Below are 72,089 nucleotides of genomic sequence, written 5' to 3' on the forward strand. Positions count from 1 at the left end.
ACTATTTTAATTCAAAGCTTAATAAAGGCAAGGCACCAGTGGTGACTGGATGAAAAATATGCTTATAATAAAATTATTAGACTTTCTGTTTTACAGCAGTTTCAACTTACAAAGTTTTTGAGCAGAATACTAGAATTTTCTTATGTGTCCCCAACTCCTTTAGCTATCCTTTATTGATAACATCTCATGTCAGTAAAATAGTAGGATAAAATAGACAATTGATAAGCCACTTTTGATGTATCACTTTGCCTAAAGTTTTTAGTTTACTTTAGGGTTGCTTTTTTGTTGCACAATCCACAAGTTTTGGCAGTGGAATAATTATATGTATTCTCTATGACAGTAGTCTAGAGAGTAGTCCTGAAAACCACTTGCACTCCAAAGACATAGATACCTGTAGGGTGTGATCATGCCTTTGGTGGTTATCATGGTGAGAATAGAGATGATTTCCAGCTGATTTCTCCACTTTAGGGTGAAAATGGAGACTTTTGCACTTAGCTCCCATGGCCTCATAACGGCTTAAATGAGAAATACCCATGGTTTTAGGTGTAAATCTTCATGGAATTAATGTGGATATTAGAACATTGGGGAAAGGTGTCATGCATGGATATGTGAACATCAATATAGATTGATGTTGATGCACTGATGAAGAAACTCTGAACTGAGAGTGATAGGTGGGGCCACAGTACTTGGGAAACCTGTACTTGTGGGTTTCTGTGTGCACAAGATTGCTATGAGATTTGTGTGGGAAACAAGGACATGTTCTGTGGCTGCCCTGGATACTGGGTGTGTGGGGCTACCCCTTCCTCTTTTGTTCTTTGGGGAGGCTGATGCTGGAATGCTCTTGGCTAAGTGCTCACTGAGACTGGCCCTTCCAGGTTCTCACCTGACAACTCCCATTGCACCCTGTGAGGCAGTCTATTCGTGGCATATTAAACAGCAAAGTTTTTGGATCAAATTTAATAACAGTTTGTCTCTAGGATCTTGCTATCCATAGACTTTGATATCATCAAAGCACCTGGGGGTAGAAAAGATGGGCCAAAAATAGGTTTTTCATCTTGTATTTTTCACCTGGACACAAGAGTTGAGATGCAGAGCCCCAGAGAAGAAAGGATCCCTTACTCTAGGGAAAGGGAGGTGGCTTGGCAGAAAGGAGTTAGATTGAAAAGCATTGGAATGGCCTCTCCAGTCCAGTAGAAACACACACAGATGTGCATACATGAATGTAGAAAAATACAATATGTGTGTGTACCTGCCTAGCACTGAAGGTTCCTCCATAATTGAGTTCTAGGGTTTTGTACAGATTTCCTAAATGCTTCCTTTGCTTTTTCTCATTCCCCTACTGCAGGTTCCCTTCCTTGTGTATTCACTGGTTGATAGTTTGTGCTTTCTTGAGATGCAAAACAACCTTCATAATGATGGAGATATGGAGATTGCTGATCCCCCCATGTATAGATACATCACTAACAGAAGCATCAATAATCCCATGTTATATGCCAAGTGTAAGTGGCCTTTGCTTTATTCTTATTTCTGATGGCTGTCCTGACAGTTACTTCTTGAGGATTCTGCAAATGGTTAGATAAATGCTTAGATAAATGGTTAGATAAAGTTCTGTGTCCCTGGCCTGTCCATCCCTTAACTCACATAGAAATTGTTGATAATTTATTTGTGGTCTCATGATCACATTTCTTTTTCACCTATCTCTTCTTGGTGAAGTGAGAGACTGCTTCTCCTCATAGAAGAAAAGAGAGGAATTGGCTTCTCTTCTCCACTTTGATCAGCTCAGAAATCCTTTATGCCTCGGCAAAACACTGTCTCCCAATGGTTGACATGAAATGAACATTCTTGTGTTTACTTGAGCTCTTCTTCTTGCTCTGATCAACTTTTCTGCAAGGCACATGTTTCAGAGTCCATGGTAATGCATTTAAAAAAAAAATCCCAAGGAAAATAAAAGATAGACCAAGACAGAAAATATTTCATTACATATGATTAACATTTTTGTGTTTAGACAACTACCTAAACATAGATATTTCAAAATATAGGTTATTCTGCCTCCTCCCTTATATTTTCCTTCCACAGTAAAATATGAAAAATATTTTTCCTTTATGATTATTCAGGCCTAAATATATCTTTTAGGTCTAGCATAATTTTATTTGAAACCAATTTTAGAATGTTCCTCACTTTCTAACTGGCTTCTACCTTAATGCAGTTATTAGCAAGACAGTACATAGATCTTTGACAGAAGATATATGTTAGGGCATCAATCTTTGCATTATGACTTAAGACAATGGTTTCCAAGAATCCAAGATAATGGATCATATGATTTGTGCAACCAAGCAATTCGTGTGATACAGTATTGTAGACATATGCCCACAGAGCACTCCACTTTTATGATGATGGATACTAGCAAGTTATAACAATATCATTCCCTTCACATTGATGATCTTAACACATGGCCTGAGTTGGTATGTGCAAATAGTGTATCATTGATACTTTGAGATACTTTGATTTATTAGTAATTGTGCTGGCCTGCTGCACCAGTGGAACAGAACCTGAAGGGGGGAGTGGTAATGAAAAGAGGGACAAAGGTGCAGAGAATGGAGCCAAGACAACAAGGCTGATCAAGGCTCATTTATTCCAGTGTCTCAGTGATATTTATACATAACCAGCTGCAGCTCAAAGAAGCACAAAAGATAACAACATATGCAAGCAGCTTATCAGGCCTCCAGTAACACAGATAATCTTTACACAGTGTTCTTGATCATCATCCTCCTTCAGGATGGGAGTATGTGACTTTCTTATCCCAGGAATTCCACAAGCCAAGATTGGCCTTGACTTGTCCAAAGGCTTCCTACATCTCCTCCTTTTTTATTTTATTGAGAATGGCCTCTGTCTTAGGTTGCCCTCAGTCATCTCTGTTCTTACCCGTCATTGGTAACTATGGCAGCTTGGCGTAGATCCCTGTCTTAGGTTGGTACAGGATTCTGAATGTCTTACCCATTTCTGAGGACCATTCCAGCTAGGCAGTAGGTGAGAGTCAAGGATGGATACGATATTTGGCCAAATAGCAATTATTTTTATTACAAAGGAGGTTTAGTGTGAAGTTTAAATGATGGATCTCAGCCCATATAGATTGTAGTGAAGTTAACGTAAGTTGTAAAACACACCAAAAACTTCCCAAAGTAGGAAAAGCAGTAGTGGTCCAGCCAACATTAATAACCAATGGATCCACTGAAACCCTCCAAATTATAGGGGTTTGGTAATGAACATATGTCGTATTTCACTCTTAAGCTTATCGATAACAGACTCTATATAAGGCACATTGTTAGTAATGTTAAAACAACATCCCCAAGGCACAGATTCACAACTTATATGATCTTTCAAGAGCAAGTAATTGATAGCTGCATGGTTCCTGAGTGAACTTGATCCAATTCTTTGGCCATATTGGACAATGCAGTAGCAGTAAGATTGTTTGTTTTGGTCACCAAATATGCAAGCCTTCGTAGTCCATGATTATTTCCATAAGTCAATCCAGGAACTCCTGCTACTGATATAGCCATGGTAAAGGCAGTGTCTTCTCTGATTAGGATGACATTGTCATCGAAGTTCTCAGATAACGAACATAGTAGTACTGCTTCTTCCTAGCAGAAGCCCAAAGAATCCCTTGGGCAACAACTCACAGATCCCCATGGGGAGGGCCTGAGCTCCCATTTTGGGCATTAGGACTGTGTAGGTGGAGGTACTGAGGTCCAGTCCTACACTCCCCCTAGTTGCTCGCTGCAAGGTTCCACTGATTTAAGGTGTTTTGTTGAGGAACAAATGTCATGGCCCCAAAGACTTGTCAGTTCTGTCAGGCCAGGGCCTGGGGCTGGCTCCACTTCCACTTCCCCAAACTCTGCTCTTTTAATGAATTACCTTATTTATCAGTTTTGGAGTGACATTCATTGGCCCAATGCCCTCCCCTTTTGCACTGGGGGCAAATCCCAGGAGGAGCCCTATTTTGATTTTTATCTTTTGGAGAATTTTTTCACACATGTCCCTGCTGCCCACATTCATAGCACCCTTGTTTATTGGGCATAGCCCTCCTTGCTGATTCTAGTAACGGCATACCATGCAGAGAGTCAGCCATGGCTAATCCTTTAGTATAAGAAGGTCCTATGTCAGCACATAGATTAATATACCCATCCAAATCTGTCTTTTTTTCTTCTATAAGGAAGAATAGCCTGCTTACATGGGACATTGGCATTTTCATAAGCCAATGGTTTTACAAAATCCATTCCTGCTTGTGGATCCCCAAAGATCTTTCCTGCTACTTGCAACAAGAGATTAACAAAGTCAGCATATGTCTCATCAGGCCCCTGTATGGTCTTTGAAAGTGACTCTCCCATGTTTGCTCTTTTTGAGGGGAGAGTGATCCAAGCTTGGTGCATAGCCACAGTTGTCTCCTACAAAACAGCAATGGGCTGTACTATTTGAGCTAAGATATCCTCATATGCCCCTTCCCCTGCCAACATATCAAAAGTCCAGCCAGCATTAGCTCCCTGAGCATTAAGTCGAGCAGTTTTGTGGCATTGATCAAAAAATTCTGACTTCTATACCAGGAAATCTCCCCCAGAAAGACATGCTCTAGCTATTGTCTTCCAACCAGCTGGTGCAAGGACCATGGATTCTAAGCTTTGTAGCAATGTCATTGTATATGAGGCTATAGGGCTGAAAGAATCACAAGCAAATTTTAATTCGTTCAACATTTTAAATGATATGGGAGTATGTTTCCTCATGTTCTGCCCATCTTGCTGATATTCCTCCACAGGGAAAGATGCAAAAAATACTTCAGCCCCATCTTCTCCTGCCATTGCAGCATTTTGAATAACTTGTTCAACCTCAACAAGAGTGCAATGGGAATAAGAAAGGTCTGGGTGGAAAAGTTCCTGTTGATTATGAAGACTTTGGAATTGTCTAACTAATCTTGTTTGGCCTTTTCCAATAAAACCTGTTTCTCTAATCATTCAACCTCCTCTTTCAACTGACTGATATATGGGAAGCTTCAGGCCATGGCTCCTGTCTGAAAGGACCCAGAGTGTCCCTTTCCTATGGTCCATATTCTACACTTTTCTCTTCTGGGTTTGCTAATTTCTGTGGCACGGTGTCACAAGAGAGCTGTTCTGCCTTTGATATCTGACTGCGTGCCTCCTCAACTGTTTCCTGAAGATTCTGTACAGCCGATCGAACACTAGCCTTTCCTTTTTGTGCTGATAATGCTTCTTTTATCAGAGACCATATAGAAAATATCATAACAGGAAGATCAACGGGACTGAAAGTCTGCAAATGGGTATTCAACTCTTTTTCTAATAAATCCCAATGTTCCTCATCTACAACTCCCTCCTCAGTGAACCAAGGACTAATCCTTTCCAGAGCACTGACAAATTGCTCTACAGTTTGCTCTTTAACCCCATTCCCTGCACCTGAAGTAAACCTTTAATGGCTTTAATTACCTCTCTTTTTTCTTGTGCTTGTCCCATATTGTGCTGTTGCTGACTGAGGATTATAGGTAGTGGGTACTTACCTACTCCTCCACATTACCGAGCTTGCAGCTTCCTTCTTTTTTTGGCATTCCTCACATAGTTCCCCCATATTCAGGTCCTTGTTCAGGCACCACCTGTGCAGGCCTGCCACATCAGCCAAACAGAACCTGAAGGAAGGAGTAGGAATGAAAAGAGGGACAAGGGAGCAGAGAATGGAGGCAAGACAAAGAGCTTATCAAGGCTCATTTATTCCAGTGTCTCAGCGATATTTATACATAACCAGCTGTAGCTCAAAGAGGCACAAAAGATAACAATATATGCAAACAACTTATCAGGCCTCCTGTAACACAGATAATTTTAACAGAGTGTTCTTGATCCACATTCTCCTTCAGGATGGGAGTATGTGACTTTCTTATCCCAGGAATTCCACAAGCCAAGATCGGCCTTGTCTTGTCCATAGGCTGCCTACAGGTATGTAGTGAGACTTGAAGCCCTGGATTCAGGAAAACCCCTCTGGAAGGAAAGCCTACCTTTTGTTTTGATTGCATACCTTGTCTTGAGACTGAGATTTACAATCTAACAGGTAAGTCAGTGCCTGCGTCATGGAAAGTTGACACCTGTTTCCAATAATTTTCAACTTCTCCATGGAAAGAAGAAGATGTGGAATATGACTGCTGAGAAAATTCTTCCACCGTCACTTAGAAATTAATCCTTATAATCAGCAATAATTCTCAAAAGATAAAACTTTACATGACACTTTATGTATTTTTGAAGGCATGTGAAAGAATGATTGTCACAGGAAGGCTGACCATGTTGGAGTTCATGGTGAAATATATGGTAAAAAATGAATAGAATCAGAAATTGGAGAATATCCACCACATTAAACAGTGTGGGATTTCTGAGATTTTTTTCATGAAGCAGTACTTTGCTATCATCACATGTATCATAAAGATTTTACAGTTTTTGCTTGTGTTGTATGAGTAGTTATTTGCACCATATATTTAGTATTATTCTAATATTTATTGTTGATAGTGAAAGGTTTTATTGTTGATAGTGAAAGGTTATGGCAGCAGCGTATAACTCGTGGGATTAGTGTGGTGTATGTGCTAATTCAGTATAGGAAAATCATGTCTGTGTTCCGTGTGCATGTATAGATAAAAATGTTTTCACCAAATTCAAGTGTAGCATGCTTGGAGTGAGAAAGAAAACTCTAAACAAACTGTGTGTTATATGAAAAACTATCTTAGAAATCATACAGTATATCATCTTGAGGATAATACTCATCAAATATCATGAAGAGTGCTAACATTAAGCTTTGAGAAAGTCACTGTTGCTCTAAACATAAATCTTCAGGAACATTCATATGCTTACACATGTACACACATGTATAAAATTATATCAAAAGAACACAGGCTCACATACAAGGTAGTAAGTATGCATAGCAGGGCTTGAACCATGGCACAGTGGGTTAATGCCCTGGCCTGAAGTGCCAGTGTCCCATATGGGCCCCGGTTCTAGTCTAGCTGCTTCTCTACTGATCCTGCTCTCTGCTATGTCCTGTGAAACAGTAGAAGATGGTCCAAGTCCTTGGGCCAATGCACACACATGAGAGACTTGGAAGAAGCTCCTGGCTCCTGGCTTCAGCTCAGCACAGCACCAGCCACTGAAGCCATCTGGGGACTGAACCAGCAGACAGAAGTCCTCTCTCTCTGTCTCTACCTCTCTCTGTAATTCTGTCTTTAAAAAATTATGTATGCATAGCAAGGTAGGTCAGTGACAGCAAATTCAGCACAAGCCCTTGAAGGTAAAATGTGCACATTATAAGGAAACTGAAGTAAATAAAAATTGGAAGAATTTAAAGTTGGTGATCAGAAAACAAGCAAAATTTATGAACCTCAAGCAAGATGGAACACTATGAAAATAAGATTACAATATGTGTGTGGGTGTATGTGGGTGGGTGTGCACGCGTATACACAAAGAGAGCTGAAGAGGTCTCTGTAGATATTAAAAATAGTAATATTAGAACATATTAATCATTTAATGGTGATAGATTGAAGAATACAGAAGAAATTCAGAAATTTCCTGATAGAAATCTTGTCCAATACATTGAGAAATATTTGAAAAATCCAAATATCCTCACAGTTATTAACATAATTCCCAATACTTATATGTGTTCCACAATTTTAAGATGACTTTAACCAAACTTTCACATTGGAAAGGAACTCTTTTCTCAACTCCTGTAGAGAACAGGAAAAATGGAAAAATTCTGTATCTTCTACAGCAACATCTTAAATTGATTGATCAAATACTGCCAGACAATTCAGAAAAATGAAATTGTAAGACACTGTTGTTGAAATAAATTCTCACATTTGAAATCTGAAACAATGTAAATCCAACAGTATTTTAAAATAGGTTACATAATGTCAAAGTGATGTATACACTCTAATTCAGTTTATAGTCCCTGAAAAATGTAATAATAATAGAATAATGGGAGAAAAACACTTGATGTAATCTAACTGATCTAAGAGTTGTTAAAAAGAACAAAACAACTCAAACTTGACAAAAAGAAGAATCAATTTTCAATCTTAAAGAGTATTTGCAGAATTCAATAACATAAAAGTTATGGCTGAAGATTGGATGCAAAGTTGAAGAAAAAAATGCAACTTCTGCAGATAATTATCCAAGGCTTGGCTCCATGCATATTGTCAAAAATGACATACAACTTACTAAAAAGTAAGATATACAAGTGGCATCATTTACAACTGCTACTGGGATGGTGTAATGAAATCAGGGATTCAGTAACTGAGTTAAGTAGTGCTGGAATACAAAATTAAACACACAAAACAGTTACTTTTGCCTACCAATTCTGGGAAATAAGCTGTGAAAAATGGTACATGTAATGTCTCAAATGTATGAAATATCCCAAAGTAAGAATACATGTTGAAAGAGATCTGCATGTTCAGACATTGGACAATGATGGAGCAATGTATAGAAAAAAAGAGGATGCAGAAAGAAAATTCATGTTCATGATAAAAAGCCATAAGATTGGAAAGATGTCAGTAGGGTACAAGGTGTTCTACATACTGACTTGGATTACAGGCAGCATCCTAGTGTGTTCCTTTATGGAAGCCTGCTCAAGGGTGGCAACTACTCCACTTGGTATCAAGTAGACAGCTCTTCTGCGTTTTTCTAGAACTTGACCATTTGCCTTCTAATGGTGGTCTGTCCAGCAGTGCTTACCCCTAGAATGACATGATCCAGATTCTACCTTAGAGCGATGTGCTTTAGTGAGATCACTGGGTGCTTCCTGAACATTCAAAATTCACAAAGGAAACCTCCCAGTCCATGATACTTAAAATGGGAACCAGGGGCCAGTGCTGGGATGCCAGCATTCCAGTTGGGCAGCAGTTCCAGTCCCAGTTGCTTCACTTCCAATGCAGCTCTCTGCTGATGCTTGAGAAAGCAGTAGAAGATGGCCCAAGTTTCTGAGTCCACACCATGTAGAAGACCCAGAAGAAGCTCCTAGTTACTGGCTTCAAAATGGCCCAGTTCCAGCTATTACCATCATTTGGCGTGTGAATCACTGGGTCGAAAGATCTCTCCCTTTCTCTTTTTCCTCTCTTCATTGTTCCCCGTCCCTTTTGCCCTGTCCTCCTGTCCTCCTTTCTCTCCCTCTTGCTCCTTCCTGCTTCTCCTCCTCTTTCTGAAGCTGACTTTCATGTAAATTATAAATAAATAAATAAACACTAATTAAAACAAATACTGCAACCCTTGGGTGGTTGAATACACCATGAAAGTTCAGAGTGAATAGCACCATTAAAACAAGTCCTCATTGCAGGCATGGAAGGCCAAGACACTCTAGAAAAAATAGACTACATGGAGGAACTCTGTGAAAACTCAACCCAATCCTTCTTCCTTGCTCTGCAGTTCCAAACTGTAAGGAATGTAGCACCATGTGAACTCTCTTCTCATTATTCAATTATTACAAAGACAAGATCACTGGAACTGAAATTCCATATTCTTTGCATGAAAAAAACTAAGTCCTGAGTTAATGTGCAAATGATATTTCTGATTATAATTTCTATCATTTATAACTAGATCATATGTTTCTGTATTAACTAAATAGTACATTCTTTGAGGACAGAGGTAGGAAAAATGTCCGGTACAGGAATATGGGTCATGAGACATGGGGAATGAGAAGATGCCCCACTTTGCCTTGCTTCTTTGGTGCAAAATCTGAGGATATGGGGCTTTATGTGTGTGGCCACCAAGGGCTGAGCTGCGGGGGAGCAAAGTGTGTTCCTGCCACTGCCCCCTGTAAGCTCCTCACTACTCTGCAGCTCAATGGGCCCTCCCAGACTCTATCCCAAGACCTGGGGAGGAGTGGAGATGTGTGAGTGGGGGGGTTCTCCTGGGTTTCTCCTGGTGAATTGTGAGTAGAAAAGAGGAGGAGGAGGAGGGGATGAAGAGGACAGAGGAATTAGAGGAAAACTGGAAGAATGACAAGGAAGAGAAAAAGAACAATACAGAACAGAAAATATATTTTCATGTAGAAGAATTTTCAACTTAACTCAGCAAAAAAGCAATGTAGATAATAAAAAGATACCTCAAAAGTCAAGTTTACAATTTCATTTGTTGGAAACATATAAAATTCGGTGCCCAACAATTGAAAGATGCCTCTTCCTGTCAGGAACACAGCAAGCATGAACAAGTCTTCAACATGAAGTAGACAGTTCATCACAACTGAATACACAGGGCATTTGAAATACAGGGAGCACCTGTTTTCTCCCCTTGAGGAAGTTTTGTGTCGGTGCCTGTCGAAATGTGTGGGGTTTTTGTTTGTTTGTTTGTTTGGCACGCAATACTATCTGCAGGCAAGTCTGGAAAAATGCTTCAGAGAAGAAGACCCTTTTGGAGTTAGAACTGCTACCAATAATAATTTTTTATATGAAAATACTTTTCAGATTTCCATATAAAATAGATGGTAGGCATTCAGCTTCACTAGGTACAGTGCATTTTGATCTACAGTACTCGAATCCACCCAGTGATTCTGACATCTTCTAAAGTTCTGTATTTTTATGATCCTCCTTCTTTCAGGCTTTGAATTTGAGTTTGTTTCCTGATTTGGAATGGGAGGTGATGCCTAGGTTTTATAAGGCAAAGATTAACCATTATAAATGCCAAGCCTTGAACTCCACTATTCTCCACACTTAGATATCCTGCCTCTTCTGACCACATAGCCTTCAGGTGAGTTATTCTTCAATCCTATGACCTTGCGCAAACTTGTGTTCATGTTGACACTGTTCAGGGAATCATAAAATTATGTGCTAACTTAACCATTTTGGCCCATGAATGGAACATGTGCAGTAATTCACTAAGAGTAATTTGCATTTAATTCATTATCCTTTCCTTTGAAAATTAGTTTATCCTCATCGTGGTGTATGGCATGTAGACAGAACATTCCAGAGCCTGTTCTGGCATTTGCTACAAATCCAAGGAGATGGGAGAGCCAGCTGTTGACACAAATGAAATCAACTAATGTTCATCCAAACTTGATTGTTGTGTTGGTCACCTAGATTTTCCGTATAACAACATACTATGACGCTGTGACTTAACTACAGAAATTTATTTTTAGAATTACAGAGGGAAGACAAGGGTCAAGATACATGAGATTGGTGATTGTTAAAGACACATTTCCTGCCTCAAAGAAAGACATTTTTTTTCTTTTCCTCTTCACACTGTCTTCACCAGGTGGAGATGTACAATCTCTCTCCACATTCTCATATTGAAAACATCCAAGAAAGTGGGTAGGTAAGTCATAAAAAATTGTAATTACCTCCCAAAGACCTCATCAGCTATGATCACACAACAGAGCAGTATTTCAACCTCTGTATATTTGTACAACACATTCATTCTATAGCAGTGATAGGATTGTAGTTGGTAATAATCATGGTTGGAATCTTTTCCCTAAGCATCTTTGTGTCCTCCATGCTGGTTTGCATCCTAGAACTCCCAGTATGTTCTGGCTCTGGTATTTACCAATGAGGACATCAGCTGGAACCCCTCTCTTTTGCCCAACAGGACTCGGATTTCATCTGTATTGTGTCATGCACAGTGACCTAAGGACAAGGGAGAGTCTCCTCATCTGGCTTTCAGGGCTGGACAAAGACTTCCCACATTACAGCTAAAGAAGAGTGAGACCTCTACTGTATCAGTACTCTCCAGGACAAGAATTTCTACTCAGATTGGGACACTCCTGGAGCTCTACAAATTCACACAGATTCGTAAGAAGGGGAGACAGAAAATTCACATTCATCTGGGTGACCTTCTCAAGCATAAAAAAAAAGTAAAATAAAAATTTCCTTTGTCCAAAGGTAGAATATAAAGAGGAAGCACTCAGAGATAGGAGTAGTGATATTTTCTCTATTTTACATAGAGAGAAGAAAATGGTAAAGAAGAAAAGGACAGGCCGGCGCCGCGGCTCACTAGGCTAATCCTCCACCTTGCGGCGCCGGCACACTGGGTTCTAATCCCGGTCGGGGCTCCAGATTCTTTCCCGGTTGCCCCTCTTCCAGGCCAGCTCTCCACTGTGGCCAGGGAGTGCAGTGGAGGATGGCACAAGTACTTGGGCCCTGCACCCCATGGGAGACCAGGATAAGTACCTGGTTCCTGCCATTGGATCAGCACGGTGCGCTGGCCGCAGTGCATTGGCTGCGGCGGCCATTGGAGGGTGAACCAATGGCAAAAGGAAGACCTTTCTCTCTGTCTCTCTCTCTCACTGTCCACTCGTGCCTGTCAAAAGAAAAAAAAAAAAGAAAAGGACTTTCCTGGACATGTTTTATAAGAGTTGTGATCTATAATGCTCTCAAAATTGTGCTGGCAAATTGTCATAGTAGGTGCATCCACTCCCTGCAGTGCTGGCATCTCATATTGGCACTGGTTGCAGTTCTGGCACTTTCACTTGTGTTCCAGCTCTCTGCTGAAAATTATGGTTTTATAGCTTGTAATGAATTCTTCAAATGTAGCATTCAGACTTATTTAAGGAAAATATATATTCTAATTGCAAAAAAGTATAGAATCTGGATCATACATTTCTGTCTAAATTGAACTTTAGGGGCCAAGAACCACAGAAAATAACATCTTGGGTAAGGAGAGGAGATCAGACTGCAGTGGCCTGGGCTATAAAAACCATAATGTTCAGCATTAAGAATGTAGAAGATGGAGTTCCAAGATGGTGGAATAGGGAGGGAGCTTACTGATCCAGCTCAGGATAAAATTGTTGTAAAAAAGTGGAGATAGTGTATTCTCAGGGAAGAGTTGAGAAAAAAAGGCAGAGGAAACTCTTCCAAAATTAGAGAGAGACAGTGGACCCATGGGGAGGTTGTAAATGCCCACAGCTTGGGACTCTAATAGCTGAGAGCTACACATGTGTGCTGGAAAGTGAGGTGAGATGAGACCACAGTAGCCCAAGACACTGGTGAAAAAGTGGCAGGAAGAGCCTAGAGGTAATGAGGCTTGAAGCCCCATGGGTGAAATTGCACCAGCCTAACTAGAAAAGAGAGAAAAAAAGAGGACGGTGCAGACAACTTTCTCTCTCACTGATCACCCTAGAAAGGCATACAAGCCAATAGAGCAGTTGCCATTTTGGACAAAAGTAACAGCTGCACTTGCTTGTGTCTGCACCAAGCAATCAGCTGAGTGGAGACTCCTGATTCTGGTTGGGAGAAATAACAGGCGAATCAGAACTTGTGAGTATGTGAGGCTTCTGTACTGGGACTGTGAAAAAAAAGGTTGTGTGGAAAAACTCACTGTGTGGCTGAGACTTTAAGCAGTCTCAGTGGGAAATGCCACAAGCTTGGGTGGTCCTCGTAACTCTGTGAGAGACATTTCTGGTGAAATACACTGAGGACTGCACAGATCCTTTGTGTGGTCCTTGGGACAGAGTAGATGAATATTATACCCACTGGGGCTTGTGCTCTTGCATTGGTCTCCATCGAGGAGAATAGCTCAGCCGAGTGGTATTACTTTCCTTCTAATTAAAAAGAGAGGAGATTGACTGCACCCAAACTGGGTTTTTCACTTTACGCACACTCTTGATCCTGGAGAACTAAACAGAGCTCTCTGGCCACACCCACCACAAGCCTCTAGAGATTCACTGAAAACAGTCCACTTATCTACAGAGTCATGGCTCAATGATAAAAGCTGACACAGTGGACAAAAAAGAAGAAACCAACCACTATTTCATAAAATGCAAAACAACAAATGCAACAATCCACGAAATGAGAAGAAGGATGAAAATATGACACTCCCAAAATAAAATTACACTTCAATACAAGATTAGGTAGAAGAAATGCAAGCAATGGAACTTAAAATACTGATGATAAGATTACATAGAAGGAATCAAAAGCAAATACACAAACTGCTGAAATCCATGCAGGAAATGAAAGAAAATCTATCTCATGAAAATGAAATCTTAAGGAGGAATCAAAATGAAATGAGGATTTTAGTCGAACATGAAATTGAGATACTGAAGAGAAATCAAAATGAAATGAAGAAATCAACTGAACAAGTGAAAAATGCCATTGAGGGCATTAAAAACAGAATCAGAGAGGCAGAAGAGAGAATATTGGTCTTAGAAGACAGAGCACAAGAAAGTATAAGTCAAACCAATGACAAGAAGAGGAAATTAGAAATATAAAAAATGTTGTTGGGAATCGACAGGATTGTATTATGAAACCCAACATTCAGGTTTTAGGAGTTCCTGAGGGCATGGTGAGAGAGAAAGGATTAGAAGGCCTTTTTAGTGAGATACTAGCAGAAAACTTCCCGGGTTTGGAGAAAGAAAGAGACATCCAAGTATAGGAAGCATACAGAACTCCCAGTAGACATGACCAGAAAAGATCCTCACCACTATACATTATAATCAAACTCATCACAGTGAAACATAAAGAAAAGATTCTAAAATGTGCAGGAGAGAAACACCAGATTACTTTCAGAGGATCTCCAATTACACTAACTGCAGACTTCTCATAAGAAACCCTACAGGCTAAGAGGGAATGGAGAGTGACAGCCCAAGTGCTAAAGAGAAAACTGTCATCCCAGAATATTATAACCTGAAAAGCTCTCATTTGTAAATTAAGGTGAAATAAAGACCTTCCATTGCAAAGAGAAATTGAAAGAATTTGTCACCACTCTTCCACCTCTGCAAAAGATGCTTACAGATATGTTACACACCGAAACACAGTCCTCAATATAGAAGAAGGTCAAGGAAGAAAATCTCTCAGTAAATAATCATGGAAAGTTCAAATTATATATTAGAAATATCTTTGGAAAAAGGACAGGGCAACGTCATGACTTACCAATAGTTACATTGTATACAAATGGCCTCAACTCTCCAGTTAAAGGCCAGAGACTGTCTGAATGGATTAAAAAACAAAACACATCTATTTGCTACTTACCAGAAAGACATCTTTCCAACAAAGGAGTATGCAGACTCAAAGTGAAAGGTTGGAAAAAGTTATTCCATGCCAACAGAAACCAAAAAAAAAGCTGGTGTAGCCATCTTAATATCAGACAAAATAGACTTTAACATGAAAAGTGTTGAAAGAGAGAAAGAGGGACACTATATAATGAGTAAGGGATCAATTCAACAGGAAGAGGTAACCATTATAAACATTTATGCCCATAATTACAGGGCACTGGACTATTTAAAAGATATGTTAAGTGACTTAAAGGGAGATTTAGACTACAATACAGTAGTATTGGGGGACTTGAATAATCCACTTTCAGCAATGGACAGATCAACCAGACAGAAAATCAACAAGGAAACAGCAGATTCAATTGACACTACTGACAATTGGATCTAATGAATACCTCTGAAACTTTTCATCTTTCAGTTGCAGAATACACATTCTTCTCAGCAGTGCATGGAACTTTCTCCGAGAATGACCATATGCTAGGCCATTAAGCAAGTCTCAGCAAATTCAAAAGAATCAAAATCATACAATGCATCTTGTCAGATTACAATGGAATGAAGCTGGAAATTAGCAACTCAGGAATCCCTAGCGCATATGCAAACACATGGAGACTGAACAACATGCTCCAAAATGAACAGACTCATAGAAAAAGTCAAAAGAGAAATTGAAAACTTTCTGAAAGCAAATAAAGATAACAACACAACATATCAAAACTTATGGGATACAGCAAAAGCAGTGTTAAGAGGAATGCTTATAGCAATAGTTGCCTACATTAAGAAATTGGAAAGGCACCAAAAAATGAGCTATCAATGCATCTCTAGGATCTTGTATAAAACACAGCAATGCAAACACAAAACTAGTAGAGAAGATATATAATTAAAATTAGAGAAGAAATCAACAAAATTGAATCCAAATAATAAACGAAAGATCAGAAAAATTAAAAGGTTTTTTTGAAAAAATTAATCAAACTTGACACACCCTTGGCCCAACTAACCATGAAAAGGTGAGAGAAGACCCAAACCAATAAAATTAGAGAAGAAAAAGAGTTTAACACAGAAACCTCAGAAATAGAAAAAAAGTCATCAGAAATTTCTACAAAGAGTTGTATGCCAACAGACTGGGAAATCTAACAGAAATGGATAGATTCCTCAACACATACACCCTGCCTAAATTGAACTATGAAGACATAAGAAACCTAAACAGACCCATAACCAACACAGAAATTGAATCAGTAATAAACCCCCCCCCCAACAAAGAACATCCCAGGATCGGATGGAATCATTGCTGAATTCTACCAGACATTTAAAGAAGAACTATCTACAATTCTTCTCAAGCTATTTAAAACAATCAAAAGAGGGAATCCTCCCAGATTCTGTCTTTGAAGCCAGTACAACATTATTTTCTAAACCTGAAAAAGATTCAATAGAGAAAGAGAATTACAGACCAATTTCCCTGAAGAACATAGATACAAAAATCCTCAGTAAACTCGGGCCAGTAGAATTCAACAACATATCAGAAAGATTATCCACCCATACCCAGTGGGATTTATTCTTGGTATGCAGGGATGGTTCACTGTTCAAAAATCAATGTGATATCCACATTAACAAACTGCAGAAGAAAACCATATTATTATCCCAATAGATGCAGAGAAAGCATTTGATAAAATACAGCACTCTTTTATGATGAAAATTCTAAACAAATTGTGTATAGAAGGAACATTCCTCAACACAATCAAAGCAATTTATGAAGAACTCACGGCCAGCATGAAAAATGTTCAAGATCATTAGCCATCAGGGAAATGCAAATCCAAATCACAATGAGGCTTTACCTCACCCTGTTAGAATGGCTTACATACAGAAATCAACTAACAACAGATGCTGGTGAGGATGTGTGGGAAAAGGCACACTAATCCACTGTTGCTGTGAATTCAAATTGGTAGAGTCACTATAGAAGACAGTTTGGAGACTCCTCAGAAAACAGAATATAGAGATACCACAGAACCCAGCCATCATACTCCTCAACATTAACCCAAGTGAAATTAAATTGGCAAATAAAAGAGCTATCTGGACCTCAATGTTTATTGCAGCTCAATTCACAATAGCTAAGACATGGAATGGGCCTAAATGCCCATCGATGGAAGACTGGATAAAGAAACTATGGATATGTATTCTATAGAATTCTACACAGTAGTAAAAAAAATGAAATCCAGTCATTTGCAACAAAACAGAGGAATCTGGAAAAATCATGCTGAGTAAAATAAGCCAGTCCCAAAGGGACAAATATATGCTCTCCCTGATCTGTGACAACTAACTGATCACCTAAATGGAAACCTGTAGAAGTGAAACTGACACTATGATAAGCAATGACTTGATCTACACTTGTTCTGACTTTCAAGGAACAGCTTACTATTTTATTCCTCTTAGTATTTTTTTTTCTACTCAATGCCATTCTTTGAACTCTTTAATTAACACAGAATTTTTCTTAGGGGTATAAATCCAACTGAAGTGATATCCCTGTTAAAAATAGGAGTGGAATAAGAGAGATAGGAGATGTACATATTGGCACATGCACCCTTGGACTTACGAAAAAGGTGCCATGGGGCTCCAAATCCCATTAAGTTGGCAGATACCAATGATATCTTACTAGGTAAATTGATCAGTTTAAGTTCATAACTGATCATAAAGGTAGGATTAAGTGTCAAAGGAATCACATAAACAAGACCAGTGTCTGCTAATAATAACTGATAGAATTAAAAAGGAGAAAACAATCCCAACATGGGAACGGGATACACAGCAGACTCATATGCCCTTAACAGCACTTTGGCCTCAGAATCAGCCCTTAAGGCATTTGGATTTGGCTGAAAATCCCATGAACGCAACAGAGGCATGGAAATCCAAGATACTGTGGTAAAAAAGGCCTAAATGAAGGATCTCTGTGAGTGAGATCCATTGAAAGAAGCGGCCAACAAAGAAGGAAGTATCTTTTTCTGAAGGGAGGAGAGGAGAGAACTCCCACTTTGATTATGACCTTGTCTAAATAGGTTAGGTGAGAGTTTGTGAACTCAAGAGGCTTCCATAGCCTTGGAAGCTCATGACAAGAGCCTCAGATGATTACTGATGTCATAAATAAGTGTGTCAATTGCTAAATCCACAACAGGAGTCACTGTGAACTTGCACCTCTTGTAGGACCTCTGTCTTTAATGTGTTATACTTTGAGAATTATCGCTAAACTGAATCTTCAAAATTTACTTTACAAAAAAAACACTTTACTTTATAGTTTGTGTGTCTGTGTGGGTGCAAATTGTTGAAATTTTACTTAGTATAGAGTTGATCTTCTGTATAGAAAGATAATTACAAATGAATCTTAATGATGAATAGGATGAGAGAGGGAGTAGGGGATGGAATGGTTTGTGGGAGGGTGGGTGGTTATGGGAGGAAGAATGTAATACTTTATCCATTTTAGTATTTTTTTGTTCTAGTACTATTGGTTGAACTCCGTAATTAACACACAATTATTCTTAGGTGTTTAAATTTTAACTGAAAAGTGATCCCTGTTAAGAATCTGGAAAGCATTATGCTGTGTGAAACAAGCCAGTCCCAAAGGGACAAATACCATATGTTCTCCCTGATCTGAGACAACTAACTGAGCACCAAAAAGGAAACCTGTTAAAGTGAAATGAACACTATGAGAAACAGTGACTTGATCAGCCCTTGCCCTGACTGTTGATGAACAACTTAATATGTTATCCTTCTTAGTATTTTTTTGTTTGTTCTACTTAATACTTTTGGTTGAATACTGTAATCAATACAGTTATTCTTAAGTGTTGAAACTTATCTGAAAAGTGATCACTGTTAAATATGAGAGGGAATAAGAGAGGGAAGAGATGTGCAATTCGGGACATGCTCAAGCTGACTTACCTCAAACGGTAGAGTTAGAAACATACCAGGGGATTCCAATTCAATCCCATCAAGGTGGCATGTACCAAAGCCATCTCACTAGTTCATTTGATCAATTTCTGTTCACAATTCATCATAATGATAGGACTAAGAGCCAAAGGGAGCACATAAAGAAGACTGGTGTCTGCAAATACTAACTGATAGAATAAATAAAGGGGAGAGTGATCCAACATGGGAAGTGAGATACACAACAGACCCATAGAATGGCAGATGTCCTAACAGCACTCTGGCTTCAGAATCAGCCCTTAAGGTACGCAGATCTGGCTGTAAAGCCCATGAGAGTATTAATGGCTTGGAAAGCCAAAACACTCCGGCAAAAAAAAGGGACCTAAATTAAAGATTTCCATGAGTGAGATCCCAATGGAAAGAACAGGTCATCAAAGAAGGAGGTACCTTTCTCTGAAGGGAGGAGAGAACTTCCACTTTGACTACAACCTTGTCTAAAAATGATCAGAGTCGGTGAACTCAAAAGGCTTCCATAGCCTTGGCGACTCATGACAAGAGCCTAGGGTGATTACTGATGCCATAATCAAGAGTGTCAATTTCTTAAGTCAACAACAGGAGTCACTGTGCACTTACTCCTCATGTAGCATCTCTGTCCTTAATGAGCTGTACATTGTGATTTAATGCTGTAACTAGTACTCAAACAGTATATTTCACTTTGTGTTTCTATGTGGGAGCAAACTGTTGAAATCTTTACTCAATATATGCTAAACTGATCTGTATATAAAGAGAATTGAAAATGAATCTTGATGTGAATGGAAGGGGAGAGGGAGCAGGAAGGGGGAAGGTTGCGGGTGGGAGGGACGTTATGGGGGGAGCCATTGTAATCTATAAGCTGTACTTTGGAAATTTGTATTCATTAAATAAAAGTTAAAAATTTTTGCATAATTGTTTCATAACATACATTTTCCATGAATTTTTGAAGACCTCTCATTGCATGGAATGCATCCTTTCCATTCCTAATCTTTTTAGTGAATCATTTGCATTCAGATTGACTCTACTTTTAGTTTCTACACATTAGAGAGAACAGGAGATATTTGCTCTCTGATTTAGATTTACTTTTCTTGTTAACTGAACAGACTATGAGTTTCATCATTGTACTGGTAATAAATCTAACTCATCAAGACACTACACTTTTATTTTTATGTAAGTCAGTGAATTCTGTGTGTGTTGTGGCTATACTTCATCTCAATTTGTATGAGCCTCTATTAAAAACCTCACTAGTAGCATCAGAGCAGTGATTAGGCAATGGAAAATGTGTTTTCCTTAAATTACTAGTCATCTCATTTATAGCAGTATGAGTCTAGAAAACTTCTGAGTGGAATACTAGAGTTCTCTTATTGCCCTCTTGTCCCAACCTTATTAGATTTACTTCATTAGCAATACATCACACTGGTATGCAAGCACAAATGATTAGTCAGTGTTGATCATCACTATTACCTACAGGACATACTATCCATTGTGTTCTCTCTCTTGTTGTGTAGTATGTGGGTTTTGCAAAAGATTAAAGGTACGTAGCTGTCCTGTCCAACATAATAGTTCTGAAAGTCGCTTGCATTCAAGCAGTACAGTTGTCTACAGCCATCATCTTGCCCTTGGTGTTTGTGGTGGTGGGAATAAAGGGGTGACTTCTGGCTGCTGTTGTCTGTCTTATAGTAAAAAGCAGAGAGTACTCAAATAGTTTTTAGTTCTCATGAGAGCATCAACCAAGGTTGAAGGTACAAAAACAGATCCACATGAGATTACCGTGGCAGTAGTGGAAGGGTTTCTTGTTTTACACCTGAAGATGTGGTGATTTGACATACAGAATCAGAACTTCTGAATTCAGGGTGATTACTGGTTCCACAGTGATTGAAAACCACATGTCCTAGTGGGTATCTCTCTATACATGATTTGTTTGGGGTCTATGTGGCATCAAGACCATATGTGCCTGCCCAAAAATGCAATGTGGGAGGCTGCCCTGTGGCTCTTTATCTTTAAAGTGTGTGACACAGGAGTTTTCTGGTCTGAAACCTTTATGAGTACCTTGCCTGATGCTGCCCTTCATGCCATCTGATGTAATCCAGGTACACAATTGCCAAAAGTTCATGGAGAGGTTTATTGACAAAGCCCATTGACCAAATGTAACTGAGAGGAGTTTCTCCCTTGAGTCTTTTTATCCATGAACTTGGAGGAAATCCTGGCAACTGGGGTGAAGAGGAAGAATCACAAACATGTTTTCTTTCCTGTATTTTTCACCTGGCAGAAGACCTGAGCTGCAAAGCCTGAGGGCAGAAAGGGTTTACGATTCCCCCATAGACAAATGGACAGCTGGTGGAAAAAGTCAGATGGAGCAGTATTAAAGTGGCTTGATTCAAGGAATCACACACACACACACACACACACACACACATGCTATATGTATGCACCTGCATAACCCTGCACGTTCCACTGTGGTTGTGTCCTAGGGTTTTTCCCAGACTTTGAAAATGTTTCCTTGGATTTTTCTGTTGCTTTTTCTGCAGCTATATCTCCTTGTGATTTGTCAGGATGGTCCCAAGTGCTATTCCGAGATTGAACGGAGTTTTTACAAGGATGGAGACATTGAGATTGCTGCCTTTTTCCCCATTTACATACACCTCATTGACAGAATCATGAATATTTTCCAAAGAGATCTTACATTCATCCGGTAAGTTCCCTTTGCCATAATCATTTCCCTTGATTTACATAATAGCTACTTATTATTGGGTCTGCAGATGGATAGACATATGTGGTATCCTACTCTTTGCATTCTCTGTCTCTCCTAAAAAGTGCTGATAATTAATTTGGAGCATGAGGTGACATTTTCTTTCTTGTGTTCATGCATGGTTCAGGGAAAGTTTTTCTAATCGTAGGAGGGAGGAGAGTCAGGATGGGATCTTCCTGTGCTTTCCTGTCCATGTTCATCTACTCAGGTGCCTGTTGTGCCTCAGTATTAGATTCTTATGGAACCCATGCACTGTAATGAATGAACTGAGTTACATGATCTCTTCGACATGTGCACACAATCTTTTCTGCTACGTACTAGATTTGGGGGCCATGAGAACACTTCATTTCTTCTACATTGTAAAGAAGAAAAGATATTCAAGAGAGTAAGTTTTCACTAGTTAAAAGTAATCTCAGCTCAACACCTTTGCACAAATAAAATAATTATATTTTAATGATGAACATAAGCAATTTAATATTTGGAATCTACAACACTCATGATGTGTCCCTGATTGTTTCCTTTTCTGGGAAAAATACATTTCAGAAGGGGGATTATTCTGCTTCCATCCCTCTTTAAGATACATTTTTATAGCTAAATATAAATTATATATATATATATATATATATATATATATATATAAAAAACGATTCCAGTCCACCCAAGGAGTGTTTCCAGCTTCTCCAAAGTGCTCCTCCCCTTTCACTGTTTCCCTTCTTTCAGGCTCTGAATCTGATTTCATTTTCCTGGCTTTGGATGGCGTTGATCAGTACATTTGATGGGGAAGAGATTTTTCTCGATAAACTCCAAAATTCCATCTACCATTCTCCATGCTTTGATGTCATCCAAATTTCTGATCACATAGCCTTCAGCTGAGTTATTCTCTTTTCCCATTGCATCCTGCAGCCTTATGATCATATGACTCTTATTTCAAGAAGCTTTTAATGATGTGACATTATGGTGTAAAAGCAGATCTTAATTTTTAGATTCTTTTAGGCTGGGTGACCCGGATAAAGATACTAGCAGCTTTGGTTCTAGTGAGGAAAACTGTCCTGCAAATACAATGCTCTTGACACTCTGTCCTAAGCAAATGTACATATAAAGATTAGAACACTTGAATTTTTGACCATGACCAATCCATCTGTCAGAGTAATTACAGTAGAATTGATGATAATCTGGATTGCAGGCTTTTCCCTTAAAGATCCTTGTGCCTTTCGTGCAGGTTTCAATCCAAAAACTACCAATATGTTCTGGCCTTGGTTTTTGCTATTGAGGAGATCAACAAGAACCCCATCTTTTACCCAACATGACATTGGGATTTGATCTCTATAATGTCATGCACAGTGACATGATGGTGATGGAGAATCCCTTCATCTGGCTTGCGGGAATGGAAAACCATGTTCCCAATTACACGTGTAGGAAACAGAGCAAGTCTGTAGCCATAATATCAGGAACAAGCATTGCTGTCCAAATGGGGACACTCCTGGAACTCTACAAAATTCCCCAGGTGAGTGTGTAAGGGAGAGGGAAAAAGCACATCACCTTAGGTGCCTTACTTAGACCCAAAAGTTTAAGTGACAGAGACCTTATATATTTCACACAGTGCATATTCTAAGGAGAAGGTGTGCAGAGGTTTGGTGAAGTAGCCACATTTGTTCTAAAGTGATGTGGGTGAGTGATAATGAGAAATGTTTTCCTCAACCTGTGAGTCTAATGACGCATGAACTAGGAAGTTTATATGTAATGGGAGATGAGAAAAATGAAATATTCTAAAATCTTCTTATACATCCATCATTTGTTTAATTTCTTCAGGAATAAGATTATTCACTATAGCAATATCCTTACACAGATTTCTTGCCTTTTCCCTAGCTGACTCTTGGATCTTTTGAACCTCTTCTGAGTGACAGTGGTCAGTTTCCTTCCCTCTATCAGATGGCCCCCAAAGACACTTCTCTGACCCATGGCATGGTCTCCTTGATGCTTCATTTCAGCTGGACCTGGGTGGGTTTGGCCATCTCAGACCTCCCAAAAGGTATTCAGTTTATGTCTGATTTGAAAGTCGAGATGCAGAAGAATGGCATCTGTGTAGACTTTGTGGAATTGATTCCAGTCACTGAGGAGTCACGTATTTCACTCCAGAATAGGTTTCATATCCAGATCCTAAAATCATCAGCAAATGTGGTGATTCTTTTCTGTGACACTGATTCACTCATAGGTGTCAGCTTTCCAACATGGAAACGTGTAAAGACATGGAAAGTCTGGGTCACCACCTCACAATGGGATTTTGCCAGTGGTGAGAAACATATCCTGCTGCACTCATTCCATGGGACTCTCATTTTTTCACACCACCATAGTGAGATCTCTGGTTTCAAAAACTTTCTTCAGACAGTTAACCCTTCCAAATACCCAGAAGACATTTACCTCTCTAAATTCTGGTCACTATATTTTGATTGCTCAGTTAATGGGCCATCCTGCAAAACCTTGCAAAACTGTCCACTGAATGCCTCCTTGGAATCGTTGCCTTTTCATCATTTTGATATGAGCATGAGTGATGGGAGTTACAACATATACAATGCTGTGTATGCTGTGGCCCACAGTGTACATGAGATGCTTCTACAAGAGTTAGAAATGCAGCCAGTGAGCAATGGGGGAAAGGTGGCATTTTCTCCCTGGCAGGTAATTTGGTTTCCTTTGCATGACTTGTATTATTGGAATGATCCCCTTAAAATCTTCTGCGGGTTTTGAAACCAATAACTTGGGATCCTTCCTTCAATCACAAGATATAAATGAGCTTTTTTTGTAATTTGTGATTAGAAACAGGGTTCCATTCACAAGTGGGAAGGTAACTTGGATAAGCATCAGTGCTGTGTCTTAAAAATTACTCTCCCATCCTGTCAATTTAATTATGACTTGTGAATACCTAGACTGTGTCATTCCATTTTCAATCTCAGCAGTAAAAAATTATTACTTTTTAGTGTCAAATGTTGTTGAGTGTGCTCATCCACAATGTACATAAAACATCTCATTAAAATGCATACTATTTTATTCTGGTCACTGCATTACAGATGGTTGTCCTAGGGACACTGAGAAAATAAGTGAGTGTTGGTAACCTGGACTCCACATTTTGAAACTGTCATAATTTCACAGTTAGATATTTTTGATTGCCCTTGTTTTTGGATGAACGTGAGTGAAATCACACTTATTTTGATGTAGTCCTCATCAGGATTTTAGTTTTAATTCATTGGGTGGCTATAAAAAGTTCCCTTTGTTTATTTGTGATTATAGACAAAAAGCTTTCTCTAACCTGGGTTTGATGTGTTATTGCTTGGGCAGTCTTCATGAGAATATGATGTATTTTTTCAGTTGTACCAGTTTCTCAAGAACCTCCAAATTACCAATCCTGCGGGTGACCTAGTGAATTTGAATCACATGAGGAATTTGGATGCTGAATATGACATTCTCAACTTTCTGAATTTTCCATATGGTGTTGTACGTAAGGTTAAAGTAGGACAGTTTTCCCCGTATGTTCCACAGAGCCAACAGTTGTCTCTCTCTGAGAATTTGATAGAGTGGGCCATAGAAATTACAGAGGTAAGTTGGTCTGATCATAAGATTCACACTATACATTGTTACCCTCCAATTCATATGGAGATTTGTGCAACTTGGCTTATTATAACTTACTTAGAGACATTAAACCACACCCCTCCTAATCTAAATATGTGTTATGTTTTTAGTGTCTGAGGATGGACAGTACACACACTTGTTCCTCCACATGTTTTGAATCTATTTATTTAGGAAATAACTTGCATGCCATGATTGTGTCAGACATAGGTGTTTACAGTTTCAGTGAATAGGTTGTGCAGGACTTGAAAACCCTCTACTTGGAACAGAAGTAACATTCCCAATATGACCAATATTCATTTGATATTTCTCAGACTCCATGTTCAGTATGCAGTGAGAGTTGCAGCCCTGGATTCAGGAAAGCCCCTCTGGAGGGGAAGCCTACCTGTTGTTTTGATTGCACACCTTGTTCTGAGAATGAGATTTCCAATCAGACAAGTAAGTCAGTGCCAGATTCATGGAGAAATTAACACCTGTTTCTTAGAATTTTCCTCTTCTCCATGAGAAGAAAAAGATGTGAATTATGACTGCTGAGAAGATTCTTTTCACCTTCTGGTGGAAGTTAAACATTATATTCAATAATAATCCTTAAAAGGATAAAATTTGCACACTATACTTTACTACATGTAGTATTTGCAGAATCATTTAGGTAAATTCATGTCTGTATTCCTTGTGAATTTATGAACCTCAGAAAGTTGGAACAGTACTAAAAACAAGATTACAATGTCTGTGTGTGTTACACAAAGAGAGCTGAAGAGATCTCTGCACAGATATAAAAACAGTAATACTAGAACTTTTTAATCATTTAATGGTGATAGTTTGAATAGAGAAGAAATTCAGAAATTTCCAGATATAAAAATGATGAAATACATTGAAAAATTTTTTAAAAATCCAAGTATCTTCATGATTATTAAAATAATGCTTAATACTTTTATTGTGATAAACACTTTCACATAGGAAAGGAACTCTTTCTCAACTCCTGTACAGAATAGGAAAAATGGAAAAATTCTGTTTCTTCTACAGAAACATCTTAACTTGTTTGGTCAAATACTGCCAGATATTTCAGTAAAATGAAATTGTAAGACACTGTTGTTGAAATAAATTCACACATTTGGAATTATAAACAACATAAATACATCAGTGTTTTTAAATATGTTACATCATGCCCAATGCCTTGCATACAATAATAGTAATAAGAATAGCATAACTGAAGCAAAACATTTAACAAATCTAAGTGATCTGAGAATTATACAAGAAGAACAAAACAACTCAAAAATGCCAAAAAGAAGGATCAGTTTTAAATCCTAAAGTGTGCTTTAGAATGCTAAAATCATGGAAGTTATGGCTGAAGATTGAATACAAAGTTGAAGAAAGAGTGCAACTTTTGCAGGAAATTACCCAGGATGGTCTGCTTTGTGCATATAATAGAAATGAAAGCCATGCAACTTATTATAAAGGAAGATATAAAAGTGGCATCATTTTCAACTGTTCTTGGGATGGTGTAATACAATCAAAAATCAGTAATTGAGTTAAGTAGTGCTGGAATACTGGATTAAATATAAAAAAAACAGTTATATTTTCTTATCAATTCTGGAAAACAAAGCTCTGAAAATGTGCACATGTAATGTCTCAAAAGTAGGAACTATCCAAAGATAAGACCACCTAAATTTTGGAAGACAACTTCAAGTTGCAATATCTGACATCAATGGAGCAATATATAGAAGGGGATACCGACAGAGAAAGAAAATTCATGTTCAAGGATAAAAAGGCAGCAAAGTGGAACTATGCCAGTAGGGTTCAAGGTGATCTCCAGACTGACTTTGATTACAGGCAGCATCCCAGTGTGTTCCTTGATGGAAATCTGCTCAAGGGTGGCATCTTATCCAGAAGGTATCAAGTGTACAACTCTTCTGCATTTCTCTAGAACTTGACCATCTGCTTTCTAATGGTGATCTCTCAATCAGTGCTTGCCCATAGAATGACTATCCAGATCCTACCTTAGAGAGATGTGGTTTAGTGAGATCATTGGGTACTTTCTGTGCACTCAAAATTCACAAAGTAAACATCCCAGTGCATGATATTAAGAGTGGGAACCTGGGCCAGTACTGTGACTAGGAGTTGAAGCCTCTGGCTGGAATGCCAGCATCCCAGTTGGGTGCAGTTCCAGTCTCAGCTGCTTCACTTCCAATGCAGCTCTCTGCTGATGCTTAGGAAAGCAGCAGAAGACAGCCCAAATTTATGAGTCCACACCATGTAGGAGACCCAGAAGAAGCTCCCATTTATTGCCTTAAGACAGCCTAGTTCCAGCTATTACCATCATTTGGGGTGTGAATCACTGGTGGAAGATTTCTTCCTTTCTCTTTTTCCCTCTTTCTCTTTCCCCTTCTCTTTGTCCCTGTCCTTCTGTCCTTCTCTCTCTCCCTCTCCCTCTCCCTCTCTCCTACTTCTCCTCCTCCTTCCAAAACTCTGCCTTTCATTAAATTATTAATAAATAAATAAAACACTCATTAGAAATAAAACTGGGATCCTTTGGTCATTGAGAGGGCTATGAGAATCCAGAGGGAATAACACCATTAAAACAAGGGCTCATTGCAGGCATGGAAAGCCAAGACTCTGGCAAAAATAGCCTCCATGGAGGATCTCCGTGAGACCTCAATGGAAAGAAATGGTCATCAAAGAAGAATATACTCTTCTCAGAAGGGAAGAGAGAACATCCAACTGCTTATGGCAGTGTCCAAATACTGATGGCAGCCCATGGCAAGAGCCTCGGCTGATCACTGATTGTCGCTCCCCCTCTTCGTGGAGGAGCAACACTGAACCCTGCCTAGGCTTCATATCCGAGTCACGGCACCATTATGTCGCTCCCCCTCTTCGTGGAGGAACGACACTAAACCCTGCCTAGGCTTCATATCCGAGTCACGGCACCATTATGTCGCTCCCCCTCTTCGTGGAGGAACGACACAGGACCCTGCGCTGTTCTTTCGTCTGCTCGGCCCTCCCCGGGTTTGCTGCTGGTTCTTCCCGGGTTGGCTACTATCCCTTCCACCTCCGTGGAAGGGCAGTTCCCCCTGGCCACATTCCCCACTTCCGCAGGGGAGCGGCACACCGCCAGCCGGCTTTCTGGGGGCTGCACAGGCGTTCCTTCAGCTAGATGTTCCCCATAGATGTTCCCGGTGCATGCCGTTTCCTCCTCCTTTATAGTCCTCCTCCGCCAATCCCAACTCGGCTGCCCACACGCCGAGTACGCTGCTCTCCAATCAGGAGCAAGTCCTACAGTTAATTGGTTGAACTGGAGGCAGCTGTGCGGAAGCTGTTTACTTCTCTCCCAGCGCCATATTGTGGGAGAGCAGATGCATAGAATAAGTCTTAATTCCAGTAACAGTCTAGTCCGGTTTGCTCCCCACAGATCCCCCTTTCTTTTTATTTTTTGGCGTTGATACGCGCCTGTCTTCGGTGTCCCGCGGCACACACTCTGCTCCACTTGCTAGAGTTGCCACAGGCTCTTACAAGTCCTATCAATCCGGAAAACCGAATCCGGGTCCTCTCTTCGCCGTGTTGTGAGGAGGTTTTTAGGCGCTGATGCGTGCCTGTGTTCGGTGCCCTGCAGCGCATGCTCTGCTCTGCCTGCAGGGGACTTACAAGGCCTATCAGGCAAACCGAATCCAAGCCTTCTCATTGCCTTATTGTGGGGGAGACTTAGTGTTGGTTCGTGCCTATCTTCGGTGACCTGCAGCTCATACTCTGGTCGAGCTTTGCTGGCGCTTACCGCCTTAAATCAGGCAGATGGAATCCAAGCCTCCTAATTGTTGCATTGTGGGGAAGCTTTACTGATGTTAATTCGTGCCTGTCTTCGGTGACCTGCGGCTAGCCGCCCAGGTGCTCATCGCCTCACTAATCGGGCAGACCGAATCCAAGCCTTCTAATTGGCATGTTGAGGGGAGGCCTTATTTTTCTCTATTTCTCTGTCTCCGGGCATTCCTACCTCTCCCATTTCACTTCTATCTTCCAGCATTCCCATTTCTCTTTTACTTCTAAACTTCTGTTTCTCTTATCCCCGCAGCTTCCCGGCACCTCGCCCCGCCGGCGGGTTCCCGGCTCTGCGCCGCTTCAGCCCGCGCGCCTCTCTCATCTGCGCAGCTTCCCGGCTTTGCGCAGCTCGGCTTCGCGCGCTCCGCGGTCTCCACGCTTAACCCTTTCGCGTCTGAACCACGGCCTACGCCAGCCCCGTTCCCTATCTACTCACGCCCCGTGCTCTCTCTGCACGCGGCGGCTTCCGCGAGTAACACAGCGTAGCTTGCGTCTCCACCACTAGCATTCAATCCAAGTTCCCCGGGCTAGCCTGGCGAATTCAACCCAGCGTACGTCTCCGCCCCACGGTTTGGCTTCCCGTCCTTTGCTCCCCGGGCTAATCAGACGGATCCCAACCTGGCTCACGTTTCAGCTTCTGGCTTCAACTTTTCGCCCCCTATTCCCGGGCTAACTTGAGAACCCCAAAGTGGCTTTCGTTTCCGCCTTGGCCTGCCCCCCGCGGCTTCAATTTCCCTAACATTTTTCTCTACCCGGTATGTTTCCCCAAGCTTTCCTCCAACGATATTCCTCCCTCATTTCTCCTGGCCTCTCCCCACAGTCCGCGTCCGAGTCTGTTTGTTCTAGCTTTCACTTTCGCTTTCGACCTTAGAGATTTCTCCCAGCTTCCCCCCGTAGTCCGTATCCGAGTCTATGCCTAGGCTTTCAATAGCTTCTTCCGGCACCCTTTTCGGCCGGCTTTTCCCTAGGCTGTTTGCTAGTCTCTCTCTCCGGTATTTTTCCCAGTTCTTCCCGTTTCTTCCCTCCTAAGTTTGCTATCCGTCCTAGGTTTCCTATCCAAGTCAGGTTTCCTATCCGAGTCACGGCACCATTATGTCGCTCCCCCTCTTCGTGGAGGAGCAACACTGAACCCTGCCTAGGCTTCATATCCGAGTCACGGCACCATTATGTCGCTCCCCCTCTTCGTGGAGGAACGACACTAAACCCTGCCTAGGCTTCATATCCGAGTCACGGCACCACTATGTCGCTCCCCCTCTTCGTGGAGGAGCAACACAGGACCCTGCGCTGTTCTTTCGTCTGCTCGGCCCTCCCCGGGTTTGCTGCTGGTTCTTCCCGGGTTGGCTACTATCCCTTCCACCTCCGTGGAAGGGCAGTTCCCCCTGGCCACATTCCCCACTTCCGCAGGGGAGCGGCACACCGCCGGCCGGTTCTCTCGGGGGCTGCACGGGTTCCCTTAGATGTTCCCCATAGATGTTCCTGGTGCATGCCGTTTCTCTCCTCCTTTATAGTCCTCCTCCGCCAATCCTAACTCGGCTGCCCACACGCTGAGTACGCTGCTCTCCTCCAATCAGGAGCAAGTCCTACAGTTTATTAGTTGAACTGGAGGCAGCTGTGCGGAAGCTGTTTACTTCTCTCCCAGCGCCATATTGTGGGAGAGCAGATGCATAGAATAAGTCTTAATTCCAGTAACAGTCTAGTCCGGTTTGCTCCCCACAACTGATATCATACATAAGAGTGATAATTGTTAAAGGAATAACAGAAGTCACCGTGCACTTACTCCCCATGTAGGAACTCCATCCATAATGAGTTGTGCTATGAGAATTGACTGCAATTTTTTCCTAAACTGTATTCTATATGCAGTTTGCCTGCATGGATGCAAACTGTTCAAATCTATGCTTAATATGGAGTTGGTCCTCTATATTTAAAAGTAAACTAAAAATGAACCATACTAAAGAAGGAGATGGGAGAGGGGAAGGGAGGTGGGATGAGAGTTGGGATGGGAAGGTGGGTTTAGGGGAAAGAACCACTATATTCCCAAAGTTCTATCTATGAAAAAATACATTAGTTAAAAAAAGTTGAATTATGAAAGAATGCGCTCATTAAGAAAACTTAGGAAAACAAGGACTGCTGCTTGCTCTTGTTCAAAGTGAGGATGCAGCAAGCGTGTGCCATGTATAAAGGTCAGAGTAGTCTTTACCACACATAGAAACCTCTGGCATCTTGATCATCACTTCCCAATCTAAAAAACCGTGAAGAATGAATTAGTGGTGTTAAAATGAAACAGGTAAAAAATGTAGGGTTTTAAAGTACCATGAGTAGGTTCAGAGAGTAGCCCTTAGCACTTTGTTAGGACAAAAACAGCATGTACTCATGAGTATGTAAGGTACTTAGGGAGATGGAGTAATAACTGTGGCTAACATAAGGAAGATGGGCATGAATAATAGCCAATAATTTGTAGATGTCATCTTATATGCTATTTCAACATCAAATAAGGACTACTTGTTTAAACTAGCTAAGTCGGGTCCTTGTGAATCAGGAAATTGGGATGATGTGATTGTATGTTTCTCACTAGATATGAACCAGTGTGTGAAGTGTCCGGATCTTCAGTATGCCAACACAGAGCGAGATCAGTGCTTCCACAAAAGAGTGACCTTTCTGTCATTTGAAGATCCCCTGGGGATGACCCTGGTCTGCACAGCTCTGTGCTTCTCTGTCCTCACCATTGTTGTCCTTGGGGTCTTTGTGAAGCACCGAGACATTCCCATAGTCAAGGCCAATAATCGTTGTCTCAGCTACATCCTGCTCATCACCCTCATCTTCTGCTTCCTCTGCTCCTTACTGTTCATTGGTCATCCCAGTACAGCCACCTGTGTCCTCCAGCAGACCACATTTGGAATGGCGTTCACTGTGGCTGTTTCCACTGTCCTGGCCAAAACTATCACTGTGCTTCTAGCCTTCAGGATCACTGGCCCAGGGAGAAGGATGAGACAGTGGCTGATATCAGGGGTACCTAACTCCATTATTCCCATCTTCTCCCTGATCCAACTGACTCTCTGTGCCATCTGGCTTGGGACTTCTCCTCCCTTTATTGACACAGATGCACACTCTGAACATGGCCACATCATCCTGGTGTGCAACAAGGGCTCTGTCACTGCCTTCTACTGTGTCCTGGGCTACCTGGGTACCTTGGTCCTGGCCAGCTTTACTGTGGCTTTCCTAGCCAGGAATCTGCCTGACAAGTTCAATGAAGCCAAATTCCTGACATTCAGCATGCTGGTGTTTTGCAGTGTCTGGGTGACCTTCCTGCCTGTCTACCACAGCACCAAGGGGAAGGTCATGGTGGCTGTGGAGGTCTTCTCCATCTTGGCCTCCAGTGCAGGGCTCCTTGGCTGCATCTTTGCCCCCAAGTGCTACATTATTCTCTTCAGACCTGAGAAGAATGCTTTGAAAGGATTCAGGGATAGAATAATTTCCAAGGAAACAGATGTTTTGAAGAGTAGCTCTTAAGGCTCTCTCAGTTTTAAATGGTTAGAAACTAAAATTTATAAAACCGATTTTGCATTGTGATGTTATAAAATAACTTGCAGCATGTGACCTCCTTATGAACAATTTATACTTTTCTTAAAACGTTTTTGTTCTGAAGGACCAATCCACAGAAAATGAAGAGAGAGTGGGATAAACCTTCCATCTTGTGGTGGAATCTGAAGATATCTGTAGTGGGCCAGTGCTGGTTCATGCCAAAGCAAGGAGGTTAATTCAGGTGTCCATGTGAGTGCCAGGGACAGAAAGGCTTAGGCCATCTTCTAAAGCATTTTGTAGATCTTAACAAGGAGCTGAGTTGCAAGTGGAGCAGACAGGCCATGAACTGGCACCAACGTGTGATGTTAGGTTTACAGGTGGTGGTTATATCCACTACACCCCCATGGTGGACCCAATCCTCCTCCTTCAAAATAATACTGTGTACTAATTTCTTAGCCTGGGTTTTATGTTCATAAGCACAAACCCATCTCATTTCTTTTCAATCCTGTATTTTCATTGTCAATTCATTGACCTTGTTATCTTCATATTTTGATAAAATGAATTACACATTTTTTGCTGTTTTTAATCATTCATTGGAGTCTATACTAAAATCAGCTTAGTAATATAGTTGGAATATTTCAGTGCAATCATTAGACATGTTAAGTCATTATAATGTGTATAATTCATTGTTGAGAAACTCCTTAATTATATATCATTTCATATGAATTTAAAATGATGTGAAACACACCAAGATTTCATTATATGTAGAAGTGATTCTGCAAACTTTTCCATCTGTTCATTTTGTTTATTATAAATTTTGCTTTGATTTTCTTTTGCCAGTGCCAGACATAAGAAGTTTATATTTGATGTAATCCCAATTATTAATTTCGCTTTGAATGCCTGTGACTCCGGGCTATTTTCCAAGAATTCTTTGCCTGTGCCTATATCTTACAGGGTTTCTCCAATGTTCTCCAATAATTTGATGGTGTCAGGTCATAGATTTAGATCTTTAATACATGTTGAGTGGATCTTTGTGTAAGGTGTACAATAGGGGTCTTGCTTCATGCTTCTGCACATGGAAATCCAGTTTTCCCAGCACCATTTGTTGAATAGACTATCCTTGCTCCGGGCATTGGTTTTAGATCCTTGATCAAATATAAGTTGGCTATAGATGTTTAGAATGATTTCTGGTGTTTCTATTCCTTTCCATTGGTCTACCCATCTGTTTCTGTACCAGTACCATGCTGTTTTGAATATAACAGCCCTGTAGTATGTCTTGAAATGTGGTATTGTGAAGCCTATGGCTGTGTTTTGTTGTACAAGATTGCTTTAGCTATTTGATATATCCTGTGTCTCCATATGAATTTCAGCATCATTTTTTACAGATCTGTGAAGAATGTCTTTGGTAATTTGATTGGTATGGCACTGAATCTATAAATTGCTGTTGGGAGAATGGACATGTTGATGCTACTGATTTTTCCAATCCATGAGCATGGAAGATTTCTCCATTTTTTGGTTTCCTCTTCTATTTCTTTCTTTAAGATTTTGGAATTTTCATCGTAGAGAACTTTAACGTCCTTGGTTAAGTTTATTCCAAGGTGTTTGTTTTTGTAGCTATTGTGAATGGGATTGATATTAGCATTTCTTCCTCAGCTGTGGCATTGCCTGTGTATACAAAGGCTGTTGATTTTTGTGCATTGATTTCATATCCTGCTACTTTGCCAAACTCTTCTGTGAGTTCCGATAGTCTCTTAGAAGAGTTCTTTTGATCCTATAAATAAAGAATCATATTGTCTACAAAGAGGGATAGTTTGAATTCTTCCTTCCCAATTTGTATCCCTTTCATTTCTTTTTCTTGCCTGATGGCTCTAGCTAAATCTTTCAGAACTATATTGAAATGCAGTGATGTGAGTGGGCATCCCTGTCTGGTACCAGATCTCAGTGGAGATGCCTCCAACTCTTCCCCATTCAATAGGATGCTGGCCGTGAGTTTTTCATAAATTGCTTTGATTATATTGAGGAATGTTCCTTCTATACCCAATTTTCTTACAGTTTTCTTCATGAAAGTGTGTTGTATTTTATCAAATGCTTTCTCTGCATCTATTGAGATAATCATATGTTGTTTTTGCAGTTTGCTGCTGTGGTGTATCACATTGTTTGTTTTGCGCACATTAAACCATCCCTGCATACCAGAGATAAATCCTACTTGGTCTGGGTGGATGATCTTTCTGATGTGTTTTTGCATTCTATTGGCCAGAATTTTATTGAGGATTTTTGCATCTATGTTCATCAGGGATATTGGTCTCTAATTCTCTTTCAATGCTGCATCTTTTACAAGTTTAGGAATTAAGGTGATGATGGCTTCATAGGAAGGATATCAGAGGATTCCTCTTTTTTGATTGTTCTGAATAGTTTGAGAAGAATTGGAGTTAGTTCTTCTTTAAATGTCTGGTAGAATTTAGCAGTGAATCCATCTGGCCCTGGGCTTTTCTTTGTTGGGAGGGACTTGATTGCTTATTCAATTTCTGTCTCAGTTATGTGTCTCTTTAGATTTTCTATGTCTTCATGGTTCAATTTATGTAGGTTGTATGTGTCCAGGAATCTATCCATTTCTGATAGATTTACCTGTGTGCTGGTATACAACTCTTTGTAATAATTTCTGATAACTCATTTTTATTTCTGTGGTATCTGTCGTTACATTTCCTTTTTCATCTCTGATTTTCTTGATTTGGGTCCTTTCTCTTCTTTTTTTAGTTAGTTGGTCCAATCGTGTGTCAATTGAGTTTTTATTCGAAAAACCATCCGTTCATTTCGCTGATCTTTTGTATTTTTTGATTCAATTCTGTTGATTTCTTTTCTAATTTTAATTATTTCTCTTCTCCTAATAGTTTTGCATCTGGTTTCTCTAGATTTTCTAGATCCTTGAGATGCATTGGCTCTCATTATTTGGTCCCTTTCCAATTTCTTGATGTAGGCACCTATTGCTATAAACTTTCTTCTTAACACTGCTTTTGCTTTATCCCGTAATTTTATATGTTGTGTTGTTATCCTCATTAACTTCCAGAAGGTTGTTGATTTCTGTTTTGCTTCTTCTATGACTCACTGTTCATTTCAGAGCATGTTGTTCAGTCTCCATGTGTTTGCATCTGATCTAGGGATTCCTGAGTTGCTAATTTCCAGCTTCATTCCTTTGTGGTCTGAAAAGATGCATGGTATGATTCTAATTCTTTTTAATTTTCTGAGACTTGCTTTATGGCCTAGTATGTGGTCAATCCTAGAGTAGGTTCCATGTACAGCTGAGAAGAATGTGTATTCTTTAAGTGTAGGATGAAAAGTTATGTAGATATATGTTGGATTCAGTTGGTCTATAGTTTTTATTAAATCTGCTGTTTCCTTGTTGATATTTTATCTGGTTGATCTGTCTATTTCTGAGAGTGGAGTATTGAAGTCCCCCTATACTACTGTATTGGAGTGTAAGTCTTCTTTTTAAGTTCCTAAACCTATCTTTTAAATAACCTAGTGTCATGTGATTAGGTACATGTACTTTTATAATAGTTACATCTTCCAATTAGTGTTGAATTGAACACTTAAGCATTATACACTGCCCCTCTTTGTCTCTCTTAACAGGTTTTGTATTAAAGTTTATTTTGTATGTTATGAAGATGGCTATGCCAGCTCTTTTTTGGTTTCTGTTGGCATAGAATAACTTTTTCCAACCTTTCACTTTTAGTCTGCATGCTCCTTCATTGGAAAGATGTGTTTTTTGTAAGAAGAAAATAGATGGGTTTTGTTTTTTAATCCAGCCAGCCAGTCTATGTCTTTTAATTGGAGAGTTGAGGCCATTTACATTCAATGTGACTATTGATAAGTAGTGACTTTGCCCTGTCATTTTTTCCAAACATATTTCTAATAAATTCTTTGAGCTTTCTGTGATCTTTTACTGATCGATTTTCTTCCTTTACCTTTTTGTATCACTTGCCGTTTTTCTATGTTTCTGTGTGTAACAAATCTTTAAGCATTTTTTGCAGGGCTGGATGAATGGTGACAAATTCTTTCAACTTTTTTTTTGCTATGAAAGGTCTTTATTTCACCTTCATTAACAAATGAGAGCTTTGCAGGATATAATATTGTGTAGTGGCATTTTTTTTCTCTTAGTCTTGGTCTATATCTCGGCATTCCCTCCTACCCTGTAGGGTTTCTGCTGAGAAGTCTGCTGTTAGTCTAATTCGAGATCTTCTGAGAGTAATCTGATGTTTCTCTCTTGCCCATTTTAGAAACTTTTCTTTATGTTTCACTGTGGTGAACTTGATTACAACGTGTTATGGTGAAGCTCTCTTTTGGTCTGTTTATTGGGACGTCTATGTGTTTCCTGTACTTGGATTTCTCTTTCCTTCTGCAAACCTGGGGAATTTTCTGCTAGTATCACATTATAAAGGCCTTCTAATCCTTTCTCTCTCCACACCTTCAGGAACTCCCTGGACCCAAATGTTGGGTTATTAATAGTATCGTGTATCAATATTTTTGAGATTTCTTATTTCCTCTTCTTTTCTTTGGTTTGACTGTATACTTTCCTGTACTCTGTCTTCTAAGTCAGATATTCTCTCTTCTACCTCACTGATTTTATTTTTAAGGCTCTCAAATGTGTTTGTTCATTCTATTGAATTCTTCATTTCATTTTGATTTCTCTTCAGTATCTCAATTTCACGTTCTACTGAATTCCTCATTTCATTTTGATTCCTCCTTAATATTTCATTTTCATGAGAGAGATTTTCTGTCATGTCCTGCTTGGGTTTCTGTAGTTCATGCATTTGCTTATGATAATTTCTAAATGTTCTTATCATAAATTTTTCAATTCCGTATTTTGCAATCTTCTCTTTCATCATCTTCATAATCATGTACTGGAGTGTCATGTTCATTTGGGAGCATCATGATGTTTTCCTTGTTTCTTGTTGGCATTGTGGAGATATTCTTTGCATTTTTCTTCTCTTTTTGTCTTTGTTTTGTGCTCTGGTGGCTTTTCTTGCTATACTATGACTCTAGATTAAGTGAACTGTCTTCTTTTGTGAATCTCTAGAGGCTTGTGGCCTCATCAAGACATTTCTTTTGACTAATCTCAGAATGTTGGAGTGAGACTGCATCTCCTCATAGAACAAAAGAGAGGGTATATGTTATACTTCCTGTCCTCCATTCTCCAATTTGATCAGTTTGAAAAAACACTGTCTCGCAGCTCAGGCACTGAAATGAACATCCTTGTGTTTACTTGAGTTCTTCTACATGTGCTGATCAACTTTTCTACCTGGCACTTGATTTGGGGACCATAAGAATGCATTTTAAAAAATCCCCATTGAAAATAAAAGATAGGCCAAGAAAGAAAATGTTTCAGTTCATAAGTAATAATTTTGTGTTTAGACAACTGCATAAATATATAGATATTTGAAATTTGTGGTTATTCTGCCTCCTCCTCTCTTAGGTTTGCATTCTGTAGTAAAATATGATATTTTTCTTCAATGTAACTACCTTTATATTTAATTTAGATCTAAATATATCTTTTAGGTCTAGCATAATTTTATTATCATACCAATTTCTGAAGGTTTCTGACTTTCAAACTGACTTCTACTTTAATAATCGAGTTAGTAAGAAGGCAGTACATAGATCTTTGATAGAAGATAGAAATTAGGACATCGTTCTTTGCATTATGCTTTTTTATTATATGACAGTCAGCATTGAACCGATCTGAAGCCAGGAGCCATGTGCTTCTCCCTGGTGGGAATGTGTGTGCAGGGGACCAAGCACTTAGGCCACCATCCACTGCCTTGCCAGGCCACAGCAGAGAGCTGGACTGGAAGAGAAGCAACCAGGAATAAAACCTGGCACACATATGGTGTGCCGGCACCACAGGCAGAGGATTAACCAAGTGAGCCATGGCACTGACCCCTGCATTATGGTTTAAGCCAATGGATTCTGAGAATCCACTATAATGAACCATATAATTGGTTTAACCAAGCAATTCATGTGATGCAGTATTTTAGGCATATGTCCAAAATCCTCACGAATTAAAATGATGCATTCTAGACAGTTATAACACTGTTATTCCCTTCACATTCATTATCTTAACAGGTGGCCTGAATTGGTATGTGCAAATAGTGTCTCATGGATACTTTGATTTATTAGAAATAATTGAGTAGCACATATGTGTATTCATTATATGAAGAATCTATTCTATTCTGACTTTGCTTGTTTCCTTTTTCTGTTTTAAAATAAGAGTGTTCATAGTTTAGGTATAAATGCATGGGCATTTATTTTCAATGTGGATGCATCATTTATCCCTTTATTGTACAAGATGTAGATCCTATGAGCACACCCATGGCTGATGATGGATTGGAATTTTTCCACGAGACTGTGCTAAATGGCACCTAGGGAGACCATTGGGTCTCTTCATTAATGTTTTATTAGATTATATTTATTTACTTATTTGCAAAGCAGAGAGTGAGAAAGAGGGAGAGAGAAAGAGATCTTGCATCCACTGGTTCACTACCTAAATGACCAATAAGACTGGAGCTGTGCTGATCCGAAGCTAGAAACCAGGAACTTCTGTCTCCCACGTGAATGGAGGGCCCCAAGAACTTGTCCATCCTGCACTGTTTTCTCAGGTGATAGAGCAGGGAGCTGAATCAGAAGAGGAGAAGCTGGACATGAATCAGTACTCATGTAGGATGCTGATGCCAGAAGTGCAGACTTATGCTGTTGCACCACAGTACCACCTCCAGAGATCTTTATCATGCAACTCTGGGGTTGGCAGCTCCCCAACATCACTGGGAGTTTACGGAGGCCCTCGCGTAGACCATCACTTGCCCCTAGATTGAGACTTCATCCAAATAGGTGTTTGTGAACCAGAGACTCAGGTGAGGTTCCTCAGGCTACAGCAGCCCTCAGCAAGAGTTTCACCTTGCATAGGAGCCCTCAGAGCTTTCGAATCTTATCTGGCATCAGAACTAGCAAGGCAGGTGTATTGAAACAGTAGGGCTGCTTGTGGATGCACTCTGCCTTTATATCCCACGGGACTTTGTGGAGGTCAGAGGATGAGCACCTGCCCCAGGCAGTGATATGGTACCTCTTCCAATCCTGCTTCTTCCTTGCTATGCAATTCCAAGGTGTGAGGCATGTAACACTATGTGAAATCTCTTCTCATTAGTCAGTTTTATTGCAAACACACATTTTCATATTTTGTTACAAGCACACATATTCATAACACACATTTTCCATGCATTTTCTAAGCCTTCTCATTGCGTAGACTTCATCATTTCTGTTCTCAACCTTTGTTCAGTGAACTGTGTGCATTCAGAATGACTCTACTTTTAGTTTCTACACATGAGAGAAAATAGGAGATATTTTCTCTGATTTAGATAGACTTTTCTTGTTTAACTGAATAGGCGAAAGTTTCATCATTGTACTGGTAATAAATCTAACTCATCAAGTCATTATGTTCTCATTTTTATGCAAGTCAGTGAATTTTGTGTGTTTTGTGGCTATACTCATTTTCTTTTTCTTTTTTTTTATCTTTTATTTAATGAATATAAATTTCCAAAGTATGACTTATGGATTACAATGGCTTCCCCCCCATACCGTCCTTCCCACCCACAACCCTCACCTTTCCCACTCCCTCTTCCCTTCCATTCACATCAAGGTTCATTTTCAATTATCTTAATATACAGAAGATCAGCTTAGTATACATTAAGTAAGGATTTCAACAGTTTGCTCCCACACAGAAACATAAAGTGAAAAATAATAGATGATTTTTTAAATGATGATGAAATCAGATCAGACCTATTGTCATTTTTAATCCCAGTGAGAGTCTAGTTGGGAATTGATAATTTCTTTCTTTCTTTTTTTTTTTTTACAGAAGATCAGTTTAGTATACATTAAGTAAAGATTTCAACAGTTTGCACCCCCATAGAAACACAAAGTGAAATATACTGTTTGAGTACTCATTATAGCATTAAGCCTCAATGTACAGCACATTAAGGACAGAGATCCTACATGAGGAGTAAGTGCACAGTGACTCCTGTTGTTGACTTTACAAATTGACACTCCTGTTTATGGAATCAGTAATCTCCCTATGCACCAGTCATGAGTTTCCAAGGCTATGGAAGCCCCTTGAGTTCTCCGACTCGGCTATACTCATTTTCAATTTGCATGAGCCTCTATTCAAAATCTCCCTTACGGCATCAGAGCAGTGGCTAGGCAATGGAAAATGTGTTTTGCTGAAAATATTAGGCATCTCATTGATAGCAGTTTGGGTTCAGAAAACTTCAGAGTGGAATAATAGCATTTTCTTATATGCCCTCTTACCCCATCCTTTTAGATTTATTTCATTAGCAATATATCACACTGGCATGCAAGCACAAATTATTAGTCAGTGTTGATCATCATTATTGCCTGCAGCACATGCTATCAATTGTGTTCATTCTTGTGTTGTGCAGTCTGTAGGTTTTAACAGAGTTTAAAGGTACGTAGCTGCCCTGATGGTGACCTACAGAAACATCCTGAAAGTTGCTTGCACCCAAGCAATGCAAGAGTCTGCAGGCATTACTCTGCCCTTGGTGTTTGTTGTGGTGGGAATAAAGAGGTGACTTCTGGCTGGTATTGTCTGCTTTGTAGTAAAAAGTGGTAAGTAGTCAAAGAGTCCCTAGTTCACATGAGAGCATCAACCAAGGTTGAAGGTGCAAAAAGAGATCAACACGACATTACCATGGTTAACAGTAACATGGAAGAGTGTCATGTTTTACAACTGAAGATGTGGTGATTTGACATACAGAATGGGAACTTAAACAGGATTGGTTTGGGGTCTGTGTTGCATCTAAGTAATGTGGGCCTGCCCGGAACACTGGGTGGGGACGTTGCCCCGTTGCTCTTTGGGTCTTTGAAGTGTGTGACACTGGAGATTTCTGGTCTGAAACCTTAGTGAGATCCTTACCTGATGCCTCTCTTCGTGTCCTCTGATGCAGTCCTGGTACATAATTGTAAAAAGTTCATGGAAAGGTTTTTGACAAAGCCCTTGGACCAAATGTAACTAACAGGGGTTTCTCCCTTGAGTCTTTGCATCCATGGACTTGGGGAAAATCCTGACACCTGGGGTGAAGTGGATCTTCACAAACATGTTGTTTTGTTTCTTGTGTTTTTCACCAGGACAGAAGACCTGAGCTACAGATCCTCATTGCAGAAAGGGTTCCAGATTCCCCCATGGATGAGTGGACAGCTGGTGGAAAGACATCAGATGGAGCAGTATTAAAGTAGCTTGATTCAGGGAATCTCTCTCTCTCTCTCTCTCTTTCTCTCTCTCTCTCTCTCTCTCTCTCTCACACACACACACACACACACACTATATATGCATCTGCATGACACTGCATGTTGAAATGCTGTCCTGTCCTAGGGTTTTTCACAGATTTTGAGGATCTTTACCTTGATTAATCTGTTGCTCTTTCTGCAGCTGTATCTTTTTGTTTCTTGTTATGATGATTGCAACAACATTTTTCCAGATGGAATGGAGTTTTTACAAGGATGGATGTATTGAGATTGCTGCTTTTCCCCCCTTTGCACATACTTCTTTCCAAGAACCATGTATAATTTCCAGAATATTCTCACACGCAGATGGTAAGTTCTTGCTAAAATCATTTTCCATTAATTTCATAGCAGCTAATTTTTTGGGGTCTGCAAATGAATAAAGAAATGTGTTCTTTGTCTCTTCTTGTCCATCATCTGTCCCTTGTAAAAACTGGCAATTAATTCTGGATATGAAGAAGACATTTCTTCTGACCTAGCACCTTGAATGGTTCAGGAAATGTTATCTCATCATAGGAGGAAGCAGAGTCTGGTTGGTATTTTCTTGTCCTTCCCTGTTCGCGTTCATCAGCTCAGGGGCCTATTGCGCCTCAGTAGCAGATTCTTACAGAACCCATACACTGAAATGAACAAACCTGAATTACATGAGCTCTTCCACATGTGCTCACAAACTTTTCTTTTATGTGCTTGATTTGGGGCTATGAGAACATTTCATTTCTTCTACAGTTTTAAAGGAGAGTGATATTCAAGACAGTAAGTTTTTTACTAGGTAAAAGTAATCTCAGGGCAACAGCTTTGCACAACTACAATAATAATTATATTTTAATGATGAATATACCATAAGAACTTCAATGGTTGAAATCTACAACATTCACAATGTGTCCCTGATTCTATCTTATTCTGTAAAAATACATTTCAGAAGGGGGATTATTCTGCTTCTGCCCCTCTTTAGGATAGTTTCTTTTTGTAGCTAAATATAAATGCTTAATATGTATATATATATATATATATATAAATTTTATGCTTACAAATTATAGTATCTTGTAGGACAGAATAATTTTCTTCTCACCTGCTTATGAAGGTGCTAATTTTCTCATTGTTTTTTACTATAATGCTCCAGGAAGTAGGTTGACACTGCATAGATCTTTGATAGAATGTAGATATTAGGACATAGATTATTGCACTATCATTAGCGCCAATGGATTTGAGAAGCATATTTGGTGCCACCAAGGTGATGCAACTGATTAAGTATTTTAGGCATTTGTCCAGAGATCTCTCCAGAAAATATCTAATGGAAATTGGCTTGGTGTTATGTTTTTATTCACATTGATTTTTAAAAATCTGCCTAATTTGATATGTGCACAAGGCATCCAACTTATGAAATATGTATTTATTTTAGTAGTAGTATTCCCCATGGTTATGCATGCAGCACATCATTTAAGTATACCCTAAATGGCACAGATAAGGAGATAGTGAATTTCCAGCATCACGAGTAGATTCTATGAATAGAAGAAGATTCCTCCAAGATGTATGCCATGCAAATCTGAGATCATAATCTAATCTTAGCAAACCCAAAAGAAAATACCTGTGTTGATGATACTTGGAAAAGCAAGCCATATTGACTATCAATAGATTTAGACACTATATTTCTAATGCTGGATTCACCAAAACTCAAATATACAGTAATTCCTGATAAACTGTTCTTAGAGATAATGAAGGCAGCATAAAACAGTTTGAAATGGCAAAGCTCACAAATACCTAGTGTGTTAAAGAGCCTTCTAGACATTTTCATACTGGACAGGAATTGGAGAAAGAAATGAGAGGATGAGGAATTGACAGAAGTGTAGAAGAATGAGGGGAGGAACAGAGATACATGAAACACAAAACTGAATATTATTTGATTCATTTAGCAAGAATTTTCAAATTTCCTCATTCTGCAGAGAAAGTATTAATGACATATTTGGATAACAAATACTTATAGAAACTATATATAAAACAATATAAAGCAACTGTTTACATGGTTATAGAATGCCTATATATAAATATATAGAGAGAATATGTATATAATATACATACACACATATATACATACATACATACATACATACAAACATATTATGTTGCAGCATGAACCAAGAACTGAAAAACTGTCACTTTCTCTGGAGCACACAATAACCCTTAACAAACTGTGCATGATCTAGTCCATTCATCAAGACTCAACACACCGGACATCAGAAATAAATACAAAGCACTCCTCATTTACATTTTTGTGAAATGTCACAAACCAGAAAGTAGAATTGCATCATGTTCTTTTCATGGAAGACTATTTATGATCAATTCTGTAGGGAAAATTGAGTGAAGAAGGCTTATTTGGAATACACTGATACCACTGTTAATGATTTACTTTAAGATATGCTTAGTGTTCTAAAAATGGATGACTGTCTTAATTGTAAAGCATCACAGGTCTCGCAGCACAAGGTTTCAAGTCCACCCAGTGATTGTTTAGGCTTCTCTAAAGAGCTCCCCCTTTTCACTGTTTCCCTCCTTGTAACTCTGCATCTGATTTCATTATGCTGGCTTGTGATGGTGGTTAATGGGTAAGTTTGATGAGGAAGAGATTTTTCTGGGTAAATGGCAGGCTTTCACTCTACCATTCTCAGTGCTGTGACATCATCCCTCTTTCTGATCACATAGCCTTCAGTTGAATTGTTCCTTCTTCCAGTTACAACCTGCAGCCTTATGATCATATGACTCCTGTTTCAAGAAGCGTTTACTGATGTGATCAGAAGAATCATTGCAGTTTGTGAATTGAGGAAACATGTATGGAGGCATGCTAAAGATGATGTGACTTTCCTTGTCATGCTTTCTTGGACAACTGGAATGTTCTTCCAAGGTGTTCATGAACTTTCAAGAGGGCAAATATAAAAACTTAGAAGATGATTTAAATGCCAGAGATGATTTAAATTGATGAGGTGTGCATCATAAATGAGATCATGTTCTTTGGCTGAATGGACAGCCATGTGGTGTAAAAGCAGATCTTGTATTTCAGAATTATTTAGGCTGCAGGGTCAGGATCAAGGGCATATCAGCTTTTGTTCTTTGAGGATTCTGTCCTGCAAATACAGCAGTTTTCACACTCTGTCCTCTGCTAATGTACAGAGAAGGATTAGATCATATGAATTTTTGGCCACAACCAATCCATTTGTAACAGTTATTGCAGTAAAATTGAGGATAATCTGGATTGGAGGCTTTTTCCTTAAGATCCTTGTGCCTTTCATGCAGGTTCCAGTTTCCCAAAAAAAGTTATGCTCTGGCCTTGGTTTTCACTATTGAGGAGATCACAAAAAACCCCCATCTTTTACCCAATGTGACCTTAGGATTCGACCTCTATAATGTCATGCAGAGTGATGTTGTGATGATGGAGATTCTCTTCATCTGCCTTGCTGGACTGGAAAAGCACGTTCCCAATAACACGTGTTGGAAACAGAGCAAGTATATAGCTGTAATTTCAGGAACAAGCATTAATATCCACATGGGAACACTCCGGGAACTCTACAAAGTTCCACAGATGAGTGTGCAAGGGAAAGGGAGAAAAGCACATCACCTTTAGCTGCCTTACTTAGACCTAAAAATTTACATGACAGTGACCTTATACATTTGCCACAGTGTGTGATCTAAAGAGAAGGTGTGCAGAGATTTGGTGGAGTAGCCACATTTGTCCTTAAGTAGTGTGGGGGAGTGAAAATGAGAAATGGTTTCCTGAACGTGTGAGTCTAATGACTCATGAACTAGAAGTTTATATACAGTGGGAGATGAGAAAAATGAAATATTCTAAAATCTTCTGATACATCCATCATTTGCTTAATTTCTTCAGGAATAATTTTGTTCAATATAGCAATAACCTTACAGAGATTTCTCATATTTTTCCTTAGTGACTCTTGGATCTTTTGAACCTCTTCTGAGTGACAGTGGTCAGTTTCCTTCCCTCTATCAGATGGCCCCCAAAGACACTTCTCTGGCCCTTGGCATGGTCTCCTTGATGCTTCATTTCAGGTGGATCTGGGTGGCTTCAGCCATAATAGACTGCCCAAAAGGTATTCTGTTTAATTGTGATTTGAAAGTTGAGATGCAGAAGAGTGGCATCTTTGTGGACTTTGTGGAGTTGATTCCAGTCACTGAGGAATCACGTATTTCACTCCAGAATAGGTTTCATATCCAGATCCTAAAATCATCAGCAAATGTGGTGATTCTTTTCTGTGACACTGATCCCTCATAGTCATCAGTTTTAAAACATGGAAACATTTAATGACACGGAAAGTCTGGGTCACCACCTCAGAATGGGATTTCACCATCAGTGAGAAATTTCCTGTTCCATTCATTCCGTGGGTCTCTGATTTTTTTCACAGCACTGTAGTGAGATCTCTGGTTTCAAAAACTTTCTTTGGACAGCTAACCCTTCCAATTACCCAGAAGACATTTACCTCTCTAGATTCTCGTCACTGGTTTTGCATGCCTAGTTTCTGGGGCATCCCGCAAAACCTTGCTATATTGTCCACTGAATACCTCCTTGGAATCATTGCTTTCACATGATTTTGACATGACCATGAGTGATGGGATTTATCACATATACAATGCTGTGTTTGCTGTAGCCCACAGTGTACATAAGATACTTCTACAAGAGTTAGAAATGCAGTCAATGAGCAATGAGGCAAAAGTGACATTTTCTCCCTGGCAGATAACTTGGTTTCCATTGCATGGCATGTAGTCCTGACTGATCCCCTCAAGAGCTTCTTCAGGTGGTCATTCCAAGTAGCTTGGGATGTTTTCTCAAAACACCAGAAATCATGCAGTTGTTTCAGTGTCTAGAATATAAATGTGCCCCCTTACTTGTATTTCAGCAGCAACAATTTTCCATTGACTACTGGGAAAGCATCTGTGGATAAGGATCAGTGCTGTTGGTGACCCAACCTGACAGCCGCTCCGTCTTACATTGCAGCAGTGTCAATCAATTGGTGAGCTCCCCTTTGCACAGGGTGGGCCCCATATTCCATCTCTCTCCAGAGCAGGTGGAGAAAGGTAAGTCTGCACCAGCAGAGCCTTTAAAAAAGACAGTGAGAGCAGCAAGGTTTGGCAAGTAGGGCAACGGCCCTGTTTGCCTCAGCTCAACTTCCACACTGGCTCTCAAAGCTGCCAAAGCTCCAGGTATCCACTGGGGTAATCCCTGTCCCCCATGCTCCTACCAGATGGCTTTCCCCACTCTCTCCATCCCTGCAAGATCCCTACTTCTTTGGGAAATGGATGCCACTGCTAACTGGCAGGAGCGGCAGCTGGAGTGCTGCCTCCTGATTTCTTGGCTATTAATAGGAACCTCTTGGGAAATGAAGTGTTTTCTCAGAGGAAGGAGTCTCAAGGCATGCTTCAGTGTCAGGTTGAGTAGGTGGGGATGTGGCCTTTTTTCCCAGAGGGACCTCTTGGGGCTCCTCAAAGCACCTTACAAGTGGCCACACTGCTGTTTACCAGAGTCCCTGGGGCCCCAGCCTGGAGGGTGGGGTGACTGCCATTGAATTCCTGGATCTGCCTCCTGGGCCTCGAGTCTCAGTGCAGCTGAGAGCACTCACAGTAGGAGTGTCTATCCCTCTCAGAAGGCGCTTGCATCAGTCCATTTTCTGTTGCTATAACAAAATACCTGGGTACTTTAGAAAAGGAAAGAGGGTGATTTAGCTCATGGTTTTGGAGGCTGAAAGTGCAAGACTGGGAGGCCCCATGGGTTCTGCCTCTGGTGAGGGCCCCTTGGCTGCACCACATCCTAGTGGATGACATCATGGTGGGAGTGTGTGAGAAGGATCATAAGACCATACAGGAACCCAGAGACTGGGCTGGGGAAGGGGCATTCTTGGTCTCTGTAGGAACTCATTCTTGCAGGAGCCAAAGCAGTCCATGAGAGGAGTGTTAGTTTCTTCTGTGGGTGATGCCACCATTGACATGACTACAGCCTTTTTAGGGCCCGAGCACCACACTGGGGACCCAAGTCCCAACACATAGGCTCTTGTGGGGGATAAACAATGTCCAAACCAAGGGGCATGGATTATGGTGAACAAAAATCTATGTGCAGATTTAAAAAATATTTTGCATCAAAATAAACAATTTTAAATTCCATTTTCTCCTGAACCTATTGAGGTACCTTCATGTAGTAGGTACAATAAAATATAGTCAACGTGAAACTGTAATAAGACAAAAGAAGTGTGGGAACCTGCATTTTAATGATCTACCTTGATCTCAGTGACTGCTACTGGTTCAGGACATAGGAGTTTAAGGCTGCTTCCATTTGGTCTCTTTCTGTAAAGGGGGTCAACATTGGTCACTCCACAATATGCCATTTTGGCATATGGCTTACTTTGAGTTAAAGATGCTTTTAAAAATAGCAGGTGCTGGCACTTTTCTTCCTGAAGCAGGAAATGGAACCCCCTGGCAGGGGTCCTCCTGGTGCCTTGCTGACATCAGAGATGGGAAATGAAGGTCAAAGGAATTCGGTACACTTTTTTTTCAAATTCATTTATTTACTTGAAAGAGTTAGAGTAGGAGAGGCAGAGAGAGAAAGAGAGAAAGGGGGGGGAGAGAGAGAGAGAGAGAGAGAGAGAGAGAGAAAGGTCTTCCATCCGCATGCCTGTGTGCTTAAAATTCATGCCTTTTGTTGTATATACATTATACTTCAGTTAAAAGAGTTTCAAGTGAAAGAAATAAAGCTATGCCAGGCAAATGGTAAGTACTAAATGAATTTCAATTTGCCATCAGCACCAGCATTATCATCATCACCATCATTGTTATTATTGTCACCATTACCATTGCCATCACGATCATTGTCAGTAGCAGCATCACCTTCATCATCATTGTCTTCACCATCATCATTATCATTATCATCATGTCATCACTGTCACTGACATTACCATCATCATTCTTTAAAGACTGATTTGTTTGAAAGAGTGATGGGGGTGGGGAGAGAGATAGACAAAGAGAGCTTCCATCTGCTAGTTCACTCATCAAATGCCACAACAGCAAGCTGAAGCCAGGAGCCCAGATGTTCTCCCACATGGGGCCATCACCTGCTGCCTCCTAGAGTGCATTAGCAGGAAGCTGGATAGGAAATGGAGGAGCCAGGGTTTGAACCAGGCACTCTGACATGGAATATGGCCATTCTAAGCAGTATCTTAACTGCTGAGCCAAATGTTCACCCCTAACATATCATCTAATTTTATTTTCGATGAACTTTTTGAAGTACCCTCATATAACACTTGGTCTTGGCAGATGGGAGTGAAAGATTATCCCAGTGGCCTTGCAAATCAATCCTGTGGCTTGTCTATGGAAAAGGCAAACACCAGGGCACTACAATAGTCCCCAAGGCCAGAGACAGCCTATCCCCATCCCCACCCCACCCTCCACCCCCACCCACTCCCACCTCCAACCCCACCAAGAGCTGGCGAGAAGCTATTTTCCTCATTCTTATCACAACAAAGAAAAGAATTCTGGTGACAACTTGATCAAGCTTGGGGGAGGGTTCTTCAGCAGTTGAGACTTAAGATGAAACCACAGCCCTTATTGGTTCCAGGCTTATGAGAGCCCAAGACCCAGTGAAGTTTTGCCCAGGTTTCCAGTTCTCAGAAATGGCAAGATAATTAAGTGTGTGCATTGTTTTAAGCCATCAATTGTGTGCCTCAACAATAGAAAACAGCATAGTGGCCTGATGTGTGGCACTGTGGTGTGAGGAGTTATCTCTTGTACCTTTTCTGTTCATCAATAACATCAACATTGTCCCTGCTGTCTTAGTTGAAGGCACCTCCACCTGTATTCTTCCTCTCCCTGAAGAGTGTCCCAGAGGTGCAGGATGCTCCTTGTGCCTACCTGAGCTCTTCCAGATGAAGACATAAAAAATTCCTGGAGAGACATGAGGCATCCAGAAGCTGATGTTGCACCGCCACCTCGTGGTTTCAGTAAATTATGTTTTTCTAAGGAATTTTGTTTTTCCAATTTCAGATCCCGGAGCTCAAAATAATCTCTCATCATCTTTTTTAGCCTTTGAAGTTACATCCAAATGTTCCTTTCTCACTTTTGGTCATGTTTTTCTTCCCTAATCATGATCCTAGAAGTTTTTCAGAACTAACTTTCATCTTTGTTGATTTTTTTTCATCTTTGGTTTTAAAAAGGTTAAAAAAAAAAAGGTTTGAAAGACAGAGTGGCACAGAGACAGGAGAAATGGAGAAAGAGAGAGAGATAGACATACAGAGAGAGGTATCTTGCATCCACAGGTTCACTCCTCCAGATATCTGCAACAGCCCCAGATGAGCTAAGCTGAAGCCAGGAGCCAAGAACTCCATCTCCCACATGGGTGGCAGGGGCTCAAGCACTTGGGCCATCCTCTCTCACCTTCTCTGGTGCATTAGCAGCAAGCTGGACCAGAACCAGAATAGCCAGAACTGGAACAGCACTCTACCACAGGATGTAGGTGTTGTAGTGGCAGCTTTAGCTGCTGTGCCTTTGTTATAAATTTCGTCATTTTGTGCTCTTGGCTATTTAGTCTAGTGGAGTTGGGTGTAGTGTGGTTTTCTGTTTGTACTTTTTGAAGCTGATTATTGTTTGCTTTTAGCCTTTTTCTTTTCTTTTTAAAGATTGATATTATTTATTTGAAAGAGTTACAGAGAGAGGTAGAGACACAGAGAGAGGTCTTCCATCTGCTGGTTCACTCCCCAGATGGCTGTAACAGCCAGAGCTGCGCTGATCTGAAGCCAGGAGCCAGGAGCTTATTCCAGGTTTCCCACATGGATACAGGGGCCCAGGACTTGGACCATCTTCCACTGTTTTTCCAGGCCATAGCAGAGAGCTGGATCAGAAGAGGAGCAGTCGGGACCAGGACCAGTGCCTTATGGGATGCTGGCGCTTCAGGCCAGGACTTTAACCCACTGTGCCACAGCACCAGCCCCAATCTTGTTCTTTTCAATTCTGGTCTACTCCTGTATGACTATGGAAAATAAATAAGACAGATAGCATGTTAGAAGGAGATGAGTGCTGTAGAGGAAAGTAAGGAGCAAGTAGATAAGGAAAGTATTTGTCAGCTCAGGTATTTGCCACTGATGGGGTGGTTTGAACAGCAGAAATCCATTTTCCTGCAGCCCTGGAGGACAGAAATGCAAGCATCAGGTGCTGGCTAATTCCATTCCTCATGAAGATTCTCTTGCTAATACATCACGTCTTCAGAATCTTGTTTAACTTTAAGTACATCCACCCAGGGTGGATCTCTAAATGCAAAAAATCCACAGGGATAATGGGATGAAAAGGTGGCATACATGTTCCATGTGCCCTGGGGTGCCCTCGTAGAGGCACCCTGGATGTTAGGACTTCCAGATGCGAATTAGAGGGGCACACAGCATTCACCACAGGGAATATTGAAGAAGCTCAATCACAGAAACACTAACAGTCAGAAGAAGGGGTTGAAGTGAGCCCATGGATGTTTATTTGTTTGTTTCTTCTTTCCTTGTAAATGATTTATTTATATGAAAGGCAGAGTGACACAGAGAGAGGAAGAGATAGAGATATTGATCTTCCATCCACTGGGTCACTTCCCAAATGGCCACAATGGCCAGGGCTGAAGTGAGAAGCCAGGAGCTTCTTCCAGGTCTCCCAGGTTGGTGGTGGGACCCAAGCATTTGGGTCATTTTCTACTGCTTCCCCAGGCCATTAAAAGGGAGCTGGATTAGAAGTAGAGCAGCTGGAACTTGAACTGGTACCCATAAGGGATGCTGGAGTCACAGGCCATGGCTTTACCTACTATACCACAGCACTGGCCCTCCATGGATGTTTCTGATAGAAGAGCATTCCAGACAGGAATTTCAAGTACAAACAGAAGTCTGGATGTGTGTGTCTCTTGGTTTGTTCAATTAGAGGTAAAGAGATGGGGAGAAGTGTGAGAAGCCATAGACCAGTGGGGAGTGCAAATCCCAGGCTGTGAAATGGAAGGTGTCACTGGCAAGCCTTACATGGCTTTGACATAGAATGAAATGTGATTTACACTTGAGAATAACTGCGTATTGATTACAGTATTCAACCAAAACTATTAAGTAGAACAAACAAACAAAAATACTAAGAGGGATAACGTATTAAGTTGTTCATCACCAGTCAGAGCAAGGGCTGATCAAGTCACTGTTTCTCATAGTGTTAGTTTCACTTTAACATGTTTCCTTTTTGGTGCTCAGTTACTTGTCATTGATCAGGTAGAAAATATGGTATTTGTCCCTTTGGGACTGGCTTATTTCACTCAGCATAATGCTTTCCAGATTCATAACAGGGATCACTTTTCAGTTACATTTAAACACCTAAGAATATTTGTGTGTTAATTACAGAGTTCAACAAATAGTACTAGAACAAAAAAATACTAAAATGGATAAAGTATTACATTGTACATCAACAGTCAGGACAAAAGCTGATCAAGTCACTGTTTCTCATAGTGTCCATTTCATTTCAAAAAAGTTTCCCCTTTGGTGCTCAGTTAGTTGTCACCGATCAGGGAGAACATATGATATTTGCCCCTTTGGGACTGGCTTAATTCACTCAGCATGATGTTTTCCAAATTCTTCCATCTTGTTGCAAATGACCGGGTTTCATTGTTTTTGACTGCTGTATAGTATTCTATAGAGTACATGTCCCATATTTTCTTTATCCAGTCTACTGTTGATGGACATTTGGGTTGGTTCTAGGTGTTAGCTATTGTGAATTGAGCTGCAATAAATTTTAAGGTGCAGACAGCTTGTTTGTTTGCCAATTTAATTTCCTTTGGGCAAATTCCAAGGAGTGGGATGGCTGGGTTGAATGGTAGGGTTATATTCCGGTTTCTGAGGAATCTCCAGACTGACTTCCATAGTGGCTTAACCAGTTTACATTCCCACCAACAGTGGGTTAGTGACCCTTTTTCCCCACATCCTCTCCAGCATCTATTGTTGGTAGATTTCTGGCTGAAAAGTGATCGCTGTGAAATATAAGAGTGGGAATAAGAGAGGGAAGAGATGTGCAATTCGAGACATGCTCAAGCTGACTTGCCCCAAATGGTAGAGTTAGAAACATACCAGGGGATTCCAATTCAATCCCATCAAGGTGGCATGTGCCAATGCCATCTCACTAGTCCAAGTGATCAATTTCTGTTCATAATTGATCATAATGAAAGGACTAAGAGTCAAAGGGATCACATAAACAAGACTAGTGTCTGCAAATACTAGCTGATAGAATAAAAAAGGGAGAGAATGATCCAACATGGGAAGCAAGATACACAGCAGACCCATAGAATGGCAGATGTCCTAAACAGCACTCTGGCCTCAGAATCAGCCCTTAAGGCACGCAGATCTGGCTGAAAAGCCCATGAGAGTATTACAGGCATGGGAAGCTAAAACACTCTGGCAAAAAAAAAAAAAAAAAAAAAAAAAAAAAAAAAAAAAAACCTACATGAAAGATCTCCGTGAGTGAGATCCCAGTGAAAAGAACAGGTCTTCAAAGAAGGAGGTACCTTTCTCTGAAGGGAGGAGAGAACTTCCACTTTTACTATGACCTTGTCTAAATAGGATCAGAGTTGGTGAACACTGAAGGCTCCCATAGCCTTGCTGACTCATGACAAGAGCCTAGGGTGATTACTGATGCCATAAACAAGAGTGTCAATTTGTTAAGTCAACAACAGGAGTCACTGTGCACTTACTCCTCATGTAGGATCTCTGTCCTTAATGTGCTGTACATTGTGATTTAATGCTATAACGAGTACTCAAACAATATTTTTCTCTCTGTGTTTCTATGTGGGTGCAAACTGTTGAAATCTTTACTTAATATATGCTAAACTGATCTGCATATAAAGAGAATTGAAAATGAATCTTGATGTGAATGGAAGAGGGGAGGGAGAGGGAAAGGGACGGTTGTGGGTGGGAGGGAAGTTATGGGGTGAGCCATTGTAATCTATAAGCTGTACTTTGGAAATTTATATTCATGAAATGAAAGTTAAAAAAAAAGAAATGTGATTTACATGCTTAAAAGAACCCCTTGGTGTGTTGTGCTGAGAACAGTCTGAAGAAAGGCAAAGGGGGAAGTTTGGAGGCTCTTGGGATATTTGGGATGATCTCAGTGAGATAGGATGGTAGTTGGAAGAAGATGGTAAATGGTGGTGGTTGGCAGAGGCAGGAATCCAGGAGTATTACTATATATAAAAAATCTAAAATTACTATAGTTTTTCGACATGCAGAGCTAGAAAGTAAGAGAGAGAATGATGAGAGAAAGGTCTTCCTTTCCATTGGTTCACCTCCCAAATGGCCACCACGGCTGGCGTGCTGCGGCAATCCAAATGCAGGAGCCAGGTGCTTCCTCCTTTTCTCCCATGTGGGTGCAGGGCCCAAGCACTTGGGACATCCTCCACTGCCTTCCCAGGCCACAGCAGAGAGCTGGACTGGAAGAGGAGCAATCGGGACAGAATCCGGTACCCCAACTGGGACTAGAACCCGGGGTGCCGGTTCCGCAGGTGGAGAATCAGCCAAGTGAGCAGCAGTGCCAGCCTAAAATTACTATATTTTAAAGAATGTTTATTTTCTTTTTTCTCTTTTCTAACAATGTTTATTTTCCTCTACTTTAAGGAGAAAGGGACTGAGAGCAACACACACACACACACACACACACACACAGAGAGAGAGAGAGAGAGAGAGAGAGAGAGAGAGAATAACTCCCACCTTCTGATTTACTCTTCAAATGCCTGCAACAACCAGAACTGGGCGAGGTAGAGCTGGGAGCAAGGAACTCCCTCCAGTTCTCCCATGTGGGCGGCAGGGGCCAAGCACTAGGGTCATCATTTGCTGCCTCGCTGGATGCATTAGCAGAAGGCTGCATTGGGAGTGAAGGTTGTGGGACTAGAACTAGCATTCTCCATATGGGATGCAGTTGTAATCAGTGGTGCAACCTGTTGCATCACAACATCTGCCCCTAAACGTATAATTCAATTATTCCATGAAAAATTTTTAAAAAAGATTTATTTATTTAAAAGGCAGAGTTACAGAGAGGCAGAGAGAGAGAGTGCTTGCGAAAGAGAGAGAGTCTTCCATCCACTGTTACACTCGCCAGACGAACTTTGGCCAGAGCTGGCCTGATCTGAAGCCAGGAGCCAGGATCTTCTCGCAGGTCTCTCACATGGCTGCCTGGGCCCAAGGACTTGGGCCACTTGGGCCATCTTCCACTGCTTTCCCAGGCCATAGTGGGGAGCTAGATCAGAAGAGCAGCCTGGACTCAAACCAACGCCCATATGGGATGCCAGCACTGCATGCGGAGGCTCAGTCTACTACGTCCCAGTACTGGTCCCTCACACCACTCCCTATTAAAGAGGATTTATTAAAGGGTGGTAGGAATCTGCTCATTGGCTGTGACTGGATTCATCTGTTTCTTGTCCAGGCATCTACTCCCTAAAATAGGAAAAAGTGACTTAACACTGTGTGCATTTCACTTCGGGGTGACCCTAGACCCCATAAACACGTCTTGTTTCTGTTGAATTCTGAAGAATTTCCACTTTATTCAGAATGTCGGAGAATTAACGGCCCCTCTGCAGTCTTTCCCAACCGCAGGTCTACTGATAATTCTTCGTTGTGGAAGCCAGGAGCTGTCCTGTGCACCCTCCCACAGCTGGTAACAATCAAAACATGTCTGCGGCCTGGGTCTGGGGGAAGAAAGGGCCGATGGAGGGTCGGTCACAAGCAAGCAGCTGCCCTGCCTCCCATCCGCTGCTCACCCACTGGACCCTTGGTGGCAGGTAAAATGCATGCCTGGCGGTTGCGTTTCCGGCTCTGGGAGGGCTGCCCCGCACTTCTGCTTCTGGCCAAAATGAGTAGGCACACAGAGCTTCCGTTTCCAGTCGGGTGTGGGATGTCCCAGATGGCAGTCTCTGTGGCAGAGCTCTGGCCTGAGGTGGTCTCTACCAGTTCCTACAGACTCCAGCAGAGGTCTTCTGGTTTGCTTCGTGAGTAGGGGAATGGGCTTGGCCTGGGTCAGAGGAGGACTGGGAGGTCGGTGGGGGGGGGGGCGGCTTCCAGGCGATACTGTGGTGAGCTGAGAACGCTAGGCCTGGGCCGTGATGCCAGACCCATTTCACTCCCTGGGCACTGAGCGGGAGCCTGCGTGTGAGCAGCACCTGGCCCGGGGGTGTGGCTGACCACGTCTGTGTGGTGGGGGGTAGGGCCTGGGGTTGAGCTCTGGGGCTCAGAGGGCAAGACTGGAGAGGGAGGCCCGTTCCACAGGTGGGGCTTTTCTCGGCTCTAGGGTGGAGCTCCAGGAAGCACAGCAGCTCCAGGTGTGATTGGATGCTCCTTGTCCAGTGGCCAGCTCCTGCTTGTCATCTGCCTTTGACACCTTCCCGTGCAGACGCATCAAGAATGGAGGTCCGGGAAGGTACGTGGCCGCTGACTTAAACTATGCTGATTCCCGAAGTCAATTTTGGGAAAATTGGCATGTTTTTCAAGTTAATTCTTCCTCTTTGAAAGTGGCATAGCTCTCCATGGGTTGGTTCTTTCTTCAGGCTATTAAAATTTTAATTATCATGAATGGTTATGGGTTCCGTTTACTCCCAGAGATTGTATATACTTACTTGCTTTTGTTTGATTTCCTAGAAAACATGTTTCTTTAAGTACTGAATGGAATGCTTTCTCAGCCTTTGTTTTTCATGACCATGACTGCTTTGAAAGTGAAGTCATTATTTCATAGAATTTTGTAAAATGTTCTTCAGATTGCTTTGATAGAAAGAAGATTGGATTCAGGTTATACTTTTTTTATTTTTTAACCACAGTGTCAGAGAAATTGCGTTGTGTTCTTCTCATTGCATCAAGATGAACATGATAATTGGTTTTCTCAATTAGTGATCTCCAGTATTTCTACCAAGTAGAACTTTCAGAGATGAATGCCCAACGTATCATGAATTTATATACCACCTTGATTCTGGTTGCCTTAGCTAGGCCTGAAGAGTTTAATGCCCATCCAAGTCTAAAGGTGCAAGAACACATGGACTGTTATGGGACTTGACAGGAACAAACTAGAAGCAGAGGCTGGTGGTACTGGGATACCCTGTGGGACATTTTCTTCCCCCTAAGTCCAGCTGGAGAAGTCAGTGGAATAAGGACTATCAGCATAGGAAGATACAGAAACATTCTGTTGAACTTATTACCTGTCACCTTGTTTCAAAAGGAATATGGTATTGAGAAAATGCAGGTGTGTGTTTTTAAAAATTATGATCTATTGCTGCTCTGTTTCTTTATTTTTTGGGTTGTCCTTGCTGCCTGTGGCATGATGTTAGAAATCCTGTCAGTGATTGGATAGGCTTTTCTCAGCATTTCATTACTCAGGTCATTGATTAATGCTTCATATCTGAGTGGCTTCTTAGGGAGAGGGGGCAACCAGAAACTCCAGCAGGGTTGTGTGGAAAAATGCTTGGAATCTGCCCTGCCCTTTTGCTCTGATCTGCTGGGGGCTGTGACCTTGTCTCATGCAGGCACCCTAGACACCCACAGCACTGACATAAGCATGCCATGTGCCTCTCTCAGCATGGCCTGGCCACTGGCGACCACCCCTTGGTGCACCCTCCCTGCTACTGCTTTTGGAGTTTATGTAGTATCAAATCACACTGGAGTCTTGTGTTAAGTTGTGTCTTACATTATGTGTCTCCTGGTAGGAACTAAGAAAATAACTAGAAACTGTCCTGAATATTCTTGGATGAACTGAGGCAGCTGTTCTAATTTCAGATATAACAGACTTTGAGTCAGAAATGGTTGTAAGAAACCAGAAAGTTTATTTTAGGTTGATGAATGTTATCAGTTTATCAGAAGGAACAACTATGGAAATATTCTCAGTAAACCACCTTGCCTAGAAATAAGCAAATGTAGACATAATTGAAGGTGAAAAATCAGCAAATTCTATAAGAGTTGGAGACATCACGATGTTCATGGCAAAATGGAACTATAAGAGAAAAATAAAAAATATAAATATGCTCTCTCAACATAAGCTCCATTAAGTTCAAGACACTTTTGTAAGTGATGTTAATAACCATCTAATCCATCCTAAAAAACTAAGGGTTCTCTGAAATTGCTCTCTCCCTCTTTTTTTTTTAAACTTTTTTTTGACAGGCAGAGTGGACAGTGAGAGAGAGAGACAGAGAGAAAGGTCTTCCTTTTGCCGTTGGTTCACCCTCCAATGGCTGCCATGGCCAGCGCATCGCGCTGATCCGAAGGCAGGAGCCAGGTGCTTTTCCTGGTCTCCCATGCGGGTGCAGAGCCCAAGCACTTGGGCCATCCTCCACTGCACTCCTGGGCCACAGCAGAGAGCTAGCCTGGAAGAGGGGCAACCAGGACAGAAGCCGGTGCCCCGACCGGGACTAGAACCCAGTGTGCCGGCACCACAAGGCAGAGGATTAGCCTAGTGAGCTGCGGCGCCGGCCATTCTCTCCCTCTTTTTAAAACTATCTTCCTCTAGACTAGAGGAGTAAGGTGCCTCCCTATTATGCCATTAAAACTGCTCCTAACTTTTTGAATTGTCTTCATCTTTTTACCATGTCCTCATCCTTGCTTGGGTAGAAGACTTATTTAAGAGTAGGTAAAAGAACCTAAGGTTGTGATAAGTCTTCATACCACCAAATGTGACTGCACAAAATATGTAGGACAATACTGAAATGAAATGTGTTTTATGAATTGTGGATTGCGTTTAATCCATTTCTGGGCTTTGGAGGCCATGTAGAGCACTTTATTCCATAAATTAACACATTAGGGCTGCAAGTACACTTGTTATATAAATGGCCTACAGAATTACCTAGGATAGTCCAAGTTATGCCTAGGATGGTATAAATCATTGCTTAGAGATGCTTAGTTGAACAAAGTTTGAGGACTGAATGGTGTGTACAACTTCCAGGACAATAGAAATAGTGTCTACAAATAAGTGCATGGTGTGTCAGTTCATAATCTACTTGTGTTTATAGTGCGTCAATACATAAGAAGGATTCTTAGCATGCATGGCTAAGAGTTTCAAGACACATGGAGAGATATGTTTGTTATTTGTATGTCTGCGTTTTGAACTCTATGTATTCATTACCTTTGTTCATTTTATTCACTCAAGTGCTGCAAGACTAAATAGACCAGATTTAAAAACAATGGCTTATTCAAACAGAATCTTTTTAAAAATTTTTATTTAAGATACACAAATTACATGTATTTCATGTATACAGACTTAGGAACATAGTGATATTTCCTCTCCCACACTCCCTCCTGTCCAGGCTCCCACCCTTCATCCTCCTTCCTCTCTTATTCCTTCTTAATTTTTACAGTGATCTAATTTCATTTACTTTATACTCATAAGATTAACCCTACACTCAGAAAAGGGTTCAACAAATAGTAAGAAGAAAAACAACACTGTTCCTCAACAGTAGTGACAAGTGTTCTAAACAATCATTACATCTCAAAATGACAATTTCACTCCTATACATTACATTTTTGAAGCTCTATTAGTTAACCACAAATCAGGGAAAGCATGGTATTTGTCTTTTTGGAATGGGCTTATTTTACTAAGTATAATGGTTTCCCGGTGTATCTATTTTGTTGGCAAAAGACAGGACTTCATCCTTTTTATAGCTGGGTAGTGTTCTGCAGTGTATATGTCCCATAATTTCTTTATCCAGTCATCAGTTGATGGACATCTGGATTGATTACCTACCTTAGCTACTGTGAATTGAGCTGCAGTGAACACAGGGCAGAGATAATTCTTTCATAGGCTGATTCCATTTCCCTTGGGTAAATTCCCAGGAGTGGGATACTGGGTTGTGTGGTATATCTGTTTTCAGCTTTCTGAGGTATTTCCATACTGTCTTTCACAATGGATATACCAGTTTACATTCCCACCAGTGGTAGATTATGGTATATTTTCCTCCACATCCTTGCCAGCATTTATTGTTTGTTGATTTCTGCATGAAAGCCATTCTAACTGGGATGAGGTGAAACCTTATTGTGGTTTTGATTTGCATTTCCCTGATGGCTAGTAATCCTGAGCATTTTTTCATGTGTCTGTTGGCCATTTGAATTTTCTCCTTGTAAAAATATGTGTTGAAATCCTTTGCTTATTTCTTAACTGAATTGTTTGTTTTGTTGTTGTGGAATTTCTTGAGCTCTTTATAGATCCTGGATATTAAACTTTTATCAATTTTATAGTTCTGTCAGTTGCCTTTTCACTTTGCCAAGTGTTTCTTCTGCAGAGCAGAGGCTTCTCAGCTTGATGTATGTAATTCCGTTTGTCAATTTTGGCTTTGATTGCCTTGTTCTGGGGTCTTTTCCAAGATGATTTTTTGCCTGGGCCAGTGTCTTTCAGAGTTTTCCCAATCAAACTTGATCTTTAACAAGCAGTTAATCAGAATATATATATATATATATATATATATATATGAAATACCACAGAGCACACAGACAAGATGTGAAAAGTGGGTTTACTACTAGATTGAAGGGTTCACACTATATCTGATTTGAGGAGTATATTCAGATCTCTCTGTTGATATCCAGTATTGAAGTGGAAGTATACCTCTTTGAATGCAATAGGCCATTCTATCATGCCTTCATTGATGAGTAAGCCTTGCTTATACAGACTCTGAGGGGAATTCTCTCTAACTTTAGCAGAAATCCAAGACCAACTGGGAAATTTAAAACATTCTGGATATCATATTGTGTCATACATTTTCTTGTTCATCTAAGGAGATGTGCTCCCCAGTGCTGTTTGTAAATTGGAGTTTCCTTATGAATGGATGGCGCTAGAAGTCAGGCATAATTCAGAAATGAGAAATACATTCAAATAGCAGGAATATATTAAATAGCAGTGGTGAGAGTAGGCATCCTTGTCTAGTTCCAGATATTAGGTGGAATGCTTCCAGCTTTTCCCCATTCAGCAGGATGCTGGTACTCAGTTTGTCATACATTACCTTGATTGTGTTGGGGAATGTTTCTTCTTTACCCAATTTGCTTAAGGTTTTCATCATGAAAGGCTGTTGTGTTTTATCAAATGCTTTCTCTGCTTCTGTTAAGATAATCATATGGTTTTGTGTCAGTTTGTTACTGTGATGTATCCCATTGATTGATTTGTGAACATTGAATGCATCCCTGCATCCCAGGGATAAACCCCACTTTGGGTGAATGATGTTTCTGACATGTTGCTGGATTTGATTAGCTAGGATTTTTGCATCTATGTTCATCAGATGTATTGGCCTATAGTTCTCTTTCCCTGTTGCAAATTTTTCATGTTTAGGAATTAAGATGATGCCTGCTTCATAGGAGTTTGAGAGAATTCTCTCCAGTTCAGTTGTTTTGAATAACTTGTGAAGAATTGGAGTTCTTTAAATGTCTGGTAGAGGGGCCGATGCTGTGGCACAAGTGGGCTAAGCCTCTTCCTGTGGTGCCGGCATCCCATATGGGTGCTGGTTCGAGTCTCAGCTGCTCCAGTTTTGGTCTAGCTCTCTGCCATGGCCTGGGAAAGCAGTGGAAGATGGCCCAGGTCCTTGGGCCCATGCACTCACATTGTAACCTGAAAGAAGCTCCTGGCTCCTGGCTTCAGACCGGCACAGTTCTGACCTCTCTGTCAATTGGGGAGTGAACCAGCAGATGGGAGACTTCTCTCTTTCTGCTTCTCTCTCTACATAACTCTGACTTTCAAATAAATAAATAAATCTTTAAAAATGTCTGGTAGAATTCAGCAGTGAAGCCATCTATCTGGTCCTGGGGTTTTCTTTGCCCTGAGGATGTTTATTACTAATTCAGTTTCCACTTTGGTTATTGGTCTGTTTAGGCTTTCTATATTTTCATGACTCAATTTTGTTGGTTTTATGTTTCTAGGAATCTAACCATTTCTCCTAGGTTTCTTAATTTGTTGTCATACAGGTCTTTGTAGCAATTCCTGATATATATATATTTTTTATTTCTGTGGTACCTGTTGTTACATTTCCCTTTTCATCTCTGATTTTATTGATTTGGGTGTTTTCTTTCTTTTCATTGGTTAGTTGCGGCAATGGTGTATCATTTTTTTTTTTTTATTTTTTCAAAATCCAGCTCTTCATTTAACTGATTTTTTTTGTATTTTTTATTCAATATTGTTTATTCTCTAACATTAATTCTTTCTTTCCTCTTAATAAATTTGGATTTGGTTTGTTTTCCTAGGTCCTTGAGATGCACTGATAGCCTCTTTATTTGGTACCTTTCCAGTTTCTTCCTGTAGGCAGGACTACTATAAACTTCCCTCTTAACACTGCTTTTGCTGTGTCCCATAAGTTTTGATATGTATTGTCATCTTCATTTATTTCCAGAAATTTTTTGATGTCTCTTTAGATTTCTTCTGACCCATTGTTTGTTTAGGATCATGTTGTTCATTCTTCAAGTGTTTGCATATGATCCAGAGATTCTTGAATTATTGATTTCCAGCTTTATTCAATTGTGGTCAGAGAAGATGCATGAATGATCTCAATATTTTTAAATTTGCTGATACTTGCTTTGTGGCCTAGCATATGATATGTCCTAGAGAAAGTTCCATGCACTGATGTGAAGAATGTGTATTCCACTACTGTGGGCTGACAGGTTCTACAGATATCTGTTAGTTCCATTTGGTCTATAGTGTTGATTAACTCTGTTGTTTTCTTACTGGTTTTCTGTCTGGTTGATCTGTCCATTGCTGAGAGTGGGGATTTGAAGTCCCCTGTTATGATTGTATTGTAGTCTGTGTCTCCATTTAGGTCAATTAACATTTCTTTTATAAAGCAGGCACCCTGTAATTGAGTGCATATACATTTATTATAGTAATATTTTCCTGTTAATCCCTTAATAATTACATAGTGCCCCTTTGTCTATTTTAACTGTTTTTATGGTAATGTCTCTTTTGTTTGATGTTAGGGTGGCAACACCAGCTCTTTTTTGGTTTCTGTTAGCATGGAATATCTTGTTCCATCCTTTCACTTTCAGTCTGCATGTATCTTTGCTGGTGAGATGTGTTGTAAGCAGTAAATAGGTGGGTTTTGTTTTTGAATCCATTCAGCCAATCTGTATCTATTTTTTAACTTTTATTTAATGAATATAAATTTCCAAAGTACAGCTTATGGATTACAATGGCTTCCCCCCCCATAACGTCTCTCCCACCTGCAACCCTCCCCTCTCCCACTCACTCTCCTCTTCCATTCACATCAAGATTCATTTTAGATTCTCTTTATATACAGAAGATCAGTTTAGCATACATTAAGTAAAGATTTCAACAGTTTGCTCCCACACAGAAACATAAAGTGAAAAATAATAGATGATTTTTTAAATGATGATAAAATCAGATCAGACCTATTGTCATGTTTAATCCCAGTGAGAGTCAAGTTGGGAATTGATAATTTCTTCTTTTTTTTTTTTACAGAAGATCAGTTTAGTACACATTAAGTAAAGCTTTCAACAGTTTGCACCCCCATAGAAACACAAAGTGAAATATACTGTTTGAGTACTCGTTATAGCATTAAGTCTCAATGTACAGAATATTAAGGACAGATATCCTACATGAGGAGTAAGTGCACAGTGACTCCTGTTGTTGACTTTACAAATTGACACTCTTGTTTATGGCCTCAGTAATCTCCCTATGCTCCAGTCATGAGTTTCCAAGGCTATGGAAGCCCCTTGAGTTGCCCGACTCTTAACTTGTTTAGACAAGGTCATAGTCAAAGTGGAGGTTCTCTCCTCCCTTCAGAGAAAGGTACCTCCTTCTTTGAAGACCTGTTCTTTCCACTGGTATCTCACTCACAGAGATCTTTTATTTAGTTGTTTTTTTTTTTTTTTTTTTTTTTTTTTTTTTTTTTTTTTTTTTTTTTTTTTGCCTGAGTGTTTTGGCTTTCCATGCCTGAAATACTCTCATGGGCTTTTCAGCCAGATCCGAGTGCCTTTAGGGCTGATTCTGAGGCCAGAGTGCTGTTTAGGACATCCGCCATTCTATGAGTCTGCTGAGTATCTCGCTTCCCATGTTGGATCACTCTCCCCTTTATTTATTCTATCGGTTAGTATTAGCAGGTACTAGACTTGTTTCTGTGCTCCCTTTGACTCTTAGTCCTTTCATTATGATCAATTGTGAACTGAAATTGATCACTTGGACTAGTGAGATGGCATTGGTACATGCCACCTTGATGGGATTGAATTGGAGTCCCCTGGTATGTTTCTAACTCTACCATTTGGGGCAAGTCAGCCTGAGCATGTCCCAAATTGTACATCTCTTTCCTCTCTTATTCCCACTCTTATGTTCAACAGGGATCACATTTCAGTTCAATTTCAACACTTAAGAATAACTGTGTATTAATTACAGAATTAAACCAGTCATATTAAGTAGAGCAGACAAAAAAAAAAAACTACTAAGAGGGATAATGTAAGTTGTTCATTAACAGTCAGGGCTATGCTGATCAAGTCACCGTTTCTCATAGTGTCGATTTCACTTCAACAGGTTTCCTTTTTGGTGTTCAGTCAGTTGTCACCAATCAGGGAGGACACATGGTATTTGTCCCTTTGGGACTGGCTTATTTCACTCAGCATGATGTGTTCCAGATTTCTCCATTTTGTTGCAAATGACTGGATTTCGTTGTTTCCTACTGTGGTATAGTATTCTAAAGAGTACATATCCCCTAATTTCTTTATCCAGTCTACCGTTGATGGGCATTTAGGTTGGTTCCGGGTCTTGGCTATTGTGAATTGTGCTGCAATAAACATTAGGGTGCAGACCGCTTTTTTGTTTGCCAATTTAAATTCCTTTGGCTAAATTCTAAGGAGTGGGATGGCTGGGTCGAATGGTAGTGTTATCTTCAGGTTTCTGAGGAATCTCCAGACTGACTTCCATAGTGGCTTGACCAGTTTGCATTCCCACCAACAGTGGGTGAGTGCCCCTTTTTCCCCACATCCTCGCCAGCATCTGTTGTTGGTAGATTTCTGTATGTGAGCCATTGTAACCGGGGTGAGGTGAAACCTCATTGTGGTTTTGATTTGCATTTCCCTGATTGCTAGTGATCTTGAACATTTTTTCATGTGCCTGTTGGCCATTTGGATTTCATCTTTTGAAAAATGTCGATTGAGGTCCTTGGCCCATCTCTTAAGTGGGTTGTTTGTTTTGATGTTGTGGAGTTTCTTGATCTCTATGTAGATTCTGGTTATTAACCCTTTATCTGTTGCATAGTTTGCAAATATTTTTTCCCATTCTGTCGGTTGTCTCTTCACTCTCCTGACTGTTTCTTTTGCAGTACAGAAACTTCTCAATTTGATGCAATCCCAATAGTTGATTTTGGCTTTGACTGCCTGTGCCTCCTGGGGCTTTTCCAGAAATTCTTTGCCTGTGCCAATATCTTGAAGGGTTTCTCCAATGTTCTCTAATAACTTGATGGTGTCAGGTCATACATTTAGGCCTTTAATCCATGTTGAGTGGATTTTTGTGTAAGGTGTAAGGTAGGGGTCTTGCTTCATGCTTCTGCATGTGGAAATCCAGTTTTCCCAGCACCATTTATTGAATAGACTGTCCTTGCTCCAGGAATTGGTTTTAGACCCTTGATCAAATATAAGTTGGCTGTAGATGTTTGGGTTGATTTCTGGTGTTTCCATTCTGTTCCATTGGTCTATCCATCTGTTTCTGTACCAGTACCATACTGTTTGGATTACAAGTGCCCTGTAGTATGTTTTGAAATCTGGTATTGTGATTCCTCCGGCTTTGTTTTTGTTGTACAAGATTGCTTTAGCTATTTGAGGTGTCTTTTTCCTCCATATGAATTTCAGCATCATTTTTTCTAGATCTGAGAAGAATGTCTTTGGTATCTTGATTGGTATTGCATTGAATCTATAAATTGCTTTTGGTAGAATGGACATTTTGATGATGTTGATTCTTCCAATCCATGAGCATGGAAGATTTTTCCATTTTTTTTGGTATCCTCTTCTATTTCTTTCTTTAAGATTTTGTAATTCTCATCGTAGAGATCTTTAACATCCTTGGTTAAGTTTATTCCAAGGTATTTGATTGTTTTTGTAGCTATTGTGAATGGGATTGATCTTAGCAGTTCTTTCTCAGTCATGGCATTGCTTGTGTATACAAAGGCTGTTGATTTTTGTGCATTGATTTTATATCCTGCCACTTTGGAAGACTCCTCTATGAGTTCCAATAGTCTCTTAGTAGAGTTCTTTGGATCCCCTAAGTAAAGAATCATATCGTCTGCAAAGAGGGATAGTTTGACTTCTTCCTTCTCAATTTGTATTCCTTTAATTTCTTTTTCTTGTCTGATGGTTGTGGCTAAAACTTCCAGAACTATGTTAAATAGCAGTGGTGAGAGTGGGCATCCCTGTCTGGTGCCAGATCTCAGTGGAAATGCTTCCAACTTTTCCCCATTCAATAGGATGCTGGCTGTGGGCTTTTCATAAATTGCTTTGATTATATTGAGGAATGTTCGTTCTATACCCAATTTGCTTAGAGTTTTCATCATGAAAGGGTGTTGAATCTTATTGAATGCTTTCTCTGCATCTAGTGAGATGATCATATGGTTTTTCTTCTGCAGTCTGTTAATGTGGTGAATCACATTGATTGATTTGCGAATGTTGAACCATCCCATAGGTGGGTTTTGTTTTTGAATACATTTAGCTAGTCTGTATCTTTTTTAAAAAAGATTTTTTTTGAGTCTTAAATGAATTTGTTAGAATCAAGGACCTCCCTTCAGCCGGCGCCGCGGCTCACTAGGCTAATCCTCCGCCTAGCGGCACCGGCACACCAGGTTCTAGTCCCGGTCGGGGCGCCGGATTCTGTCCCGGTTGCCCCTCTTCCAGGCCAGCCCTCTGCTGTGGCCCGGGAGTGCAGTGGAGGATGGCCCAGGTGCTTGGGCCCTGCACCCCATGGGAGACCAGGAAAAGTACCTGGCTCCTGGCTCCTGCCATCGGATCAGCGCGGTGTGCCGGCCACAGCGTGCCGGCCGCGGCGGCCATTGGAGGGTGAACCAACGGCAAAAAGGAAGACCTTTCTCTCTGTCTCTCTCTCTCACTGTCCACTCTGCCTGTCAAAAAAAAAAAAAGAATCAAGGACCTCCCACCAGAGTGGCATGGAGGGGGCTTCCAAGAGAGGAAAATCCGAAGGGGACTGGTGGCAGATTTAAGTACAATTTCAAAGAAAAAAACCTCAATAATCAGATTGGCATTTGGTTACCAGGCAGGGACAAAAACCATCATAAGATCCCATTTGCAGTTATCTGTCCTCTCTGGCCTGCTAAAGCTGCCATAGTTAACTTGCTTTCACAATAATCTGTGAGCTCTGGAGAAGCTCCCTTGTTATTCTCATGGTAAATTTGGAGATTTCAAAGGAAGGAGGGTGGCCTGTTTGTTCTTGCTAAAGATAATGTTTTGGGGAAGGAAGCAAATATTTTACACCCCAAGTTCCATTGCTGACTCCTCACATTCCCTCCTCCTGGAGATGGAAGTTCTACCATCTGTTAGTGGCAACTGGGTGATGATCACTCTGGCTGCTACATGCTGATAAGGGGCATCTTTGGGAAGGGGAGTCAAGACAGGGTTGCAGCAGGAGGTGGCCTCTCAGCAGTAGCTGGCTTCTCCAGGGGTGTGCAGTGCCAGCTCACAGAAACTGCTTCCATCGGAGGTTTCTTGTGCTTGGCCACCTAGACTTATACTTTTTTAAGTCCATAGAAAATGAATCTATCAAGCAGTTTAAACTCACAGGATCTAAAATTACAGGATCTAAAAATCAAGAATAGAGTCATTATTAGAGGCCCTGAGAAAAGTGTCAATACCATGAGCAAGGCCAGCACCATGGCTCAATAGACTAATCCTCTGCCTGTGGTGCCGGTACACTGGGTTCTAGTCCTGGTGGAGCACCAGATTCTGTACCAGTTGCTCGTCTCCCAGTCCAGCTCTCTGCTATGGCTGGGGAGTTCAGTGGAGGATGGCCCAAGTCCTTGGGCCCTGCACCCACATGGGAGACCAGGAGAAGCACCTGGCTCCTGGCTTTGCATTGGTACAGCACGCTGGCTGCAGCACACCAGATGTAGTGGCCATTGGGGGGTGAACCAATGGAAAAGGAAGACATTTCTCTCTCTCTCTCTCTCTCTCTCTCTCTCTCACTGTCTACTCTGCCTGTCAAAAACAAACAAACAAAAAAACAAAAAATGAGCAAGTTTTTTCATTGAGAAGAAAATACAAACTTATGGAAAGGGCTTGAAAATAATCAGGCAGGCTTAAGGCCTTGTCTGTTATTAGGCTCAGACCTATCTACATCTCTTCATATGTGGTACATCATAAGGGAGGCACCCTGTTGACTTCCATTTCCTAGCTGGCCTGGCAGGAAAACTGGCTCAAAGAGAAGCAGGTAGCATTTCCAAAAGGAGAACATTTATTCATTAATATGCAGTTCTGCCTGCAATGATGTTGACCCTACTTGGCCATCCCCTTCACAACAGTGGTTACTTTGGAAGCTGTGGTGTGTGAAGGGCTTGGATTTTCAGCTTAGAGTGAACAAGGCCTGTGGCTCTGACCTGGATGCCTTTAACTCCAGGGTGGGGCTGTTTCTAGTGACCCAACTCTTGGCTGGCAGAGCTGCCAGGGCTCTACATAAGCTGACTTTTCCTGAAGCCCTGGCTTTCCACATTGGAAACCAAAGCAGTGGGCTGGCCTGTTGGGTGTCCTTGATGGCAGATGACTTTGTAAAGCAGCCAATAATTGGCCAAAGAAACCTTTAAGAGAATGCAAGTCAAGGGAGTGCTCTGACCCTAATCTTTAGTGGCCTAAACTAGAAATGATTAGTCACAGGCATATTCTGATAATTGTTTTCTTTGAGGTAGACAATGTCCATGAGGAAAGCTATGTCAAAAATGATGCATACCTTATTTTTAAAATTTTAAGTCATTAGTAAAACTCCCTTTGGTTAAAAAAGTGAGGCTTTGCCTGTTTTCTGTGCCCATGGCAAAGTATATCTAGCAGTGGGATCATATTTTAAGCTCTCATTTTGGCTATGCTATTACACAAAAGTGTTAGCCATACCTTTTATAAGGTCAAAAGATCAAAATGTACATTCTAGAAAGGTCTTCAGAATAGAATTAGCTTCCTATTTTGAAGTGAATAGAGAAATGAGGGAACAAGTTAGGCTTCCAAGATTGCCTACTGACAATAACAGTATAAGGGCCAGCACCACAGCTCAATAGACTAATCCTCTGCCTGTGGCACCGGCACCCTGGGTTCTAGTCCCAGTCGGGGCACTGGATTCTGCCCCAGTTGCTCCCCTTCCTGTCCAGCTCTCTGCTGTGGCCCGGGAGTGCAGTGGAGGATGGCCCAAGTCCTTGGGCCCTGCACCCAGATGGGAGACCAGGAGAAGCACCTGGCTCCTGGCTTCGGATCAGTGCAGTGCACTGGCCACAGTGCACTGGCAGCAGGGGCCATTGTGGGGTGAACCAATGGAAAAAGGAAGACCTTTCTTTCTGTATCTCTCTCTCTCACTGTCCACTCTGCCTGTCAAAAAAAAAAAAGAAAAAAGAAAAGAAAAGAAAAGAAAAGAAAAGAAAAGAAAAGAAAAGAGAAAAATCGGTATCAAATGAAAACTAGCAAGCAATTTAAACTGTTAAGTAGCAACTTATGGAAACATTTACCTGAAGGTCCAATGCTTTCTATAAATTTCAAGTACAGAAATTTAGGTCACACAAACCAAAAAGATATCTCTCATTATCTTAGCAGTTTGAATTTATGAGTGATATTTTATCTATAAGCCAATTAAAACAGAACTTATAATAAATTTTCCCATGTAGACATACAATATGTGAACACGTGTAACATGACATACAAGATGAGACAATAGAGTAGCTTCAGCAACAGTTTTCTAAAATCTAAAACTATTTTTTTAATTACCAACAAAAAAATTAGAATTACTTTCTGCCCTTAGTAATCTGAATTAACCATACTTTACGTTGGAAGCTGTAGAACATTATTGGTTTTATCTGCTTACAGAACTGTCCCAGAGTATTGAACACAATAGAGATCAGGGAAAAAGAGGTCCTTTGGCATCTGAAATGACACGTTTAAACAGAACCAACAATGTTTTAACTTCAGGGGCAGTTGAAAATTACACTTATTTATTTGAGAGGTAGAGTTACAGATAGAGAGACAACGAGAAAGGTTTTACGTCTGCTGCTTCACTTCCCAAATGGCTGCAGTGGTCAGAGCTGAGCCAATCTGAATCCAGGAGCAGAAACTTCCAGTTATCCTGCATGAGTGCAGACACACAAGCACTGGGGCCATTTTCCATTACTTTTCCAAGCCATAGAGCTTGATTGGAAGAGGTGCAGCTGGGAGTAGAACTGGTGCCCTTATGGGATGTCTGCACCACAGGCAGAGGCCTAGCCCTATATGCCAGAGTTCCAGCCCCGTGTCTGTATCTCTTAACTGGAGTGTTGAGGACATTTATATTCAAGGTGACTATTGATAAGTTATGACTTGACCCTGCCACTTTTTCATAAATATTTCTATTATTTACTATGTGTTAGGAACCATTCATGGAGAAAGTAATTGTAGCACCATTTGAAACAGTAATTGTAGCACCCTTTGAAAGAAAGTAACTGTGCAGTAGCACAGCTTGAAAGAAAATGAGAGAGGTAACCACCTTAGCTGGTAAGATTTGAAAACGGATGGCCTAACTAGATGGCCTACCCACAAACTGTCATTGCCATGACTACGGGACCCTGGGAGGTCAGAATGTGGGTGGGGCTAGCCTCTAGAAACTGTATATAAGAGGGACCCTCAGATGCTGTAAACCAGAGGTTGCTCAGCTTCTCTCCACAGTCTGTAGTGCCTAGTGGCCATGGGGAGAAGCTCCTGGTCTGTAGTGCCTAGTGCCCACAGCAGTAGGCTTGAGCGATCTTTCCTCCTAGTCACCTAGAGTATCAATAAAGTGTGTTTAGCTTGACCTTCCTCAGTATCCTCGACTCTTCCTTTGTGGTAACCCAGCCAGTTCCTGAAGGGGGAGATCCTGACAGCTGGCACCAGAACAGGGACCTGAAGTCAGACTGTGAGGAGAAGAGCCCTTGAGGAATTGTTGAAAGGGTGAGTAGCGGTGGTTGAAAGAGACCAGTCAAAAGAATATAGGCAGGCACTAGTGAGTATAGAGAAGGTGAAGGTCCTTCCAGGCCAGGCACCAAGAGGCAAGAAAGTGAAGTGCTACTCACCAGGAAATGTAACATGGGCTTTTAAGCTGGTAGCAGCTTGTACAGGATGGGACCTCCAAGATCTGTGGACCTTGGAAGAGGTAGAAAACCTCCTGGAGGAATTTCTACAAATAGGAGAAGGTGCCACAACAGGGAAAGACTATAAATGTGCAGTAGACTCCCTTAAGGTGTTAATTTGTTGTGGCAAGGAATTAAATCCAAAAAACACATGAGATGCCTGTAAGCTCTATGACGCTATAGCAGAATGTAGGAAAAACTTCAGGTTGTTCCCAGAGAGTTAAGTAAGGAAGAAAAAGCAAAAGAACAGTCAGCGTATCTGATAAGGTTAAGAGGTGGTAGACAAGAATATGAGCCTGTAGGACCTGTACTAATAGCCGCTTGGCTTAAACAAGTCTCTGACTGCTAATGGACAACTTAATACATTATCCCTCATAGTATTTTTTTTTGTCTGTTCTACTTAATATGACTGGTTTAATTCTGTAATTATCACACAGTTATTCTTAAGTGTTGAAAATTAACCGAAATGTGATCCCTGTTAAACATAAGAGTGGGAATAAGAGAGGGAAGAGATGTATAATTTGGGACATGCTCGGGCTGACTTGCCCCAATTGGTAGAGTTGGAAACATACCAGGGGATTCCAATTCAATCCCATCAAGGTGGCATGTGCCAATGCCATCTCACTACTCCAAGTGATCAATTTCAGTTCACAATTGATCATAATGAAAGGACTAAGAGTCAAAGGGAGCACATAAACAAGTCTAGTATCTGCTAACACCAACCGATAGAATAAATAAAGGGGAGAGTGATCCAACATGGGAAGTGAGATACTCAGCAGACTCATAGAATGGCGGATGTCCTAAATAGCACTCTGGCCTCAG

At 40.7% G+C, this 72,089-nt stretch overlaps 2 pseudogenes; one reads left to right on the forward strand and one right to left on the reverse strand.

Annotated features, from left to right (window-relative positions):
* Window positions 1–406: 406 nt before the first annotated feature.
* On the forward strand, window positions 407–32,611 carry LOC149121437 (vomeronasal type-2 receptor 116-like; annotated as a pseudogene).
* Window positions 32,612–56,956: 24,345 nt separating this feature from the next.
* Window positions 56,957–57,156, reverse strand: LOC149121438 (phosphatidylinositol N-acetylglucosaminyltransferase subunit Y-like; annotated as a pseudogene).
* Between the last annotated feature and the right edge of the window lie 14,933 nt (window positions 57,157–72,089).

The sequence above is a fragment of the Oryctolagus cuniculus genome, chromosome 16 (genome assembly GCF_051225735.1).
Source record: "Oryctolagus cuniculus isolate XC-2025 breed Fujian yellow rabbit chromosome 16, ASM5122573v1, whole genome shotgun sequence".
In the NCBI taxonomy this organism is placed as follows: Eukaryota; Metazoa; Chordata; class Mammalia; order Lagomorpha; family Leporidae; genus Oryctolagus; species Oryctolagus cuniculus.